The sequence below is a fragment of the Delphinus delphis genome, chromosome 4, assembly GCF_949987515.2.
Source record: "Delphinus delphis chromosome 4, mDelDel1.2, whole genome shotgun sequence".
In the NCBI taxonomy this organism is placed as follows: Eukaryota; Metazoa; Chordata; class Mammalia; order Artiodactyla; family Delphinidae; genus Delphinus; species Delphinus delphis.
Genome location: NC_082686.1, coordinates 21,759,626 through 21,831,714, shown reverse-complemented (window position 1 = coordinate 21,831,714; position 72,089 = coordinate 21,759,626). Strand labels below are relative to the sequence as shown.

Sequence of the window (72,089 nt, the reverse complement as noted above, 5' to 3'; positions counted from 1 at the left end):
CTTCAAAAAAAAAAAGAAAAAAAAAACTGGGAATAAACTTAACCAAGCATGTGAAAGACCTGTACACTGAAAACTGTAAGATACTGATGAAAGAAAATAAAGACATAAAACAAACAAACAAACAAAAAAACCAGAAAGATATTTCATGCTCATAGATTGGAAGAACTAATACTGTTAAAACATTCATACTATCCAATGCAACCTACAGATTTCATGTATCTTGTATAAAAAGTTCAATGGCATTTTTCACAGAAATGGAAAAAAAAAAATCTTTAAAATTTGTATGAACACATGAAAGATCCTGAATAGCTAAAACAACCTTGAGCAGCAAAAGCAAAACTGGAGGCATCACACTACCTGATTTCAAACTATATTACAAAGCTACAGTAACCAAAAGAGTATGATATTGGGATAAAAATAGACACATAGGTCAATGGAACAGAAGAGGGATCTCAGAAATAAACCCACATATATATTGTCAAATAATTTACAACCAGGGAGGCAACAATCTATAATGGGGAAAGGACAGTTTCTTCAATAAATGGGGTTGGGAAAATTGGACAACCACATGTAAAAGAAAATAGATTACTATCTTACACCATTCACAAAAAACTCAACATAGATTAAAGACTTGAATGTAAGACATGAAGCCATAAATCTCCTAGAATAAAACATGGACAATTAGTTCCTTGACATCTGTCCTGGTGATGATTTTTTCTATCTGACTCCAAAATCAAAGGCAACAAAAGCAAAGCCAAACAAATGGAAGTACATCAAAGTATACATCTGTATAGCAAAGAAAACTGTCAACAAAATGAAAAGACAATCTCCTGAGTGGGAAAAATATTCATAAACTGGGTATCTGATAAGGGGTTAATGTCCAAAATGTATAAAGAACTCATACAACTCAATAGCAAAAAGAAAAAAAAAAAAACTGCCTGTTCAAAACCGGGCAGAGGATCTGAATAGACATTTTTTCAAGGAAGACATACTAATGGCCAACAAGCACATGAAAATATTCTCAACCTCACTAATTATCAGGGAAATGCAGATCAAAACCACAATGAGATAACACCTCACAAGTGTTTGAATGAGTATGACCAAAAGGACAAGAAATATCAAGTCTTAGTAAAGATATGCAGAAAAGGGGACCCTCATGCACAATTTGTATTGGTGGGTAAACAAATTGGTGAGGTCACTATGGAAAACAGTATGAAGTTTCCTCAAAAAATTAAAAATAAAACTATTATATGATTCAGCACTTCTACTCCTAGGTACTTATCTGAAGAAAAGGAAAACACTAATTCAAAAAGATGTACGCATTTCTGTGTTTACTGCAGCACTATTTACAACAGCCAAGATATTAAACAGCCTAAGTGTTCACGATGGATGAGTCAATAAAGAAGATGTGGTATACATATGCAATGGAATAGTATTAGCCATAAAAAAGAAAGAAATCTTGTCATTTGCTACAAAGTGGGAAGGACCTTGAGGAAATTATGCTAAGTGAAGTAAGTCAGAGAGAAAAAGACAAAATACTGTACGATTTCACCTATATGTGGAATCTATAAAACAAAATAAAAAACAAAAATCAGAGATACAGAAAACAGGATTGTGGTTGCTAGGGGTAGGATGAGGTTGCGTGAAATGGGTGAAGGGAGTCAAGAGGTTCAAACTTCCAATTATAAAATAAGTAGGGCATGGGGATGCAATGTACAGCAAGGTGACTGTGGTCAGTAATATTGTAGAGCATACAAAGTTTCCAAGAGAGCAAATACTTAAATTTCTCATCACAAGAAAAATAATATAATTTTGTATGGGAAAGGATACGTAGACCTACTGAGGTGATCATTTCACAGTGTATACAAATACTGAATTATTATATTTTATATCTGTGACTAATATAATGTTATATATCAATTATACCTCAATTTAAAAAAAAAACAGCTTGAAGTTAGTATCCAATATATAACTAGAAAATACCTATGATTTGGTAAGTTAAGAAAATAACTTATTAAATAAACCTTTATGGAAAAGTCCTAATTGAAACTATAGAATATTTAAGTGAATTATAAGCAAAGGAATATGTATGAACACTTGTGCATTTCTATAAAAAGACATTATATAATCTTAGAAGCAAATATTAGTAAGAAAAAATAGTTTTAATTTCATGAAATTTCATCCATATTAAGAAGTTGGGAAAACATTAGATGAAAGAAAATAAAAAGATAAAAACAGAAATTAATGAAATAAACTATACTAGAGAAGATAATTTCAAATGTTTACTTTTAAAGGCTTTTAAAAGACTAAAATGATATAGGCATGAAAAAATAATAAAGATAAGGATATCAAGTACCTTCACTTTGATTCAATATTGAACTAAAGTTTCTAGGCAGTAATGCAAGAAAAAGAAATGATGTTATAAAAATCAGAAAGGAAGAAATAAAGCTCCCATTTTCCATGAAGATGTGGAACACACAACAGACTGAAGATAAATTTAGGGATTTAAAACTGGGTTTAGAAATCTTACAGAATACAAGAAGAAAGAAAATTCTATTGAGTTTCTATAAAATTACACACACTTGGGTATGTAAATGCATATATATTCTAATTTTAGGAATATATAAAAAACACCCAGAAAGTATCCAACAAAATGTGCAAGACACATACAAAGAAAATTATAAAAGACTAATGAGGAAATTAAGAAAAAGATAACTAGTTAACAGCAAAGATATATCATGTATATGGTTTGGAAGACTCAATATTAGAATGAAGCTCACTGTCGCAAAATTATTCTGATTTGACTCAATCTAAACAAAAAATCTAACAAGTAGACTCTAAAGCACATATGGGGAAAAGGGAACAAGAACAGTCAAAATATTCTTTAAAAATGGAAAACAGAAAATAATGGTTTTCCCAGACATCAGGAATTATTATAAATCTGAAGTAATTAAGACAGTGTAGATTGGGACATAAGATAATTTTTTTAAAATGTTGAATATAGCAGTAGACAGAATATTTTTCAATAAATAGTACTGGAACCATTGAATATCCATATATATATGAAAATAAAATCTGATTCCTTCTGTCTGCACAAAATTCTAAATAAATTATATGTCTAAGTTCAGATCTTAATTGTATATCATAATGTGAAAATACCTTCTTGGCTTGTACATAATATTTTTAAACAATACACAAAAATTCACAACAAATGTAATGATTAAAAACTAAATTATATTCTTATTAAAAACATAATCAAAAGAAAAAAGAAAGTAAAATGAATATCCTTTGAAAATATATGTAGCTTAACTAAAATATTGTTAATAAAATATACAGGTATCTAACTGTACGAGGAAAATATTAAACAAAATCAGCAAGAGATCTTATCAACTACTTTTAAAAAGAGAATATTCCAAGTTCTAATATGAAAAAGTTCTTAACATCATTATTTATAAGGAAAATTAAAATTAAAAAACAAAACGCTGCAAACCTACCCTGATTACTGAAATTCCAAAGATTTAAAATATAAAGAATTCATAAGGATATGGATCAATGGATCTTTTGGTGAAAGAGTAAACTGGCACAACTGCTTTGTAAAAATCTCTACTGAAGTTCAGAAGTATCTATTGAATTTGAACACATGTATTCAGACATATATCAGCATTTGCACTGAGAAATATGGACAAGACATTTCTGCAAACCTTAACCATAGTAGCTAAATCCTGGAAACAACACGAATGTCAATCAATCTATAATGTAAAAGTAAATTAAGATATATTAATGAAATGGACTTCTATTTAGTAATAAAAAATAATGAACTCCTTCAAGCTATTTAAAAGATAAATCTTACAGATGTAATGCAATCAATGAAGCCAGACACAAAGAAATAAACTTCATGCTTCCCTTGATGCAACAAGCATCAAGCATTCTTTCCTTTATCAACAAGCAAACCTAAACTGTAATTTTAGGTGTAAATACATAGGTGAGAAAACCCTAAAGAAAAGCTAATTAATTACACTGAAGGAAAAGTGAAATTGGCAAGAGGTATGTGGAATGCTTTGGGTTCCTAATAATGTTTTCTTTCTTTTTCCATGTGGTAATTACATGTATTTAATTGATAATAAATACAGTAAGTTGTACTTTCTTTCACCATAAAAAAGTGAAAATTCATTTGCACTTAAAACAGAGAGAGAATGGAAGTAAGAAACTTGAAATAGTGAGTATGAAAAGAAATATTAAAGAAATACTCAGTTCACTAAAGAAAGAGAAATGGTGGTAAGGGTGATGTGACTAAAGTTTTTTGTTTTTTGTTTGTTTCTCAAAATTATGGGAGGCATTACAACACGGATATATAATAATCAATGTATTAGTAGATAGACTTTCTTATAAATTTATAACAGAATGATTAGTTATAATTAGGACAACAGAACCAGAAAGTTTACCAGTTTAAATAATAGAATAGAAAGCCATAGAAAAATATTTAGTATTACTATAGTAAAAAAAGATTAAGAACAATATTGAATGTCAAATATATTTTTAACATACCAGATTTGCAAAAATAAAAAAATATATACAGTGTGTATACTGGAGGAAAAGTGCATATTTTGAGGAGACACAAGCATTCTGATACAGTTATTTATAGTAAAATACTGTTAAATATTCCAGAAGAATACCTGATAAAACTCATCAAAAACTTTATACTTTTTTTTACATAGAAATTCCACTTTTAGGTATTTAAAAACAACAATTTCTTTCTCTATAATAATTATATACAATATTTTATTGCAACATTGTTAACAATTGCTGAAATATAAAATAAACATTTATGGGAAATTGACAAAATTTATTATATTTATGGATACATGAAAAGTCACCTGACATAGCTATTCTTAATTATAAAAGACACTTGCAAGAAAGCATTCTCAGTGTTACCCTATTTTGGGGAGAGAGAGTACCTCATATATTTTTTAGTTATCTACCTATCTTCCCACATATTTTCATAAAGAATTAAAAATAATAATGATAATGGAATACATTCATGTACTGCTTAATTCGGGTCAAACACAGTTTGGAAATCTTAACATTTATGCTTGTATTTAACCTTTACAAGTGCCCTATGATAAAGATATTATTCCAATATAATCTGTGTCTTTTCTGATTCAAAAATGTATGACACAAAAGGTTAATTAACTTGCCCCAAACAATCCCTAAGTGTTAGAGTTTGAATTTTAATTCAGACGTTTGCTTCAGCATTTATGGTCTTAAACACTACACTGAACTGTCATCACCACAAAGTATTCTATTAAAGCAATCAGGAAACAAACCATTATCTTGATAGTTTATTTTTTCTTATCTTGTCAGCTTTTAAATTTCACAGGTACCTCTTATCTGGAGAACTGTCCTCTGCTAAATGGAGCTGCCTCACCAGGGTAGTTCCACTCCCAACAGCAGCCTTCAGTCAATGCCTGCCTGACCTGTGGTTACAAAAGCTAGATGGGACCTTTAGAGGCTTAGCCTTGTGATGCAACTGATGCTCCAAGGGAGTCCCTCTGTGGGTAAGGCCAAGGCTAGGTTTTACCTGAAACCAAATCCTTGTTCAGCTCTCTCCTAGATTCCTGTTCTGCTTCACTTCTTCCCTTGTATGCATTCCATGAAAAATCCTCTCCCAACAAATCATATGCACTTGGATCCTTGTCTCAGGCTCTGCTTTTATAGAACCTGGCCTAAAACATTTAACCTTCTCACGCCACATTTTCAAAATGCAAATACATGGAAAATTGAGACACTAATGAAAATAAATGAAGTTGACTGCAGATAATGAACTACAGAACTGAGGACCTCTTAGAGAGGCAGCAGTTACAGGGGAATGCAGCCAGGTGTAAATTCAGCATCCAGGCTCAATTTTCCCAGATGTCTATTTTTAAAAAGATTCAGAAAATATTTAATTTGGGTGAAGCATGTGATGGCTAAATTTGACAAATTCTTCAATTAAAAAGTTATATTGGCTCCTGGGGAAGATGGCGGAAGAGTAAGACGCGGAGATCACCTTCCTCTCCACAGATACACCAGAAATACATCTACACGTGGAACAACTCCTGCAGAACACCTACTGAAGGCTGGCAGAAGACCTCAGACCTCCCAAAAGGCAAGAAACTCCCCACGTACCTGGGTAGGGCAAAAGGAAAAAAGAATAAACAGAGACAAAAGAATAGGGACGGCACCTGCACCAGTGGGAGGGAGCTGTGAAGGAGGAAAAGTTTCCACACACTAGGAAGCCCCTTCGCGGGCGGAGACTGCGGGAGGCGGAGTGGGGAGCTTCGAAGCCGCGGAGGAGTGCACAGCAACGGGTGCGGAGGGCAAAGCGGGGAGATTCCCGCACAGAGGATCGGTGCCGACCGGCACTCACCAGCCCGAGAGGCTTGTCTGCTCACCCGCCGGGACGGGCGGGGCTGCGAGCTGAGGCTCTGAGGCTAGGGTTTCGGTTTCGGACGGAGCGCAGGGAGAGGACTGGGGTTGGCGGCTTGAACATAGCCTGAAGGGGTTAGTGCACCACAGCTAGCCGGGAGGGAGTCCGGGGAAAAGCCGGCACCTGCCGAAGAGGCAAGAGACTTTTTCTTCCCTCTTTGTTTCCTGGTGTGTGAGGAGAGGGGTTTAAGAACGCTGCTTAAAGGAACTCCAGAGACGGGCGCGAGCCGCGGCTAAAAGCGCGAACCCCAGTGACGGGCGCGAGCCGCGGCTGAAAGCGCGGACCCCAGAGACGGGCGCGAGCCGCGGCTGAAAGCGCGGACTCCAGAGACGGGCGCGAGCCGCGGCTGAAAGCGCGGACCCCAGAGACGGGCGCGAGCCGCGGCTGAGGGCGCGGACCCCAGAGACGGGCGCGAGCCGCGGCTGAGGGCGCGGATCCCAGAGACGGGCGCGAGCCGCGGCTGAGGGCGCGGACCCCAGAGACGGGCGCGAGTCGCGGCTGAGGGCGCTGACTCCAGAGACGGGCGCAAGCCGCGGCTGGAGGCGCGGACCCCAAGGCGGGCGGGAGACGTTGGGGCTGCTGCTGCCGCCACCAAGGGGCCTGTGCGCGAGCGCAGGTCGCTCTCCACTCCCCTCTTCCGCGGAGCCTGTGCAGCCCGCCACTGCCGGGTTCCCGGGATCCGGAGACGACTTCCCCGGGAGAGCGCACGGCGGGCCTCGGGCTGGTGCAGAGTCACGCCGGACTTTGCCGCCGCAGGCCCGCCCCGCATTCCGTGCCCCTCCCTCCCCGCCGCCGGCCTCCGTACGCCAGAACCCCCGAATCAGCGGCTCCTTTAACCCCGTCCTGTCTGAGCAAAAAACAGACGCCCTCCAGCGACCTACACGCAGAGGCAGGGCCAAATCCAAAGCTGAGCCCCTGGGAGCTGTGAGAACAAAGAAGAGAAAGGGAAATCTCTCCCAGCAGCCTCAGAAGCAGCGGATTAAAGCTCCACAATCAACTTGATGTACCCTGCATCTGTGGAATACATGAATAGACAGCCAATCATCCCAAATTAAGGGAGGTGGACTTTGGGAGCAAGATCTATGATTTTTCTCCCTATTCCTCTTTTTGTGAATGTGTATGTGTATGCTTCTGTGTGAGATCTTGTCTGTATAGTCTTGCTTCCACCATTTGTCCTAGGTTCTATCCGTCCATGGTTTTTTCTTAAAATTTTTTTTCTTAATAATCAATTTTAATTTTAAGAACGTTATTATACTTTACCTTCGTCCTTTCTTTCTTTCTTTCTTTCCTTCCTTCCTTCCCTCCTTTAGACAACGAATCATCCCAAATTGAGGAGGTGGTCTCTGACAGCAAGATTTATGATTTTTCCCCCTTTACCTCTTTTTGTGAGGGTGTATGTGTACGCTTCTGTGTAAGACTTTGTCTGTATAGCTTTGCTTCCAACATTTGTCCTAAGGTTCTAGCCGTCCCTTTTTTTTTTTTTCTAATTAAGAATTTTTTAATTCAATAACTTTATTATACTCTATTTTATTTTTACTGTATCTTCTTTCTGTTTTCCCTTCTTTCCCTCCTTCCTTCCTTCCTCCCTCCCTCCTTTCGTTCCTTCTTGCCTTCTTTCCTTCCTTGCTTCTTTCTTTCTTCCTTCCTTCCTTTCTTCCTTCCCTCCTTCCTTCCCTCCTTTAGACAACGAATTATCCCAAATTGAGGAGGTGGTCTCTGACAGCAAGATTTATGATTTTTCCCCCTTTACCTCTTTTTGTGAGGGTGTATGTGTATGCTTCTGTGTAAGACTTTGTACAGCTTTGCTTCCAACATTTGTCCTAAGGTTCTATCCGTCCTTTTTTTTTTTTTTTCTAATTAAGAATTTTTTAATTCAATAACTTTATTATACTCTATTTTATTTTTACTGTATCTTCTTTCTGTTTTCCCTTCTTTCCCTCCTTCCTTCCTTCCTCCCTCCCTCCTTTCGTTCCTTCTTGCCTTCTTTCCTTCCTTGCTTCTTTCTTTCTTCCTTCCTTCCTTCCTTCCTTCCCTCCTTCCTTCCCTCCTTTAGACAACGAATTATCCCAAATTGAGGAGGTGGTCTCTGACAGCAAGATTTATGATTTTTCCCCCTTTACCTCTTTGTGTGAGGGTGTATGTGTACGCTTCTGTGTAAGACTTTGTCTGTACAGCTTTGCTTCCAACATTTGTCCTAAGGTTCTATCCGTCCTTTTTTTTTTTTTTTTCTAATTAAGAATTTTTTAATTCAATAACTTTATTATACTTTATTTTATTTTTACTGTATCTTCTTTCTTTTTGTTTTTACTTCTTTCCCTCCTTCCTTCCTCCCTCCCTCCCTCCCTCCTTTCGTTCCTTCTTGCCTTCTTTCCTTCTTTGCTTCTTTCTTTCTTTCTTCCTTCCTTCCTTCCCTCCTTCCTTCCCTCCTTTCCTTCTTTCTTTCCTCATATGTCTACTAATTCCCTCTACTTTTTCTCCCTTTTATTCTGAGCCGTGTGGATGAAAGGCTCTTGGTGCTCCAGCCAGGAGGCAGGGCTCTCCCTCTGAGGTAGGAGAGCCAACTTCAAGACACTGGTTCACAAGAGACCTCCCAGCTCCAGATAATATCAAACGGCGAAAATCTCCCAGAGACCTCCATCTTAACACCAGCACCCAGCTTCACTCAACGACCAGCAAGCCACAGTGCTGGACAACCTGTGCCAAACAACTAGCAAAACAGGAACACAACCCCACCCATTAGCAGAGAGGCTGCCTAAAATCATAATAAGGCCACAGACACCCCAAAACACACCACCAGACGTGAACCTGCCCACTAGAGAGACAAGATCCAGCCTCTTCCACCACAACACAGGCACTAGTCCCCTCCACCAGGAAGCCTACACAACCCACTGAACCAACCTTAGCCACTGGAGACAGACATCAAAAACAGGAGGAACTACGAACCTGCAGCCTGCAAAAAGGAGACCCCAAACACAGTAAGATAAGCAAAATGAGAAAACAGAAAAACACACAGCAGATAAAGGAGCAAGATAAAAATGCACCAGACCTAACAAATGAAGAGGAAATAGGCAGTCTACCTGAAAAAGAATTCAGAATAATGATAGTAAGGTTGATCCGAAATCTTGGAGATAGAATGGACAATAGAATGGACAAAATGCAAGAATCAGTTAACAAGGACCTAGAAGAACTAAAGATGAAACAAGCAATGATGAACAACACAATAAATGAAATTAAAAATACTCTAGATGGGATCAATAGCAGAATAACTGAGGCAGAAGAACGGATAAGTGACCTGGAAGATAAAATAGTGGAAATAACTACTGCAGAGCAGAATAAAGAAAAAAGAATGAAAAGAACTGAGGACAGTCTCAGAGACCTCTGGGACAACATTAAACGCACCAACATTCGAATTATAGGGGTTCCAGAAGAAGAAGAGAAAAAGAAAGGGACTGAGAAAATATTTGAAGAGATTATAGTTGAAAACTTCCCTAATATGGGAAAGGAAATAGTTAATCAAGTCCAGGAAGCACAGAGAGTCCCATACAGGATAAATACAAGGAGAAATACGCCAAGACACATATTAATCAAACTGTCAAAAATTAAATACAAAGAAAGCATATTAAAAGCAGCAAGGGAAAAACAACAAATAACACATAAGGGAATCCCCATAAGGTTAACAGCTGATCTTTCAGCAGAAACCCTACAAGCCAGAAGGGAGTGGCAGGACATACTGAAAGTGATGAAGGAGAAAAACCTGCAACCAAGACTACTCTACCCAGCAAGGATCTCATTCAGATTTGATGGAGAAATAAAAACCTTTACAGACAAGCAAAAGCTGAGAGAGTTCAGCACCACCAAACCAGCTTTACAACAAATGCTAAAGGATCTTCTCTAGGCAAGAAACACAAGAGAAGGAAAAGACCTATAATAACGAACCCAAAACAATATAGAAAATGGGAATAGGAACATACATATCGATAATTACCTTAAATGTAAATGGACTAAATGCTCCCACCAAAAGACACAGATTAGCTGAATGGATACAAAAACAACACCCTTACATATGCTGTCTACAAGAGACCCACTTCAGACCTAGAGACACATACAGACTAAAAGTAAGGGGATGGAAAAAGATATTCCATGCAAATGGAAACCAAAAGAAAGCTGGAGTAGCAATTCTCATATCAGACAAAATAGACTTTAAAATAAGGACTATTAAAAGAGACAAAGAAGGACACTACATAATGATCAAGGGATCGATCCAAGAAGAAGATATAACAATTGTAAATATTTATGCACCCAACATAGGAGCACCTCAATACATAAGGCAAATACTAACAGCCATAAAAGGGGAAATTGACAGTAACACATTCATAGTAGGGGACTTAAACACCCCACTTTCACCCATGGACAGATCATCCAAAATGAAAATAAATAAGGAAACACAAGCTTTAAATGATACATTAAACAAGATGGACTTAATTGATATTTATAGGACACTCCATCCAAAAACAAAAGAATACACATTTTTCTCAAGTGCTCACGGAACATTCTCCAGGATAGATCATATCTTGGGTCACAAATCAAGCCTTGGCAAATTTAAGAAAATTGAAATTGTATCAAGTATCTTTTCTGACCACAACGCCATGAGACTAGATATCAATTACAGGAAAAGATCTGTAAAAAATACAAACACATGGAGGCTAAACAATACACTACTTAATAATGAAGTGATCACTGAAGAAATCAAAGAGGAAATCAAAAAATACCTAGAAACAAATGACAATGGAGACACAACGACCCAAAACCTGTGGGATGCAGCAAAAGCAGTTCTAAGGGGGAAGTTTATAGCAATACAAGCCCACCTTAAGAAGCAGGAGACATCTAGAATAAACAACCTAACCTTGCACCTCAAGCAATTAGAGAAAGAAGAACAAAAAAACCCCAAAGCTAGCAGAAGGAAAGAAATCATAAAAATCAGATCAGAAATAAATGAAAAAGAAATGAAGGAAACAATAGCAAAGATCAATGAAACTAAAAGCTGGTTCTTTGAGAAGATAAACAAAATAGATAAACCACTAGCCAGACTTATCAAGAAAAAAAGGGAGAAGACTCAAATCAATAGAATTAGAAATGAAAAAGGAGAAGTAACAACTGACACTGCAGAAATAAAAGAGATCATGAGAGATTACTACAAGCAACTCTATGCCAATAAAATGGACAATCTGGAAGAAATGGACAAATTCTTAGAAATGCACAACCTGCCAAGACTGAATCAGGAAGAAATAGAAAATATGAACAGACCAATCACAAGTACTGAAATTGAAACTGTGATTAAAAATCTTCCAACAAAGAAAAGCCCATGACCAGATGGCTTCACAGGCGAATTCTATCAAACATTTAGAGAAGAGCTAACACCTATCCTTCTCAAACTCTTCCAAAATATAGCAGAGGGAGGAACACTCCCAAACTCATTCTACGAGGCCACCATCACCTTGATACCAAAACCAGGCAAGGATGTCACAAAGAAAGAAAACTACAGACCAATATCACTGATGAACATAGATGCAAAAATCCTCAACAAAATACTAGCAAACAGAATCCAACAGCACATTAAAAGGATCATACACCATGATCAGGTGGGGTTTATCCCAGGAATGCAAGGATTCTTCAATATACGCAAATCTATCAATGTGATAAACCATATTAACAAACTGAAGGAGAAAAACCATATGATCATCTCAATAGATGCAGAGAAAGCTTTTGACAAAATTCAACACCCATTTATGATAAAAACCCTGCAGAAAGTAGGCATAGAGGGAACTTTCCTCAACATAATAAAGGCCATATACGACAAGCCCACAGCAAACATCATCCTCAATGGTGAAAAACTGAAAGCATTTCCACTAAGATCAGGAACAAGACAAGGGTGCCCACTCTCACCACTCTTATTCAACATAGTTTTGGAAGTTTTAGCCACAGCAATCAGAGAAGAGAAGGAAATAAAAGGAATCCAAATCAGAAAAGAAGAAGTAAAGCTGTCACTGTTTGCAGATGACATGATCCTATACATAGAGAAGCCTAAAGATGCTACCAGAAAACTACTAGAGCTAATCAATGAATTTGGTAAAGTAGCAGGATACAAAATTAATGCACAGAAATCTCTGGCATTCCTATATACTAATGATGAAAAATCTGAAAGTGAAATCAAGAAAACACTCCCATTTACCATTGCAACAAAAAGAATAAAATATCTAGGAATAAACCTACCTAAGGAGACAAAAGACCTGTATGCAGAAAACTATAAGACACTGATGAAAGAAATTAAAGATGATACAAATAGATGGAGACATATACCATGTTCTTGGATTGGAAGAATCAACATTGTGAAAATGACTCTACTACCCAAAGCAATCTATAGATTCAATGCAATCCCTATCAAACTACCATTGGCATTTTTCACAGAACTAGAACAAAAAATTTCGCAATTTGTATGGAAACACAAAAGACCCCGAATAGCCAAAGCAATCTTGAGAACAAAAAAAGGAACTGGAGGAATCAGGCTCCCTGACTTCAGACTATACTACAAAGCTACAGTTATCAAGACAGTATGGTACTGGCACAAAAACAGAAAGATAGATCAATGGAACAGGATAGAAAGCCCAGAGATAAACCCATGCACATATGGACACCTTATCTTTGATAAAGGTGGCAGGAATGTACAGTGGAAAAAGGACAGCCTCTTCAATAAATGGTGCTGGGAAAACTGGACAGGTACATGTAAAAGAATGAAATTAGAACACTCCCTAACACCATACACAAAAATAAGCTCAAAATGGATTAAAGACCTAAATATAAGGCCAGAAACTATCAAACTATTAGAGGAAAACATAGGCAGAACACTCTATGACATAAATCACAGCAAGATTCTTTCTGACCCACCCCCTAGAGTAATGGAAATAAAAACAAAAATAAACAAATGGGACCTAATGAAACTTCAAAGCTTTTGCACAGCAAAGGAAACCATAAACAAGACCAAAAGACAACCCTCAGAATGGGAGAAAATATTTGCAAATGAAGCAACTGACAAAGGATTAATCTCCAAAATTTACAAGCAGCTCATGCAGCTCAACAACAAAAAAACAAACAACCCAATCCAAAAATGGGCAGAAGACCTAAATAGACATTTCTCCAAAGAAGATATACAGACTGCCAACAAACACATGAAAGAATGCTCAACATCATTAATCATTAGAGAAATGCAAATCAAAACTACAATGAGATATCATCTCACACCAGTCAGAATGGCCATCATCAATAAATCTAGAAACAATAAATGCTGGAGAGGGTGTGGAGAAAAGGGAACCCTCTTGCACTGCTGGTGGGAATGTGAATTGGTTCAGCCACTATGGAGAACAGTATGGAGGTTCCTTAAAAAACTACAAATAGAACTACCATATGACCCAGCAATCCCACTACTGGGCATATACCCTGAGAAAACCGAAATTCAAAAAGAGTCATGTACCAAAATGTTCATCGCAGCTCTATTTACAATAGCCCGGAGATGGAAACAACCTAAGTGCCCATCATCGGATGAATGGATAAAGAAGATGTGGCACATATATACAATGGAATATTACTCAGCCATAAAAAGAAACGAAATTGAGCTATTTGTAATGAGGTGGATAGACCTAGAGTCTGTCATACACAGTGAAGTAAGTCAGAACGAAAAAGACAAATACAGTATGCTAACACATATATATGGAATTTAAGAAAAAAAAAATGTCATGAAGAACCTAGGGGTAAAGCAGGAATAAAGACGCAGACCTCCTAGAGAACGGACTTGAGGTTATGGGGAGGGGGAAGGGTGAGCTGTGACGGGGCGAGAGAGAGTCATGGACATATACACACTAACAAACATAGTAAGGTAGATAGCTAGAGGGAAGCAGCCACATGGCACGGGGATATTGGCTCGGTGCTCTGTGACAGCCTGGAGGGGTGGGATAGGGAGGGTGGGAGGGAGGGAGACGCAAGAGGGAAGAGATATGGGAACATATGTATATGTATAACTGATTCACTTTGTTATAAAGCAGAAACTAACACACCATTGTAAAGTAATTATACCCCAATAAAGATGTTAATTAAAAAAAAAAAAAAGTTATATTATGTGAGATAAAATATTTACAAGCTAATATGGCATGCAGGCTCCACTGTTAAATTTCTGTATTTCCTTTTTATAATCAGAAAATAAATTATAAAGTCCAGATGATATTTTAAATTTATAGTCTTATCTGATTAGGTTGGATTTTACCTAGCAACTAATGTTTATTGAATCCCCTAAGAATTTTATAACTACACACTTATAGGATCATCAGAACATGATTAATACTTATTAATTATTAAAATCATTATCATTTAGACAAGCAAACTGAAAATAGATACATTAACTAACTTAACTCTCTGTATGACAATGGTCAACTGGTAGATCAGAGTGTCAAAGATAGATCAGAGTGTCAAAGATTATGTTTTAAACACCATGCTATCTTGCTTCTGACCAACAAAGCTGTTGTTGTTTAGTTCCACTCTGAAATGAAATAAAGCGTATGAAAGAAAGTATCAATTAGAAAATGTCCCTAAAGGATGGTGAACTTCAGTAGGACAGATTATACATTCATAGAATTAATCAGTTCTTCATAGGACCACATAATCAACTTTACTGACTGTTAGATTGAACTGACCAATTTAAATAGTCGACTTGTCTTCGAAAAATACGTCTTTGAAGAACAGTCACAAAGCCCAGATTTAAGGGGAGAGGATGAAAGACTATTAGTGCCAGACTTGAAAATGGTCCTATATACACAGAAGTACGCATACACACAATTTCCAACCTGAGTTTTCTGTTTTTTTCTCGTATGCTTAAATTTTTTTCATCACGAATCATTTTAAAATTTATTATTAACATGAGTTTCATATTTTTGAATGCCTACAATCTGTCTTATAAAAATAACTGGTTGATAATGAAAAGATTTATCAGAGGCCATTAGGCTTGGGCAAATAAGCTGAGAAAATCTTGAAGAATTAGTGACAGGTAGTGAGTCTACATTAGAAAAGAAAAATAAAATATAAAGTCTGCTGAAAATATAAACTGATCCATTAAATACATATTTGCAAAGAAGGAGAAACCAGTGAAGTATTAAAATAAAGAGAGAGCAGCTGTTCCCAGGTATGGTCCATAAACCGGTAGCATGGACATTATTTGGGAACTTGTTAGAAATCCAAATTCTTATATCCTATCCCAAACCTATGGAAATTCAATCTGAGGGTGAGGCCCAGAAATCTATTTTAATGATTCTTGCAAGTGACCCTAATCTACTCAAGAGTTTAAAAATCACTGATATATAGAATATAATTTTTTGTGCATATTCAGCATGCCACTCAGCAAATTTTACAGGTTAGACAGGCTCTTATTTGTTGTTCATTTGTTGTTTATTTTAACTTAAATTATATCTTAACAGAGATCATCAGAATTAAGAATAATTGTCTCTGCTAAGCAATCTCAAAAGAACTGATGCATTAATCAAAAGGCAACTATTAATTTCCTAAAATAGATGATTGGTATGTAAATCCAGGTTTTGTATGAGAACAGAAAACACTGCAGGCATTTTATTGAAATGAAATTTACAGAAGAAATGTGTTGCCCTCAAAACCATTGCAAATGGATGGAGAAGAGCTATCATGAGGACCAACAGGAGGGAATCTGGTGGTATAGAAGTCATGGGCAGCTACCTCCAGTGGTCTAGCTGCCTGCATCACATAAGGTGATTAACTGTAGATGTCAGGGAAGCCACTGCCAACATCATTTCTTCTAACTGCCCAAGCAGTTAGCCATTTCTGCAGGTGTAGCATAATAGCTTATGCTTTTCTTCTAATTTCTAAACCTCACATATGTGCTTTTAATTTGGAATCCTGCAGTCAAGGGAGTCTGGGAAATGTAGTTGCTAGGTTTCCAGCCGTTGCTACACAGCAAAATGTTAGATGGGTAATGGTAGTTTTTTGGGGTTTTGGGTTTTTTTTTTGTTCCTTTTTTTGCGGTACACGGGCCTCTCACTGTTGTGGCCTCTCCCGTTGTGGAGCACAGGCTCCGGACGCGCAGGCTCAGCGGCCATGGCTCACGGGCCCAGCCGCTCCACGGCATGCGGGATCCTCCCGGACTGGGGCAGGAACCCGTGTCCCCTGCATCGGCAGGCGGACTCTCAACCACTGCACCACCAGGGAAGCCCTATGGTAGTTTTTAATACAAAAATAAAACAGCCCACACAATCTGTCCCTTTGGATGCTCAACTTTCAAATACACCCTTCTATACAAATTAAAGTACAGAAACAATAATAACCAAAAACATGTTTCCACACTGTATGGTGGTAAATATTGTACAAATGAACAGATGGTCATCCTTTTCCCCCATAGGGAAGGCACAAAATCCATCAATCACTGGAGCCATTCCTGGGTGCCCTATAGAATCTTCTGTCTTCCAAATATATACCCCTTACCCGATAGCAGTCTCATTTCTTCTTGATCATGATAATAAAGATCAATTACCACAGTCACTGGTGATGCTTCTGTAGCATATGTCTCAGAACCCAAAATGGCCAGATGGCATGAAGAAATCAAAATGGAAAGGCGATAGTATCAAACTCTAGTTCAGTGGAACCATTACTGTTTCATGGTAGAAACACTACTACTAAATTAGGTAGAAACAATACCTCTAAATCACAGGAGGGTAAAATTGGGGAAATAAGAACTAAGGATAACTGAGAACGTAATTAGGAGTAGTAGTGAGAGAGTATTCGGCCTTGCATCTCTTGGTTCTTATAAGTGAGTTCTGGTTTGCAATAAAATACTCTATTTTAGATGCAGATTTCAGGTGCATGGTATGTTTTTATAGATAGTATCTAAACATGTAAGCTCTTATTACCTAGATGGCAGTGTAAATGATATTTCAATATTCTGTTACAAATCTTTCCAAATGTCATGTATGTAGTAAGACTGCAAACTTCCTTGAGGTGTTGCTCGTTGCCTCTTTTGTTATACAATTACTGACTTGTCAAAAGCAATGTTGTGTGAGGTGGCAGGGAAGAAGATGAGTAAATCAACATATGAAAATGTGGACAGAACCCTCAGAAGCAAGGAAGGTAAATCAATATTAAGATAAATTCACTTATCTAATAAAGAAAAAATACTTGCACTGTTAATTTTGGGAAAAAAACCAAAAACCTCAGTGTAATCAATTTGCTACCAGGTAGCTAGCTTGTTCTCTTATGGAAAAGTAGCATATTGGTAACTCACACTGGTCTCTACCTTTGACAGAAGTGGTACTCAGAAACATGTCATGGTTAGTTATGACAATGAACAAGTATAGTATGGCTGAGAAAGCAAGCTGACAATCATATAAACAACTAGCTACGTGGTTCCTTTCATTATCAAGATGTTCCACTATGATGGTGAAATTTGGTGTACATACAAATAGGACACAAAATATGCTTGAAATACCAATTCTTAAACCTGTCACAGATCTTCAAGTAAACAAGTCCATGATCATACACCAAACCATTACTTAACTGTGTATAAATCAATGTATATTTTATCCCTGGTCATATTATATACCAAGGAAGGTAAGCAGCAAGATCCATTTTTGACATTCTAATAAATGGGAGGATTTTTTCTCCATTTTCTTACATAATCACATAAGTATAGGGTTATAATTCAGGAAAGGCATTGTCAACTCTTACCAGAATCTTCTAAAAACCAAGATTGAGGTTTGCTTGTTTGTTTGTTTTCTCAGACAAAATTTCTTTGGAAACCGCTATGAGACCAGAAGAGAGGGTTGATGGAGAGATCTAAATACATCATAAATAGCTGCCCAGCAGATGAAGTCAGTGTCAAGAACTGTATAGGGTCTGAGATTTTAAACTAGTTGCAAGCTAACAAGTTAGGCTGCCACGGTTTCAAGGATGTTGGTAGTTGACAGGAAATTCCTGAGTCAGAAATGAAGAGAAGTTTATTCCTCATGAAAATAGCTGTACGTAGAATATCAGCATTTTTTTAACCTACTTCCCAAGTCCAAATTCCCACAGGGAAATGGTAAAGCGAGTCAGATGATTACCAACGCCCACATGGAGTAGCATTATAGGAGAGGAACACTGAGCTTAGGGAATCTGAATCTTTTACAATGGACACTAAACATGCCGTCCCTTTGCTCTTGAGGAATACATTTATTATACGAGATAATAAACATACCTGCCTTTTGCTGTAGAGAGAGTAACTGAAGTATGTATGTGTAATAAATAATTTGTATCAAAAATATAAAAACACCTTATGGCTCAGTAATAAGTAGACAAGCAACTCAAATATGGGCATATGTTTTGAACAGACATATCACTAAATATGGAGAAATATAAGCACATAAAAGTATGCTCATTGCCTTTCATCTTCAGGAAAATGACAGTTAAATTTCAGGAAGATTCCACTACACCCAACAGGATATATAATATTCAAAAGACTGAAAATACCTATTTTTTGTAAGGATAGGAAACAATGTTTTATCTTATACATGGCTGGTGGAATTGTAAAAATATACAACAATTTTGGAAAGACATATGAGAGTCTCTTATGAATATAAATATTTTTAATAAACAAATCACCAATGTCACTCTCTGATATTTATGTTATTCCTTACTTATTTATTGCCTTTACCCTGTTACCAGAATATAAGCAGTGTAACAAATATTCAAATAAACCTCTAAATCAGAGGTTCCCAATTTTGGCTAATTAATATCTGGTAATTTAACTATATATTTATAGTTATAACTATATAATTAAACTATATTAGTAACTGTATACTGTATATTACATATAATTTATGTCCTGTTATATACAATTTAATATGTATATATAATATGTATTATTAAGTATGTAACTAACTATCTGGAATTTTTAAAAATACCTATACCATTTATCACCACACACACACACAAACCACCCACCCGATGTGTAAGTCTCACTCCAAACAAACTGAATCAGAATTTCTGGGAGTGGGCCTGGGCATAATTTTAGTAGATAAAACAAAACATAGGATGTCAGAACTATGTCAGCCATGTCACAAGAGTCAGGATTCCCATTTGCTTTACATGTGTGAAAGAACAATTAAATAGCAATCCAAAAATCTGTGAGGCATATTTTGCATCTTTTTTTTTTCACAATAGATTTATTTTATTATTTCCCTATGTCCAGACCTGTCAGTTTATACCTAGAATCTGCATAGCCAGCTTTCTTTCCCCTATACATATAAGACAAACATTTGAACATGCTTTGATTGTCATTTTCAGTTTCTTACAAACTCAGATACACTCCTACACTTGTCTAGTTGCTTCCGAACATCAGGTAGAATGACTGTTCTCTGTTGTCTTACTTAGAATCATTTGGGTCTTGGAATTAAAATTTACAACGTTTCCCCTCCATACAGCAGTATCAAACAATGACACCTAATTTCCTATGGCTGTGTTCTTTGTCACTAATTATCTTGTAAAACTGAAATATTTAAAGAAACATTTCTGATATGACTGTACACTATTACTCTGTTAAACTACCTATTGCAGGTACGCATGCATTATGTTAATGCAGATCTTTGGGATTTTTCAGACTTGAAAAACACCATTTCTTTTTACTTCATACAAAATTTTTGTTAACCTGAAGCCATTTTATCTCTCCTATCTAACGTGATTGAGACTAATTCGTAGGAATCAATAGTTGTTAAGGGATGTCATAAGCTCTGAGGCAGAAGAAATTATTTTATCATGTCCTCCTCCTTGGATATTCAGTTTAAAGGAATGTAGCGGCTTTAAACCTAGGCAAGAGACAGCCCTGCATCTTGCCCCAAGTATATGGGAACCCCTGTCTTAGCTGCATTACCCCTGGAATGAATTTTGTCTAGATTTGAAAAGTTTTATTCTTGGAGAGCAGAATACTAGAGCATAAATCTTGACTCTAATATACTGGCTGACAAGTGTTGGGTGAGGCATTTAATTCTCTGAGCTTCAATTTTCCTCAAGTGTAATGTGGGGGATGATCTCCATCCCAAAGGAGTGTTGATTGACTAAGAAAACTCATGTAAAATCTGGTGCTGGCAAACAGAGAAGTCGAAATCCAGAAGTCATTACTATTCAGAGACTTACCAGGAGGGTCTGTGCAGAGGTCCTCCCAGTTGGAATTTACACCAGCAGAGGACAGGGGGAGGTTTAGAGATTATTGTCCAAGGGGTGACTCTTGCTGAAGTGTGGTGTCCATCACACGGGCTGTACTGTAGCCCAAGCCTTGGGACTTCTGCCTTAGTCTCAAGAGGAGCAGTGCAATAAGAACAAGTCAAAAGTGGAACCAGAGGCACTAAGATGCTGCAAGCAGAAGTCAGGATTGTGTTGCAGCCCGTGTATCACATGTGGCACAAGGAGCTGTAGGGCACTGTTCACACTTGGTCTGAGTGATGGCACAAATCATGGGGTTGATGATGAACTGGGAGAGGCTTTGAGGGACACCTCACTTGAGGAGCTTTGAGGCCCAGTCACAGCAGACATCCCACTGCTGCTTGAGTGGGAGGAAATAGGTATGACTCATGCATGGACTCATCAGAAGGACACATACTCAGAGCCACTGTGGAGGCAATGCTCAAGTATCCAACAAGAAATGGGGGAGGGTGGCGCCAAAAAGTATTTGCTCTTTCCAGGCTGCTGTGGCTATGGGACCCGGGTTATTTCTGCATTCTCAGTGATACCTCAAGGAGCTCTTCATTCTAGATATCAAGTTCTAGTTCCTCTCTAGTTGGCTTGCCATTTATTTTTTTCCTCCTCTATATTTGTCTATGTATCATTTATGCCATTCTTGGAATACGAATAACCACACGTCATTTCTTTGGATTTATTATTAGTTGGATTTTGCACAACCTTTGTAGTTTATAGAATGTGGAATATGGTTTTCACAATTGAAGTTGTTTTCATTCCTATTCCTCAGACTTGTTCCTTGAACCTCTCTATCCAGATAATCTTGGTTCTCCCTTATTTCTAATCTGATTTTTATGATTTCTTACCTTCTGCTAACTGGGGATTTTTGTTCTTCTTTCTCTAATTGTGTTAGGTGCAAGGTTAGGTGGCTTATTTGAGATGTTTCCCGTTTCTTAAGGTAGGACTGTATTGCTATAAACTTCCCTCTTAGAACTGCTTTTGCTGCATCCTATAGGTTTTGGGTTGTCGTGTTTCCATTGTCATTTGTTACTAGGTATTTTTTAATTTCCTCTTTGATTTCTTCAGTGATCCCTTGGATATTAAGTAGTGTATTGTTTAGCCTCCATGTGTTTGTATTTTTTACAGATTTTTTCCTGTAATTGATATCTAGTCTCATAGCATTGTGGTCAGAAAAAATATTTGATATGATTTCAACTTTCTTAAATTTACCAAGGCTTGATTTGTGACCCAAGATATGATCTATCCTGGAGAATGTTCCATGAGCACTTGAGAAGAAAGGGTATTCTGTTGTTTTTGGATGAAATGTCCTATAAATATCAATTAAGTCTATCTTGTTTAATGTATCATTTAAAGCTTGTGTTTCCTTATTTACTTTCATTTTGGATGATCTGTCCATTGGTGAAAGTGGGGTGTTAAAGTCCCCTACTATGATTGTGTTAATTTTGATTTCCCCTTTTATGGCTGTTAATATTTGCCTTATGTATTGAGGTGCTCCTATGTTGGGTGCATAAATATTTACAATTATTATATCTTCTTCTTGGATTGATCCCTTGATCATTATGTAGTGTCCTTCTTTGTCTCTTGTAATAGTCTTTGTTTTAAAGTCTATTTTTTCTGATATGAGAATTGCTACTCCAGCTGTCTTTTGATTTCCTTTTGCATGGAATATCATTTTCCATCCCCTCACTTTCAGTCTGTATGTGTCCCTATTTCTGAAGTGGGTCTCTTGTAGGCAGCAAATATATGGGTCTTCTTTTTGTATCCATTCAGCCAGGATATGTCTTTTGGTTGGAGCATTTAATCCATTTACATTTAAGGTAGTTATCGATATATATGTTCCTATTCCCATTTTCTTAATTGTTTTGGGTTTGTTATTGTAGGTCTTTTTCTTCTCTTGTGTTTCCTGCCTACACAATTTCCATTGTTTCAAATGGCAAAGAAAGAAAGAACCACATATAAAGAGAGGGAGGAATGGATGAAGGAAAAGTGGAAGGAGGGAGACAAGATACAATTGAAGCAGGAAGAGGTCCATGCTACAGTGTGTATCAGTTGTCAGACCCTTTTGTTGGTTGTGACATGCATGAGACAAGGGGCTTTGACTGTGCTGGTTTTAAAAGGACTTTAGTGCTGCAGTGAACATGGAGGTGCCTGTATATTTTTGAATTATGTTTTTCTCCGGTTATATGCCCTGCACTATTTATAACAGCCAGGACATGGAAGCAACCTAAATGTCCATTAACAGATGAATGGATAAAGAAGAATGTGGTACATATATACAGTGGAATATTACTCAGCCATAAAAAAAAAACTAATGCCATTTGCAGCAACATGGATGGATGACCTACAGATTTTCATAATGAGTGAAGTAAGTCAGACAGAGAAAGACAAATGTCATATATCGCTTACACGTGGATTAAAAAAAATGGTACAAATGAACTTACTTATAAAACAGAAATAAAGTCACAGATGTAGAAAACAAACTAATGGTTACCAAGGGGGAAAGGGGGAGAAGGGATAAATTGGGAGATTGAGATTGACATATACATGCTACTATGTACAAAAATGATAACTAATAAGAACCTACTCATAGCACAGGGAACTCTACTCAATACTTTGTAATGACCTATATGGGAAAAGAATCTAAAAGAGAGTGAAATATGTGTATGTATAACTGATTCACTTTGCTGTACAGCAGAAACTAACACAACATTGTAAATCAACTATACTCCAAATAAATTAATTTAAAAAAATAAATTAAAAGACTCCAGGAAATAATAAGTATGCAGAATTGTAAGGGTCATGTGCTTCCAATTTGCATATTTTAGATAACATGAAAAGATAACATTTTATTATGTAGTCTACATTTGCCACAATACAAGTTTAATATTTGACCCTTATAATGCATGGATTTCAAAAAATAAAAATAAGCACTACTTAGTATAGACTATACACATTTTTTTCCTGTCTTAATATCAAAATTAGCTCATTGTATCAAAAGAAATCAATCACTGAGACTTTGGAAATAATAAAACACAAATCAGTAAATCAATGTCTACATATAGAAATGACTTCATTTGGAGATATGTAGCCTCTTTAAAGTGCATGCTGAGCAATTACCCCATTAATGTGATCAATGTTGACAGTAATTTGTGATGATTTAAGTTTTGAAGTTCTCTTTTATTTTTCTCTTAGATGCAGAGGGTTTGTTTTACTTTAATTATTTAGGTCATTGCCTTAATTCCCCATTTCACATTACTAGTAAAAAGGTGTTCCCATTTCTACAACGTGGCCTTTTCAATGAAGTTCTTTCTACTACTGACCTTAACCTTTAAGCTCCCCATGTTATGGCACTATATGTAAATGGCCACCTTAATAATGACATTTGGCACAGCTCTGGAAAGAGTAGTAACAGGAAAGCAGTGAACTTGAGCTTTTTTCCCTTCAATTTTAAATATATTGGACTGAATCATCATTTCTCTTGGAACTGAAAAATAATTATTCTTGGATATTTTTCTTTTAATTTCCTTTTTCCTCTCTTTCTCTTTCAACCCCTTTCACTCCCTTACTCTCTCCTGTTATATTTTAGAGTGCAATATAAAGACTAAATTATATACAAAACTTGGACTTTTATTTGCACAAGTTTTAATATTATTTCCTGAGAAATGTCTCAATAATTACACATATTAGTTCATAAATTGATATTGTTTAAAATTTAAGTGTACTTCTTTATTAAATGTGTTTAAAATATGACATTGAATTTTTGTTTGTTATAAACTAAAACACCTCTATAAATGCATTTTCAAGATTGACTGAAAAACAATGAGTTTAGTAATTTAATGAAATGTGAGTTTTGAGGTCAAGTTAATATTCCCCCCAAAAGACAATGTTGCTTTATGTTCAGTTTTGTTATATCATGGCATACTTATGTGCCATTATTCTTTAACCCTATTCAGTTTAAAACTTTTGTCTTAGAAAAGTTTTATTGCTCTTTTTTGCCTTTATGATTGATAGATGTTCATGCCTTGAGGATGAAAATAACAAATTAATTTTTATATTTAATTCTAATATAATTACCAATGATAAATTGACAAAAGAATGAGGTAGTCACACCTAAGCTGAATTTTAGTTTTAATTTAGCTAAATTTCGATTTTCCATCTTATTGTGTGATAGAACAGCAGGATAATTTTCTTTAAAGTCATTAAGCAAGATTTTGCAATATCTTTATTGCAAAACTAGGGTGATGTTTATACTTTAAAGGTCCATGTTGATCACTCTGGTTTATTTTTATAAGGGGCTTGGGAACCTTCTGGGAGGAAATTCACTCTAAGCAAAATAGAAACAAAGAAATCTACATAGGATACAGTTTCAGAGATTATGCATTCTCAAATCCTTGAATTTATCTTCAAATATATTTTCCTCTTGTCTACCCAACCACTATGTCATGCTGGAATCCTAGATCTTATCATTACCCGTAATAACACCTTCCAGAGTATCCAAGTGTCCCAAACTTCAGGCTGCACTCATGACTTTCCAGTATTCTAAACCTGTAGTATTTCAACTCCAGAGGTTTTTGGATAAAAATGTAGTCACACTCAAACACATGAAAGTACAATAATTCTTAGCTGTGCTTCCTCCCCACTTAATTGAATGATGAAGCATCTGTTGTCCTGTGTAAGGAGAGGTGCTCTTGTGTACAGGATACAGTGTATATTTGATTATTTGATCATATTACATATGCAATTGTTCCTTTGTACTTTTTCATGATTGACTATTTCAGCTTTATTGAATTAGTCGTGTCAATGGACAAGCCAGAACATGAAAAGAAGAAAAAGCAAATCCTTCCAATGATCCTATATCTCATTCAACTATGACTCATTTCTCTGCTCATTTTTACAGCTATAATATTCTATTCTTTCTTGAATCCAAGAAAGGATTTTGTCACCACCATTCCTCTCAAGCAGCTATTAACCTCTAAATGTTGAATCCAATCATCATATCTCAGAAGTCATCTTACTTAGACTGTGAGCAACATTTGAAACAACTGATTCTCCCAGTTAAGGGAATGCAACCATTTATAACAAGATGTCTGTGTTCAAAGCTGCCTTGTGGTTCAAGATATTCCTGTTCAATTACCACTGCATTGTGGCACAAGATTTATTTTCCAAATTATCTTTCCAAGTCCTCTTATGGCATGAGATCTAATTTTGTTCTATGGCACAAAGTAACTCTGCCCACAAGCTCACCAGTATCAAAAGAAACCTCTCCCCAGACAGTAAATAAGACCCATCAAACTACAATGAAGTGTAATCTTGTAAAGATACCCTTCATTAATTCCTCATAACCACTGTGTCAGAGACTGCCAAGTATTTCTTGGTTACTTGGTATTCATGAGCAGATAGGATAAAAAATTTTCTCAGCTTTTCTGTGTAATTAGTTCAGTGCCAGATGACTGCATTTTGGTCAGGATTGTGTGGGAAGAAGTAGAGTTGACCCTGAATAACATGGGCTTGAACTGTGTGGGTCCACTCTTAAGCTGATTTTTTTCAATAAATGTATATATTACTACACTATGCGAGGTTGGTTGAATCTGCGAATGTGGAATGACAGGTACAGAGAGCCAACAATGGGACTTATATATCTGAGAATTTTAGATGTGGGGAGGTCCTAGAGGTACCACTGCAGGTACTGAGGAAGAGTGTATTTGGAACCCTTCAGTCCTGGGCATAAAGACTCCTACATGCTATTCTGTAATGGCTCTCCTTCTGTGAAGGCTACATAGGTCATTTGTCTAAATGACAGCAAAACAGAATGACAGGAGATAAGAGCACAGTGCCATTTCTTGGGGAGTCATGCAACATGTACTGAACTGTGATCTAAGAAAAAAATATTGTAAGACACAGAGATATGGGATTTAATTCAGTAGCCAAATATAAATATATATAAAATTTCATACTTTTCTCCCATGTTGACACACATATCTATCATCCGAAATCCTGCTCTTGGAATCCTGATTAACAGCTGCAAATTGAAATAACTAAAACTTAATTCTTGATTTTCACTTTTCCCAAATAATAGGTTGTTCCCACAGTGTTGCCTCATTTTATGTGCAGTTTAGGCCAAAAATCTTGAGTCAGTCTTAACTCTTTTCTTGTGCTCGCATACTATATCTAGCATAACCGATTTCTTTGGGCTAAAACTTACAATATTTATAATCTCTATCCAAACACTTTTCCTTCCCATTGTTAACACCCTAACCATATTACCTCTTATCTAGAACATCTCAGTGACCTTCTAACTGATGTTTGTTTTGAATGTATCATACTTCTGACTAGATCTCTAGAGTGAATTTTCATCTTTTCAGACAAGCCAAACCATGTACTACAATGTTCATTGCAGCTCTATTTACAATAGCCAGGACATGGAAGCAACCTAAGTGTCCATCAACAGATGAATGGATAAAGAAGATGTGGCACATATATACAATGGAATATTACTCATCCATAAAAGGAAACAAAATTGAGTTATTTGTAGTGAGGTGGATGGACCTAGAGACTCATAAAAAGTGAAGTAAGTCAGAAAGAGAAAAACAAATACTGTATGTTAACACATATATATGAAATCTAAAAAAGAAAAAAAATGGTTCTGAAGAACCTAGGGGCAAGACAGGAATAAAAATGCAGACATAGCAAATGAACTTGAGGACACGGGGAAGGGGAAGGGTGAGCTAGGTTGAAGTGAGAGAGTGGCATGGACGTATATTTACCAGCAAATGTAAAATGGATAGCTAATGGGAAGCAGCCACATAGCAAAGGGAGATCAGCCTGGTGCTTTGTGTCCACCTAGAAAGCTGGGATAGGGAGGGTGGGAGCGAGATGCAAGAGGGAGGAGATATGGAGATGTATGTTTATGTATAGCTGATTCACTTTATTATACAGCAGAAACTAACATACCATTGTAAAGCAATTATACTCCAATAAAGATGTTAAAAACAAAACAAACAAACAAAAAAAAACGGTCTATGCTGGATTTGGTTCTAATGTCATATGGAAATTTCGGTAGGAATCATAGGAAAAGATTTTTGACCTAAGAATCAGCACCTACTTGTATCAGGTGGTAGAAGTTGGCTTAAGAAAGATGGCTAGAAGCAGGCAGCATGGATTCTTTCACTCTTAGAGATTCTGTATGAATGTGAATTTCCCCTTGCTTCTGAATAGAAAGCTCTTACAAACATATAATAAAGAATATTGGAGATTCTAGTGCAAGTTCTTAAATAACCCTATTTGTAACAAGTTAGTGTATTCCAGGTATTGTCCATGATATCAAAGGACCATGGTTAATTATGGCAGAGGCCACAAAAATATCAATTATCATGAAGCAAAGATATTTTGGAGATACATAGCTAAGAAGGGAAATCATGTATATCCTTGCATGTGAGTCTATGGCTATAAAAATATCTTAAAATCAAAAAGCAATATATTTTATGAAGATAATTTTGTCAGTTGGTCAGTGAGATAAATTGAAAGATCTAAGACTAATGATGAGAAAAGAGTTAGCAAGATACTGGAGGAATCCAGATAAGAAATAATGAGGATTCAAATCTCTGTACAGCAATGGTGTTGTAGAGGGAGTGATTGACAATAATGAAGGAAAATTATAAGAATTTTGTGATTTGGGGAATGATCGAACATTGGACATAAAGAAAGGAAAGGGCTACAATATATAACAATACCAGCTTTTGGAAATTGGTGACTTGTGCAATCATCATCTGATACAGAGTTTATAAGAAGTGAAGTTTAGTTTCCCACTTACATATTACCAAGGATCATTTTAACATAGATTGCAAAAATCAACTTGAAAATTTAATTGCTGCTCCTAATCTAAATTTCAGTAGTGGCAAACGGAAGTTGATAATACGTGTGGTCTGAAAAACATTTAACCATTAAAATGGATTTTTTTTCCTACTGTTCTAACCACACGAATGAACACCTTAATGTACCAAAAAAAGAAGAACACAATATTGAAAGAAACATCATCAGGTCCCTGATGCTAATAAGAACTGGATAGTTGTTTTGTCTATAGATTTTAAATTAAAAACCTAAATCTTTTCATCTACAATTAAGTGCAACTTCTTGGTATAATTGACCATAGTGATATAATTACTGATTTGGGGCATTCACACAGACACACACACACAATCACTCTTACATTTCAGAAGGTATTTAGACTTACACCTGGAAATCACATATAAAAGATGTAATTCAGGCCTCTGTCATATAGCTGGAAACAACTGTGAAATAAAAATTCTCTAATTTATTCTCTAAATAAAACATACTATCAGGGAAAAAGACTGAAACAAATTTTCATTTTGTAAGATCAGGACAACACGTGGTTACCGTGACTTTGTTAATACATATAAATAATTTGTACCTTCATTCATTAGTTCCTCCTTAATTCTCTCAACTGGCTAAAGGGTCTCATTACTCTTTCAGGCTGTATTATCATTTTATTTAAAAAAAGTCGGAATTCCCTGGCAGTTCAGTGGTTAGGACTCTGCACTTTCAATGCTGAGGGTCCAGGTTCAGTATTTGAGAGGGGAACTAAGATCCTGCAAGACATGCAGCACAGCAATAAATAAATATTAATTGAAAAAATAAAAATATCAAGGCAAAATCAATTGAATTGCTCTTGGGAAATATATCTGCTGGAAGAATCAGAATTAAAAATAAAATAAGGGCTTTCCTGGTGGCACAGTGGTTGAGAGTCCACCTGCTGATGCAGGGGACACAGGTTCGTGCCCCGGTCCGGGAAGATTCCACATGCCATGGAGCGGCTGGGCCCGTGAGCCATAGCCACTGAGCCTGCATGTCCGGAGCCTGTGCTCTTCAATGGGAGAGACCACAACAAAGAGAGGCCTGCATACCACAAAAAAAAATAATAATAAATAAATAAAATAAAATAAACCTTATAACAGTGGATCCATTACATCATACTTTATCTTGATATTGGAAGAAAGATAATAATAAAAGTAATAGAAATATTCTACTAATACAATAATAGGTTTGTAAGATTTAATAAGCAGAAACCTCAATTAAATACATGTGGGAAACTAGAGGGAGGAGCTGTCACAACTTGCAGTGATAGCAGAAACCAATAGGAAGAAGAGAGACTCCTCTTCTTTCCTGGAAAGGACTCAGCCAATCAAAAGCTATGTTTGTTTACTGTAGCCCTCCCACTTTCCTTTCTCCCTCTATAAAAGACCTCTCCATGCCTGATGAGCCAGGACTTACATGTGGCTCTCCATGTTGGCAGACCCCAAATTGCAACTCTCTGCTGATCCTGAATAAACCCATCCCTGCTGAAGAAATATCTGGCAGTCTAAGTTTGCAACCAACAAGTATTAATATTAGTATTAAAAACTATCTAAATGCCAAGTACTCTTTTACTTACTTAATGTTTATTATATGACAATTATCAGAACATCCTTCAGAGGTAATGTTTTACATGAGGAATGGAATTTGTAATTAATTTTAAGGAAAAACAGTCAGTGGTGGTGCTAGATTTCAAACCCAATTATAATATACTGGCTTCCTTTATTTGAAATATTCCTAATATTTTAGTGATAGAAATCATTTCTGATTTTGGCATTGTGGCATTTTGTATTAATGATTTTAAGATTTTCTTGTGGGTGTGCTTCAAGATGGCAGAGGAGTAAGACGTGCAGATCACCTTTCTTCCCACAAATATATCAGAAATACATCTACATGTGGAACAACTCCTACAGAACACCTACTGAACACTGGCAGAAGACCTCAGATTTCCCAAAAGACAAGAAACACCCCGTGTACCTGGGTAGGAAAAAGAAAAAAGAAAAAACAGAGGCAAAAGAATAGGGACGGACCTGCACCTCTGGGAGGGAGCTGTGAAGGAGGAGAAGTTTCCACACACTAGGACACCCCTTTACTGGCAGAGACGGGGGGGTAGGCATGGGGAAGCTTCGGAGTCAACAGGGGCGCAGCAACAGGGGTGGAGAGGGCAAAGCAGAGAGAGTCCCGCACAGAGGATCTGTGCTGATCAGCACTCACCAGCCTGAGAGGCTTGTCTGCTCACCCGACGGGGTGGGCAGGGGCTGGGAGCTGAGGCTCAGGCTTCAGAGGTCAGATCCCAGGGACAGGACTGCGGGTGGCTGCATGAACACAGCCTAAAGGGGCCTAGTGCACCATAGCTAGCTGGAAGGGAGTCCGGAAAAAATTCTGGAACTGCCTAAGAGGCAAGACACCATTGTTTTGTGGTGTGTGAGGAGAGGGGATTCAGAGCACCGTCTAAATGAGCTCCAGAGATGGGCACGAGCCACGGCTGTCAGTGCAGGCACCAGACGGGCATGAAATGCTAAGGCTGTTGCTGCAGCCACCAAGAAGCCTGTGTGCAAGCACAGGTCACTATCCACACCTTCCCTCCTGTGAAACTGTGCAGCCTGTCACTGCCAGGGTCTCGTGATCCAGGGAAACTTCTGCAGGAGAACACACAACAGGCCTCAGGCTGTTGTGCTGGCCTCTGCTGGAGCAGGTTCGCTCTGCATTCCATACCCCTCCCTCCCTCTGGCCTGAGTGAGCCAGAGCCCCCTAATCAGCTGCTACTTTAACCCCGTACTGTCTGAGGGAAGAGCAGATGCCCTCAGGTGACCTACAGACAGAGGTGGGGCCAAATATAAAGTTGAATCCAAGGAGCTGTGAGAACAAAGAAGAGAAAGGGAAATCTCTCCCAGCAACCTCAGGAGCAGCAGATTAAATCTCCACAATCAACTTGATGTACCCTGCAACTCTGGAATTCCTGAATAGACAACGAATCATCCCAAAATTGAGGTGGTGGACTTTGGGAGCAGCTGTAGACTTCCGGTTTGCTTTCTGCATCTAATTTGTTTCTGGTTTTATGTATATCTTAGTTTGGAATTTAGAGCTTATTATCATTGGTAGATTTGTTTATTGATGTGATTGCTCTCTTCCTTTTTTTTTATTATATATATAGATTATATTTTTCTTTTTCTCTTTTTGTGAGTGTGTATATGTGTGCTTCTTTGTGTGATTTTGCCTGTATAGCATTGCTTTTATCATTTGTTCTAGGGTTCTGTCCTTTTATTATTATTTTTTTTTTCTTTGTATAGTATTTAGCGCTTGCTGTCATTGGTGGATTTGTTTTTTGGCTTGGTTGCTCTCTTGTTTCTTTCTCTTTTTTTATTACTTTTTAGTTGTTTTAATTTTTACTAATTTTAAAAAAATATTCTAATAACTTTATTTCATTTATTAATTTTTCTTTCTTTTTATCTCCCTTTACTTCAGAGCCATGTAGCTGACAGGGTCTTGGTGCTCTGGCCAAGGGTCAGGCCTGTGCCTCTGAGGAGGAAGAGCTGAGTTCAGGACATTGGTCCACCAGAGACCTCCCGGCTCCACATAATATCAAACAGTGAAAGCCCTCCAAGAGATCTCTGTCTCAATGCTAAGACCCATCTCCATTCAACAACCAACAAGCTACAGTGCTGGACACCTTATGCCAAACAACTAGCAAGACAGGAACACAACACCAGCCATTAGCAGAGAGGCTGACTAAAATCATAATAAGGTCACAGACACCCCAAAACACACCACTGGACACAGACTTGCCCAACAGAAAGACAAGATCCAGCCTCATCCACCAGAACACAGGCACTATTTCCCTCTACCAGGAAGCCTACACAACCCACTGAACCAACCTCACCTACTGAGGGCAGACACCAAAAACAACATGAGCTACAAACCTGCAGCCTGAGAAAAGGAGACCCCCAAAAACAGTAAGTTAAGCAAAATAATAATATGCAGAGAAATATGCAGCAGATGAAGGAGCAAGATAAAAACCCACCAGACCAAACAAATGAAGAGGAAATAGACAGTCTACCTGAAAAAGTATTCAGAGTAATGACAGGAAAAATGATACAAAATCTTGGAAATAGAATGGAGAAAATACAAGAAACGTTTTAATAAGGATATAGAAGAACTAAAGAACAAAAAAAAAAAAAAAATGAAGAACAACACAATAAATTAAATTAAAAATTCTCTAGAAGGAGTCAATAGCAGAATAACTGAAGGAGAAGACCAGATAAGTGACCTGGAAGATAAAATAGTAGAAATAACTATCACAGAACAGAATAAAGAAAAAAGAAGGAAAATAATTGAGGACAGTCTCACAGACATCTGGGACAACATTAAATGCACCTACATCCGAATTACAGGGGTCCCAGAATAAGAAGAGAAAAAGAAATAGACTGAAAAAAAATATTTGAAGAGATTGGAGTTGAAAACTTCCCTAATATGGGAAAGGAAATAGTCAATCAAGTCCAGGAAGTGCAGAGAGTCCCATACAGGATAAATTCAAGGAGAAACATGCCAAGACACATATTAATCAAACTCAAAAATTAAATGAAAAGAAAAAAAATATTAAAAGCAAGGGAAAAGCAACAAATAACATACAAGGGAATCCCCATAAGGTTAACAGCGGATCTTTCAGCAAAAACTCTGTAAGCCAGAAGGGAGTGGCAGGACATATTTAAAGTGATGAAAGGGAAAATCCTACAACTAAGATTACTCTACCAGCAAGGATCTCATTCAGGTTCCATGGAGAAATTAAAATCTTTACACACAAGCAAGAGCTAAGAGAAGTCAACACCACCCAACCAGCTTTACAACAAATGCTAAAGGAACTTCTCTAGGCAGAAATCACAAGAGAAGGAAAAGAACTACAATAACGAATCCAAAACAATTAAGGAAATGGTAATAGGGACATACATATTGATAACTACCTTAAATGTAAATGGATTAAATGCTCCAACCAAAAGACACAGACTGGCTGAAAGGATACAAAAACAAGACCCAAATATATGCTGTCTACAAGAGAGCCACTTCAGACCTATCGACATATACAGACTGAAAGGGAGGGGATGGAAAAAGATAAAAGAATCCTAAAAATCATATCAGAAAACTACCAGAGGTAATCAATGAATTTGGTAAAGTATCAGGATACAAAATTAATGCACAGAAATCTCTTGCATTCGTATACACTGATGATGAAAAATCTGAAAGAGAAATTAAGGGAACACTCTCATTTACCATTTCAACAAAAATAATAAAATACGTAGGAATAAACCTACCGAAGGAAACAAAAGACCTCTATGTAGAAAACTATAAGACACTGATGAAAGAAATTAAAGACACAAACAGATGGAGAGATAAAACATATTCTTGGATTGGAAGAATCAACATTGTGAAAATGACTCTACTACCCAAAGCAACCTACAGATTCAATGCAATCCCTATCAAACTACGAATGGCATTTTTCTCAGAACTAGAACAAAAAATTTCACAATTTGTATGGAAACACAAAAGACCCCGAATAGCCAAAGCAATCTTGAGAAAGACGAACAGAGCTGGAGGAATCAGGGTCCCATACTTCAGACTATACTGCAAAGGTACAGTAATAAAGACAGTATGGTACTGGCACAAAAACAGGAATACAGATCAATGGGACAGGTTAGAAAGCCCAGATATAAACCCATGCACATGTGGCCACCTTACCTTTGATAAAGGAGGCAAGAATATACAATGGAGAAAAGACAGCCTCTTCAATAAGTGCTGCTGGGAAAACTGGACAGCTACATCTAAAAGAATGAAATTAGAACACTCCCTAACATCATATACAAAAAGAAACTCAAAATGGATTAAAAACCTAAATGTAAGGCCAGACACTATAAGACTCTTTGAGGAAAACCTAGGCAGAACACTCTATAACATAAATCACAGCAAGATCCTTTTTGAGCCACCTCTAGAGAAATGGAAATAAAAACAAAAGTAAACAAATGGAAGCTAATGAATCTTAAAAGCCTTTGCACAGCAAAGGAAACCATAAACAAGATGAAAAGACAACACTCATTATGGGAGAAAATATTTGCAAATGAAGCCACTGACAAAGGATTAATCTCCAAAATTTATAAGCAGCCTATGCAGCTCAATAACAAAAAAAACAAACTACCCAATCCATAAATGGGCAGAAGACCTAAACAGACATTTCTCCAAAGAAGATATACAGATTGGCAACAAACACATGAAAGAATGCTCAACATCACTAATCATTAGAGAAATGCAAATCAAAACTACAATGAGATATCATCTCACACCACTCAGAATGGCCATCATCAAAAAATCTGGAAACAATAAATGCTGGAGAGGGTGTGGAGACAAGGAAACACTCTCACACTGTTGGTGGGAATGGAAATTGATACAGCCACTATGGAGAATAGTATGGAGGTTCCTCAAAAAACTGAAAATAGAGCTACCATACTACCCAGCAATCCCACTACTGGGCATATACCCTGAGAAAACCATAATTCAGAAAGAGTGATGTACTACAATGTTCATTGCAGCTCTATTTACAATGGCCAGGACATGAAAGCAACCTAAGGGTCCATCAACAGATGAATGGATAAAGAAGATGTGACATATATACAATGGAATATTACTCAGCCATAAAAAGAAACAAAATTGAATTATCTGTAGTGAGGTCAATGGACCTGGAGATTGTCATACAGAGTGAAGTAAGTCAGAAAGAGAAAAACAAATACCATATGCTAACACATATATATGGAATCTAAAAAAAAAAAAAAAAAAAAAAAAAGTTCTGAAGAACCTAGGGGCAGGACAGGAATAAAGATGTAGACGTAGATAATGGACATGGGGAGGCAGAAGGGTAAGCTGGGACGAAGTGAGAGAGTGGCATGGACATATATACTACCAAATGTAAAATAGATAGCTAGTGGGAAGCAGCCACATAGCACAGGGAGATCAGTTCTGTGCTTCGCGACCACCTAGAGGGTTGGGAAAGGGAGGGTTTGAGAGAGATGCAAGAGGGAGAAGATATGGGGATATATGTATATGTAGAGCTGATTCACTTTGTTATAAAGCAGAAACTAACACACCATTGTAAAGCAATTATACTCCAATAAAGATGTAAAAAAAAATAATAAAATAAAGTGAAAAGAAAAACAATGGAAAATAGGAAATAGTAAAAATAAGAAACGTTTAATAAAAATGGCATATCATCTTAGAATTTTAAGTATGTAAGCCCAAACTAAGCTATACATATATACAAATTTTAAAAATTCAAATTTTAAATATGATGTTTTAAAGCAAAAATTAAAACCAATATATAAGAGGAATTCTGCAAGAACAAAACCATTGTAGAATGAAACAAATCAAAAATTGATTTAATTATGTGAGTCTGATTGTTATCTGGTTGTGAGGCAGAGGTGCAGATGGGAACAGGAATGGCACACCTATAATGTGTCTTGAAAATGTTCTACAGGAGAGACTGTTATACTTGTGAGACTAATTGAACGTGTCTGGGAGACAAAAGTCTTACTATCTCCCAAGCTCTCCAAGGAAACTTTGAAAATGATAGTCACATTTCTCTTAAGGCATACAAAGAGACAGTGAGGGAAAAATGCATAAATAAAGTTTAAGACTGAGATACCCAAAAACATCCCCTGTCCCAGACATGTTGAATTAAAGAAAATTAGAGTCATAGGAAAGCAAGGTACCTTAACTGTAGATTTGGCAACATGATTAATACTACCGTTACGTAAGACGGTTTGGTGACCTGTAGTGAAGTGAAATAATTAAGTTAGGAAATCTAGGACACAGAATAGGTCAAATGCAAGTATAATTTATAATTCCTCCATCTTCAAACACTTACCAAATGACACTCTAAGAAGGCTTATAGGTCTTTTAAGTTAAATCTCACTGCAGATTACAGGAACACATAATACACCTGCTATTCTAGATAAAAAAATATCAACTGGATATTGCAGGTAAGGAAACCCAGAAAGAGGAACACAAGACAGATGAAGATTTCAAGTTTTAGGGTCAGTATCCCTTATGTCTAAACTTATATTAATTTTGAATATGAGTTTGAGAGGGTACCTACTATTACTATCAAAAGATGGAGGAAAACTTTCAAACGAGAAGTAAAATAACACTTGTGTTAAGAGCATCTCAGAGACACATCTACATGGGATAAGTGTATAAACAAAAGTTTCTGAGTTGAAAATGAATTACTGGAAATCACATGAGATTTGCCTCATTTTCTCTATAATGTTGCATCCAATCACTGATTTGTTACTGGAGAAAATTAAATGCTCATGATTTGGCAAGAAATGGTAGCATCTGTACAGCTCAGATGGAAGATTACTGATTTTTTTTTTCACTTATGTGCAATTTGGTCCCATCCACGTATAGACTTCTATATTCCTATTATATATTCTTTCCATAGCTCATTATTGGGAGAAGTAAAAATGGAACTGTCACACTGGTGGGTGTTTCAGGGTTCACACTGCTGGGCAACTCCCTCTATTTCAGGGAAGATTTAAGAGATGTATAAAAGAGCCCTGGACTTGTCCCCAGTCATTTTCATAGATCTATGTATTGTGTCTGGAGCTCCTGCTTTATGTGGGACTGTTGGAGTTAGGGAAGTTTTGAGAATTCCTTCTTGCTTTCATTCTCCATCTTTTATAGCCCCAAACTTGAATATCTCCAGCCTTAAATTTTATGCAAATTATACACTTCCTGAAAATAAAGTTTATAACACTAGATGTTCAAAGATCATGCAAACATATTAATATTACAATGATAGACAAATTACCCCAAATGATGAAAAATACTAATTTTGATATTGGATGGCAGTTTACCAAATGAGTTGATAATATGCCAGTTATATAACCAGAATTAAGGTATCTGCTGGGATTTCTGTTTCATGTGTGTCTCCAAATTCAGAGACTTAATAAATGGATAAATTTGAACTCTTGAGAAAATTTCTTTTTTAAACATCTTCAGGCTTATTCATATTCACACTATGTAGAGTAAAATGGGGTGGGAGTTAACAGGAAGAATTGTTTGCCCAAAATACTGAGTCATGGAAACACTCATCATTTGATAACAGCTGTTAAATCTTACTGCTGAACAGCTGGAATATGTCAAGGAACAAAGCAGAAAAATCTCTTCTCTCGTGGGGCTCAGGATTTAATGGCTTGTTTGTGTGTGACGAAAGGAGGAATAAACCAGTTTATCTAGCTACATTTAATTCAAATAATGATCGTAGTCTGACTAATCCAAGGAGATTATAAAATCTGCAATTTTTTTTTCAATTGCTACGTGGCATACCTGCAGAAAGTAATAAAAATCTTAAGTGTATGGTTCGATGTTTGATATATACCCATGTAAGTCCCCCCGCATCAAAATATATAACATTTTAAGCACTTCAGAATCTTATCTTGTGATCCCTCTACAGTACTATCAATTCCCCTGATAAAGATGACTACTTTTTTTTAAAGGTTTGCCTTTTAATTAATTAATTAATTAATTTATGGCTGTGTTGGGTCTTCGTTTCTGTGCGAGGTCTTTCTCTAGCTGTGGCAAGTGGGGGCCACTCTTCATTGCGGTGTGCAGGCCTCTCATCGCGGCCTCTCTTGTTGGGGAGCACAGGCTCCAGACGCGCAGGCTCAGTAATTGTGGCTCATGGGCCCAGTTGCTCCGCGGCATGTGGAATCCTCCCAGACCAGAGCTCGAACCCGTGTCCCCTGCATTGGCAGGCAGATTCTCAACCATTGCGCCACCAGGGAAGCCCAAAGATGACTATTTTTATTTCTATCACTGGTGATTAGTTATGCCTGATGTGGCATTTCTTACTTTTTTTCATTCCAGGTTCTATCTGTGAGATCCATCAGTGTTTTACATGTAGCTTTTTTTTTTTTTTTTTTTTTTATTTGCGGTACGCGGGCCTCTCACTGTTGTGGCCTCTCCCGTTGCGGAGCACAGTCTCCGTACGTGCAGGCTCAGCGACCATGGGTCACGGGCCCAGCCGCTCCGCGGCATGTGGGATCTTCCCGGGCCGGGGCACGAACCCGTGTCCCCTGAATCGGCAGGCGGACTCTCAACCACTGCGCCACCAGGGAAGCCCTACATGTAGCTAATTTTGCTAAGCCTTTAGCCTCCCTGCTACTTCTTTCTGCTGTAATTCTTGGTAATTCTTCATCTAGCATACAAGTAATTTACAGGTAAGCAAATATTTGAAGGAAGGAGAGCTGGCACAGTTTGAGATTAATTTCATCAATGTTTCCTCCTCTCCATGATTCTATCCTCTAGATTTAGCTGCTTTGTCTACCATGAATTCAAATCTCAGATTCCTCATCCCATTTCTCTCTTCTGCATCTCAAGTTTCTCCCTTTTCTGGATTTTCTTCCACCATTATACAGACATGCATGGATGTCTTTTACAATGAAATCTATCACAACCACATGTGCATGCATGTATGCTCTCATGCCAAACATCTCTCTTTCTTCACATTTCTCTCCAGCTATTTATCCATTTCCTTATTTCTTTCACCCAAATCTCTGGTTTATCACCTCCTTTCTCTTCTTATCCCACTTCACTCCACACCATTTCACTCAAACTGCTTTTGTCCATATCACTAATGACATTTATATTGCTGAATTTTGTGTTTGCTAGTCTGTAAACATCTTTATCAGCTAGTCAGCATCATTTGATGCAATTTTTAATTTCCTCTATACCAGAAGATTCTTCTTTTGGCTTTGATGTCACATTGATCTTATATGTATTTTTAAGATTTCTTTATCCACTGGGTGGACCACTGACTATAAAGAATAAAGAGTAAAAGGAGAGAACCATGTTAGGTGACTATTACAGCAATCCGTAAGTGACTTAGTCTTAGACTTAAGTGCAAAGAAGGATAGAGAGGTAAACACACATAATCAGGACATGTTTTCTAATTAGAATAGAAATTAAAGACATTATAGGCTGGTGAGGGAAAGGAAATAATGTCTCAAAATGGCTTTATTTTTAGATATGATAATTGGCTGAGTGTGGGTACAGCTACCCAAAATGAACATTTGCCAAAAGAGATCTGTGAAAATAAAATTTCTCATTTAACTATGTCAAGTAGAGGATAGGATATACAAGTTTTACAGAGTTTGATATATAAATGTGAAGTCCTTGGAATATAACGTGAGCCATAGAGAAGGACCTTTGGAAAGAAAATAGATAGCAAAAAATAGGGGGAAACAGGATTGAGCCCTCCCTTTTCCCAATATTTACAAATAGATCTCAGAAGATTAAACAGTTACTGAATTGCTCCAGACTCCACAGACATCCTTCTGCAAATCTGATATCCCATCTTCAAGTACTGAGTTACCTGTGAATTGAAGTATTAAAACTTGACTCCTTTTCACTCCTTCTCAACTCTTTTCCTAGGAAGATCATTTGAAAGCATAGGAAGTAGTCTGAGGTCTTGTCCAGCTTTGTAGGGCAACAGAGTTATTGGGTTGGCCAAAAAGTTCATTTGGGTTTTTCCGTACCATCTTAATGGAAAAACCCGAATGAACTTTTTGGCTAACCCAATAGTTTGTCTCAACGTAAACAGAATCCCAAAATCCCACAGAGCTCCACTGGGCCTTAAGCAGAGCCTTACCTATCAGGTATACCCTCCAATGCCACCTTGCCTTGGCTACCACTGTTTCCTTGTGTTGAAGTTGATAGAAAAATGGCTGGAGAGAAAAGACCTTAGTCAAATGATGAAAACTTGCAACACATTTAAATTGGTGAATGGTCTGTATGCTTTACATCTCTATATAATCTGCTGGAGATGAACTTTGCCCGTGTCTATGCTTGTACCTATCAGTCTACTATCCCATTTTGCACAGCAGGATTAATAGGAAATGACATAATGATGACTCTCATATCTCCTACACCTAGAGGTGTAAGAAGAGCTATGAGAAAATGAAGGTATTGAATTCTCTCTGCCTTTAATAAAAGAAAATGGCTATAAGAAAAAGAAAGCATCTGGAACAAGCTTGGGACACAGGAGGGAGGTGCTAGCATTCAGTGATGAAGGTTAAGTAGATTTTTCTGGCTGGAAGAGATGAGAGTGAAAGATAAAATTTAAGAACAAGACATATTTTCTATCAACATAAGTAAAGAGAAACATGGATTACAGACTTAGTCTACTGTGTTGGTGAAAGAGGTCAACACCTTTACATTGCTAAAGTTTTTGATCAACTGTAAGAACTTAATTGCTAACTCAGGTTCATAGGCATGACTTCCACCAACCCTCTTATCCCCTACAGCTTTCCAAGGTGCCACAATACAAATGTTTAAGGCATGAAGTGTAAATATGAAAACACAGGCTCTTTCTGGATATAAAGATTAATTTAGTTTGGAGATTGTAAGTCTTATCATGCTTTATTCTCTACATTTTGTGACCATGCTACTCAAATCTTCAGAGAGTGGGTCTTTTTCTGTAGGACTATATACACATGAGCCAAATACAATATTTCATATCTGCCTGCCAACAGATAAGGTACTGGATAATAAGACTGTTCATAAGAACCTTGCCGACTATGATCTACAACTAAGATGCTGGACCAATTTAGCCAAATACCATTACTGGGGAAATCATCTTTACAGCATTTGGAAATGAGTGACTACATTTATCACTGGAGATCCGAAACACCAAAGTAACCCTAAAAGGAAACTCTGAGGGAAAAAAAGCCTTCTAGCAAGGATATTCATGGTTCTTAAACTACTGACTTTAAAGTTCATTTTGGAAAGGAATATAACAAAAATATTCAAATGTTGTTTATAAACAGTATCTTTTTACATTACCTTTTATTACACGCACTAAGCAACAGGATTAAGGTTTTAAATCAATATTTTCTGTTTTTACTACTTTAAGTTAGATATTCAGATATGAATATAACTCAAACTTAAAAAAACAACAACCACCCTCAAATAATGTAAATGAGAATTCTAGATCCCTACAACTTCATTATAAACTTAGTAGAAAATTAAGTTAATTGGGGCTTCCCTGGTGATGCAGTGGTTGAGAGTCCGCCTGCTGATGCAGGGGACACGGGTTCATGTCCCAGTCCGGGAAGATCCCACATGCTGTGGAGCGGCTGGGCCCGTGAGTCACGGCCGCTGAGCCTGTGTGTCTGGAGCCTGTGCTCCGCAACGGGAGAGGCCACAACAGTGAGAGGCCCGCGTACCGCAAAAAAAACAAAACAAACAAAAAAAACAAAAAAACTAAGTTAACATCAGTGTTACCTTGAAACTGGAAAATTGAGGCTAAATAGTAGCAGTTACCTTATGGTGTTATGGCTAATGGTATCAGGGCAAAACTATATTACTTTAACAATTTACTTAAGATTAATAGCAGGTTCTAATTTTGTAAAGGTAGAAGACAAATATAAAGTATCTACTGAGCTCAGTGTTCATGATTCTACCTTAGCTTCTTTCCTTCTGATTTCAAATTCCTATATTCTCAAATATATTAAATTTGTATTTTAACACATGTTGATTCAGACAAGGTATTATATTACATTAGGTATTATATATATATAAGGTAATATATAGGTATTACATAAGGTATTATATAATATACATAATTACCTAAGGGTAATATTGATATATATTATAATAAGGGTTTATATTATATTGTAAGGGTATTATATTCCATATAGAATAGTGTTAAGAGTTGTAAAGTATGCTTAGCTGTCGTGGCAAAGTAGTGCTTAATGTGTTTATAAATTTAAAAAAACATGAAAAGGAAGGCAAGGGAAGGTAGAATTTTGGTGTCTTGGAAACAAGTATAATAAAATATTTCAAGATCAATAAGCTATCTCCTGCATAAACAGTGGTGGGAAATTGACTAATATTGTATCAGAAAGGAGGCGACAGGGACTTGTCAACATGGAAGCAACTGGTGATCAAGAAATAATGTTGGTGACAGGGAAAGATGAAACTCAAAGTACAGTAGCTTGAGAAGAGAATGAGTTTGAAAAAAAATGAGACTACTTAAAACAACTCTTTAAAGAAGTTTGTTGAGGACAGGTGAGGAAACAGTTACATTTAATTCTTCGGTACTTTGAAAAACAAAGACACAATGAGAGACAGTTCTGGAGTAATACAACATGAAAATGAGGAAGGAAATTTATTATTAAAGCAGAATATTTAGACCAAGAATGGAGACTTTTAGGCTACATCTACCTGTATAAGGAATGCGAGAAACATTTTGTAGGACTTTCTTTTCTCTGTAGGGAAAAGAAATTGGCTCTTTTTTTTTTTTTTTTTTTAACCTGACCTGCACTATGTAATTCTTTAGGAGAGCTGCCTGTCTTGGCTAAAATAAGCCTTATGATTAAGTTATTCATTGATAGACTTTTGGGAGCACATCCAAATTGATTCTTAAAAGTCCTAAATCAAATAAAAACAGTGATTCTGACATGGAGATGTCTCCAAATAGTGTACAGTTCTCTGACACTCAGTAATTCTTCCCACCCCATGCCAGCTCCTAGAAATTAGCCACAGTTCTGGAAGACAACAGGCTCAGATGATAATCCATTAAGGATACAAAAGAAGAAAAAGAGAAAAAAATCAGACAAATCAGTAATCAATCAACGAGTCAAGATAAGTTGCGGCTTACAGTTAAGTTTCCTATTTTATGTATCTTCTTTTTTATTACTCAGAATCAGTGATGGGCAAGGATCTGGGTATTTCTCCTTGCCTTGACTAGGTATTCTTTTTCTGAAATGAATTTTTCATTGAGGTTGACTTTTGAAAGCTAGTGGTTTACACTCACATTTTACTAAGCTTTTTTTGTCTGTTAGATATATTTAGGATTTGTTTTCTTTACAATGATGGTATTTGGTCCACATTTTAAGCTTGTGGGCCTGAAACAGATAAAGGCAAACCTGCCTACTGAGGTTAATATTGCCTGCGTGACATGAAGTGTCTCCAAGCAAAATTATAGGCCAGCCACGTTCTATACTGAATTTTGGAGTAAAATAACAAGATACAATGTGGTCATGTTTCATCATCTGTTCACAAATGTCCCTTTTGGATTTTGAGGCAAGGGGTGGCTGATTAAGGACAGAATCACTTTTGCAGAACCTGATGTTACAGATGTCTATGTTTTTAATGTATCTGTATCCATTATTGGCTTGACTAGTGATTTCCCATTTCATTGTTACAAACATTAACTAAATCTCATATTGCATTTCTAGATTTTCATATTTTGAAGTGATGTCTCAATAGGTTTTGTTGTTGTTTGTTACTTAGGAGCAAAAAAAAAAAAAAAAAAAAAAACAAAAAAACAAATCAGAGCTCCCTCATGCTCAGGAATGAGTTGATTATTTGTTGTAATTCTGAACAAATAGGAATGATAATTTAAATAGTGTTTCAAATGTCTGAAAGGAACATTAGCATTCGAACTAAAACCATAGCATTTTAAGATTCTCATCAGGGCTGATCAGTTAATAAAAATGGGTCATTAGAAAATAACTAGCTAGGCCTCTCATTAAGGCACAAATAAGCCAAAATAATATTAATATCTTCCACATTTGCCTAATATTCATGGAGATGATAGTAGTCAAGCACTGACCTCTTTCCAATCTTATTAAATTTTCCTAATTTATATATATTGTATGTTTATTTGTTGATATAAAACACGGGGGAGGGCTTCCCTGGTGGTGCAGTGGTTGAGAGTACGCCTGCCGATGTAGGGGACACGGGTTCATGCCCCGGTCCGGGAAGATCCCACATGCTGCAGAGCGGCTGGGTCCATGAGCCATGGCCGCAGAGCCTGCGCGTCCAGAGCCTGTGCTCCACAACACGAGGGGCCACCGCGGTGAGAGGCCCGTGTACCGCAAAAAAAAAAAAAAAAAAAAAACACAGGGGAGAGAGAAAATGTGGGAGACAGAAAATGAGCTCACAGTCAGTCACGTGATTGCATAAAACTGGGGTAAAACTGGGGTCACTGGCTCTTAGCAAGTCAAGTGGACATTGTCAGGGCTTTTCTAATTTGACTTAGCAGCAGACCTCTTACTCCATCTCAGATCAAACTGTCCCCGGGGTGGCACAGTCCTTACACTCTCCTGATCGTCCAGCAGCTCCTTCTTTGTATCATCTTTGCCTTCATCCCTGAACCAACTAGAACACTGAGTTATCCATGATGATGCTTTATTCTTCATCCCCCACATCCAATAAACACAAGTCCTTGGAGATTCTCTTTAATAATCTACAGTTCTCATCTAGTTTTCTTTATTCCACTGTTTTGGCCCAAATCACCAAATTCTGTGGTCTGGACACTATAATTGCTGTTTTTTTACTGGCTTCCACCAATGAATTCACACTTCTAGCTACACACCATCAATATTTACTGAGCAAAAATGTATTTTTATCACCCTTGTGCATATTACAGTAAAAGAGCTTCTCATTACTTTAAAATTATAATTTTTAAAATAACCAATGACATGGCTACCATCCCATGCCGTGTACCTTCCCAGTGTGTTTTCACCCTTGTCACACATTTGTATTCCATGATACAGTCTTTCAGATATTCCTTATGAGAAAATATGGTATGTTTTTTCTGGACTCAGCATGCTTTACTTACTGTCTTAGTCTTCTATATTTCTGTTTTGGCTAACTCTAATTTGTCATTTCAGTATCTGCTTAAAAGTTACATTACAATTAAGAATTTAATGACTTTTAAAACTGATTGAGTAACCAGAGTATATGGATTCATAACATGCTGCATTTTATGTTTTTAAAAATTTATAACATACTTAATAATTTATTTGACTGCCTATCACAGTAAAGTATATGCTCTAGGAAATAAGGGATGAGATGTCTTGTACACTAATATATCTATAGCGTTTCTTTATTGTTTGCTAAATAGGTGATAAAATGGTCACAAATGAATTAATTATTAAATGATTTAATACCTCTTACCTTATAATTCACTTGATTTTTGGAAGATATGGAAATGCAATTGATGTTAGACCTCCAAATGAATTAATAACTGTTCTTTATGGCAAGAAGTATCTTTTATTCCATAAAAATCCCCATTTATTGTGTTAAGATCTTAGAATAAGGTAGATGATTATTGTTTTAAAAAATCAGTAAAACACTCTAAGAGTATGTATAAGGGCATCAGTTAAGCATTCTGGAATGAACATACCAGTTTACAGCTGCTTTTTTAAAAACAAACTTACACTAAATGAGTAGGTTTAAAAAATAAATAAACTCAAATACTAAGAAAATGAGAAAAAGAAAACAACAACAAGCTTTGGAAACAGGAAAGTATAGGGCTAATAAATAAACAAATAAATAAATAATATTATGCAAAAAAAAAAGAATAACACTGAAATTCTCAGAATGGCTCAGGAATTTGATGAGCCAAGTAACTAAGTACCTCTGAAATTTTGGGGTGTCTGTGAAGCTGACAGCCGGAGAAATCATATGAAATCTGTAAAAACAGAAAATAGACTCATGATACTCTTTACCATCCTTTTCAACTGGTAAACTCCCCTTCGCCCCCTTGAAGAGTAAACTAAATTTCCTCTTTGGAGACACTGAAACAGAAAAACTTAGAAGGGATCCTAAGACACAGTGGAGATTAAAGATGCTATGCTTTAAACATGGAAATAATTATAAAGTTTATGTTCAGAATACAGGTGAGACTTCCTCCCAAGACCCTTTCTCCCACTGTGAGAACATGGTAGCCAGGCTTAAAATCTCATGCAAGAGACCGAAGAATTGCTTTCTGGTAATAATTAGCTTTCTAAGAGAAAAAAAAAAAGTGCAGAAATACTGTTCTTTGAGGTGTCCTTTTATGTAAGGATCTGGAAAGATCACAATAGAATTAAAAATCAACAAACTCTGTTAACCCAAATAGAACATCCAATTAGCTAAGATACGGTCTTAGTCTTTAATATGAAGGAAGAACCCAGTCTCACCAGACATTGGCAGAAAACCTTTAACATGAAACAGATACCAGAGCAAGCAGACACACATAAAAAAGAAATAAAATTCAGGGAAAAGAAAAAAGGCAAAATTATAGTTAATTAAATAATATTAATGTACCACAAAATGAATATTAATTAGATTATCCATGCAAAACACCAATAGATTCTACAAAGAAACAGTAGGAGGACTTGAATAGTACTTTCTCCAAGAAATAGACAAAATTGCTAAACTAGATGGAAGTACTAAGTGGAGAGTTATACTTCTGGTGGAAAGATAAGGTATATTTTATTGTATATACACAGAAAATTAAGCAAAGAGCAAATGAGACTATTATTAATTTAGAGAAAACACAAACTGTATACATAAGGGAATAAAATCATAATATGATAGATTTACATCTATAAGTATTAACTATGTGTCCTTTACAATGTTATCATGTAATACTGAAGTAGCATGAAATTATGATACAATTATATCAAAAAATACATGAGGAATTGTGTACACGTGGGGAGAGATATGAGGGAGCTAACTGTATTTCTCTTTTTTTTTAATATCTTTATTGGAGTATAATTGCTTTACAATGGTGTGTTAGTTTCTGCTTTATAACAAAGTGAATCAATTATACATATACATATGTTCCCATATCTCTTCCCTCTTGCATCTCCCTCCCTCCCACCCTCTCTATCCCATCCTCTAGGTGGTCACAAACCACCAAGCTGATCTCCCTGTGCTATGCAGCTGCTTCCCACTAACTATCTATTTTACGCTCGGTAGTGTATATATGTCCATGCCACTCTCTCACTTTGTCACAGCTTACCCTTCCCCCTACCCATATCCTTAAGTCCATTCTCTAGTAGGTCTATGTCTTTATTCCCGTCTTACCCCTAGGTTCGTCATGACCTTTTTTTTTTTCTTTCTTAGATTCCATATATATGTGTTAGCATACGGTATTTGTTTTTCTCTTTCTGACTTACTTCACTCTGTATGACAGACTCTAGGTCCATCCACCTCACTACAAATAACTCAATTTTGTTTCTTTTTATGGCTGAGTAATATTCCATTGTATATATGTGCCACATCTTCTTTATCCATTCATCTGTTGATGGACCCTTAGGTTGCTTCCATGTCCTGGCTATTGTAAATAGAGCTACAATGAACATTTTGGTGCATGACTCTTTTTGAATTATGGTTTTCTCAGGGTATATGCCCAGTAGTGGGAGTGCTGGGTCATATGGTAGTTCTATTTGTAGTTTTTTAAGGAACCTCCACACTGTTCTCTATAGTGACTGTATCAATTTACATTCCCACCAATGGTGCAAGAGGGTTCCCTTTTCTCCATACCCTCTCCAGGCAGTCACATCAATAGATTTTTAATTGTGTTACTTGACTGTCCTCCAGAGGTGCTTTATTCATATTCTCAAATAATTATATGAGCAAATTTCACCAAGAAAATAATTTTTTATCACATTTAAAGGGCCTAGGGAAAATTTCTTCCTTAACTCCTTTTTAGGTAAATGGAAATAAATTCGGTATTATCTAGCCTATACTTTCAATTCTAAATCATATTTAGTTTATTCACAAATATTTATCTCTGAAATATTTATTTTAAGCTCTAGTCCTATCTTCTGAAAGAAATTTCATTCTGTATATTTTATGATGTGAGTATTTAATGAGTGTGATATTGGTTACCTCAAATCAATACAGCCATGACTTACTTTATTATGTTATTTATTGTGGTAAGGGAAAAGTGGTTTTAAGCTGTGTTATTTAAGAATATATAACTATTAAACACTGATACTGTTTTAAATTATACTATTTCCATTATATAATTTTGAAATAGTATTTATCAATGAAAAGAAAAGAAAAACAGGCTGAGTCTAATTTAAAAATCACTTTCATACAGAATTATCATTTACATATCGTGTCAAGGAGAGTGATAAACAAATGTGGGTATAATGTTTCTGGTGCAGTTCTCGCAAATCAATGAGTTTGGTTTTACAAAGAGTAAATATATATGCTAATAGAGCATTTTCTTATGTTCTATAAAATTTATTTAATGAATAAATCATCAAAAATATATACCTTGCTTCTTAACTAACTTTATATAGTTGAAAATGACATGAAAGTAAATAAGGGAGTAGAGAAGAGAGATTGACATGCATCCCAACAACAGATCAGAATTTTTCTTCATATTTCTCTCCTTTTCCCTCTTGTTCAATAACCAAGTATTGATAGATGTCCCAACTAAGTAGTTTTCAAATTCTGTCCAATTCTCTATCCCTACTATCACTGTTCTAAATCAGGACTTTGCCACGTTTGCTCAACTGCATTTTAACAACTCAACACAGCCAGCTTATTTCATTATCCACACCGCTACTGTATTTATCATATTATTAAGAATTTATACTATTATGTTTAAAATAAATAAAATAAGCTACAAGGATATACTGTATAACACAGGGAATATAGCCAATATTTTATAATAATTATAAATGAAGTATAACCTTTACAAATTGTGAATCACTATGTTATAAACCTGTAACTTATGTAAGAGTGCATATCAAATATATCTCAAAAAAACAAATGTGTGTGTATATATATGTGTGTGACTAATATGTTCATAGATTAATATGAATATATATTTTTGTGTGTCACTCCTTCAATATTTCCACACAGCCTGTAGGTATAAAACAAAATATCTTTAAATGTTATACAAGACCCTTCATAATTCAACACGAACTTGTCATTGGAGACTCTCCAATAAAATCAATCTTTCTACTAATATCATTATATTTACACAATAAACACTATATAAGCATTTATAATTTTGTACTTAATTTCCCTCTTCTTTCCTGAATATCCTCTACAAACTATAGCATATCAGAAAAACTTGCACAGAAAGTTTAAGCTCAAAAGTTTCCTTTTCTTTATCGCTTGTCCTTCACCCTCTTCCCGAGCAATTTGGGTTATTTTTTCTCTCTGTTCCTAGTGTGCCATCTACACACTTCTCATATCAACTGAAAATATATTTAAGTATAAATATGTATATTTGTTTCTTTGTGTTTAAATTGTTTATTTTTACCTCCGTATATTGCTCTAAGCTTCTATTCTTCAATTTAAATTTTGTATCTGTATTCCCAACCCTTTAGAATGAGAATATAAAAGAATAACTTCATAAATATTTATATATTTAATGAAAAACTCTCATTACAATATCCTCAAAATATTCTGTAAAAGTAAAAGAATGTATGTGAAGTTATATTAACTTTAAGAAATCATGTGGAATGTTAAAGAACAGTTTATCTTCTGTATACATGTAAAACAGATGGACAATAATTTCAAATTCACTTTTTCTGCTACCCAATTAAATTGGTCTCAAAAACAAGCCTTCATTAGCGGTAGAAATAGAAACTGTTTATTCAGGGCATACTGTTTAACAATTAACCACTCTGCATACAAGTGAGGTCAGAAGGTTCTCCAATGAAAACCAGTGTGCTTTCTCATATTCATCACTGGGCTTCATTATGTTATGAATGGCATGTGCTATGGTAGCAAGTTTTAGATTCTTGTTTTATTCAACAGTAATACTCAGTGATCATTCATTAGTAAAGCATCCTATTGGAATTCTAAAGAGTGAAGGATGTAATACCTTAGCAAATATGGCTAAAAATCATACAGTTAACTATTTAAAAAATAGATTGTTTTGTTGCATCAGAGTTCTACTAAAGATGAGAAAATAAACAAAGGTGGGAACATATATTTATAGGAGTTACAAAATCACTTGAATTTTGTAGATGTGCATTTATTCCATTCAACAAATACTTGCTTTGTTACATAAACTCAACCAAATTAAACTGTTGGAAATTCTAATAATAAAATACTGAATCTGAAAACTAATTCATTTAATCAAGAAGCTACAGAAAATTTGTGAATGAGTATTACATGCAACCAACTCTAATTCAATATGACTTTGTTTCTGTAAACACACACACACACACACACACACACACACACACACATACATAAATTGACATACAGAAAGGCAATTTTGTTGGAGTATACAAATGGGAATAAAATCCAAATGAACTCTGGTTTTAAACTGGTTGTTAAAAAATACCATTATATGATGTGTAAAAGCTCATCATCAAACTCTTCTTTGGGCTTTCAGTGATAACTTAGACTTGGCAAAAAGATGGCATTGAATATTTCGTCCTAAAATGCACTCACTCTATCTATCTATCTATCTATGCACATATGTAATAGAGAGGGAGGGAAACATATTGAACAAACTATAATTCATAGTACTTAATTAATTATAATAATTACAATAATTACAATTCAGAACCTACCAGTATACTAGACCAGGTCTCTCTCCTGTGTGACATTTTGGCTTCAATTTGAATTTCTAATCCAGTGCAGTTTGTTTTGGCACTGCTTCCATTTCTAGCATGGACCACAGCAGAAAGTATTAATATATAATTTACCAAATAAAACTTTAGTGATCATTCACAAGATTTTAAATATATTCTCATTGTAAATCAATTTTATATGTCTAATAAAGCATTAAATGCAGTCTCACTCTGCTCTACCATGTCCAAAGATAATAATGAATTCTGCATTTGTTCTTTTCCTCCTGAATACCTGTAGATAAACTTTATTCAAAGCCCAGTTGTTTGTTGTTTTCAGCTATCAAGTTGTCTAAGAATATCCAGAATTTCTTCACTTCTGAAATTAAAAAAAAAAAAATCCTGAAGCATTTCAAAGCTGCAAAAGGTTTAGGTTCATCTTGTGCTGAATTAACTCAATTTGGGGATTTCCTTTGGAAGACAGTACAAAGGAATGTACTATCCTTTCATTAAGATAGTACATAATGAAATGTATGTTTTATATGGTATAGCAGTATTCCTTTTAATACTTTGAATGAAATGAATGTTTAATATGGTATAGCAGTATTCCTTTGAATGAAATGTATGTTTAATATGGTACAGCAGTATTCCTTTAACTTCCTCAGGGAACTAAGACAGAAACAGAGCAACCTATAGAGACTGAGCATTTTTGTTGTTGTTGTTTTTTGGTTTTATTTATTTTTTGTTTTTTGGCCGCACCACAAGGCATGCGGGATCTTAGTTCCCTGATGACCAGGGATCGAACCGGTGCCCCCTGCAGTAGAAGATTGATGTCCTAACCACTGGACCATCAGGGAATTCCCCCAAGAGGCTGAGCATTTTTAAAAAACTTTGTAGAATTTTTTTTGTTCTAGAGGCTACACGCACGCCCCCCCCCCCCCACACACATACATACACACACAATCTAGTCAGTGTCATTTAACTGATTTAACTCTAAAAAGGTCAGGTTACTCTATATTTTTTGGACCTATCCAACCCCTTGTAATTTTGGAGGAATTATCATTTAAGCTTTTGCAAAGAGTTATATAACTCTATGAAGCTTTTCTCTTAATAGAGATAGACATTTTTTTCTTCTGCAAAATATTAGTACATTTACTTGTGCAAATATTAAGTATAGCATGTAGTGTATACCAATTTTTGGTAACTTTATAAGATTGTAAACTTCTGGAAGATAGCATTTTTTTTCTTATTTACCACTGTATCCTTCCTTTCAGCACACTGCCTAGCACAAATTTGATAGGTATTCATAATATCTTTGTTGAAATGACAGGTTTATAAGTTCCAGTTATTTAGCTATTTGAACTGGTCTACTACATATTTACCAGGCAATGTACAAAATAATAAACGCATATAATAGCATCAAAGCATATTATGCACCTAAGATGTAATCACTGAGCTATCCATTGAGGTGCAGAAATGTTACTTGTTGCTCCCTGTTCACACAAGAAACACACACACACACACACACACACACACACACACACACACACACACACACATTGCTGTTGAAAGAATTACATTGCTTTCACCAAAAATGTAAACTTAAGCAAAAGTCATAACAGAACAACTACATTATTGAAACCCTGTAATTAACAAATAACGTACCCTATAATTAACAAATAACATACTCATTCACTAAAGCTGGACAATACTATTTGGAATTACTTTAATTCATATATGTAAAAAGTATCATTTCAATAACACTGAGATTCCATATTTATCTATAATTTCAAATGTGAATGTGTAAATATAATTTAAAAATATTACTTAATCTTACCCAGTTACATCATTATAGATTATCTATTTAATGGGAAAAATTTTAGGGCCAGTGGCTTTGGGGAATGAAGTTGGGCTCAAAAATATTCTCTGCAAGAAAAATAAAGTCACCCTGAATGTCCAGACATGTTTTACACTTCAATACTATGACACTAAAAATGATGGCTAGAAGATTATATAATCTAAAGGGAACTGTGATTATGAACTTTATGTGTCAACTTGTCTGAGCCATAGTGTTCCAGTGCCGAGTCAAACATTATTTTGGCTGTTTCTGTGAAGGTATTTTTTGGATGAGATGAACATTCCAGTCAATGGACTTTGCATAAAGCAAATTATCCTCCATAATATGGGTGGGCCTCATCCAATCAGTTTAAAGATTTACCTTCCCAGACCAAGAAAGAATTCTACCAGCAGACTGCCTTCAGAATGCAGCTCTTCCCTGGATCTCTAGCCTTCTGGTCTACCCTGCAGAATTTGGACTTACCAAACCCCACAATCATGAACCAATTATTTAAAATAAATCTACAATCTATATACACATTATTTTGGTTTTATTTCTCTGGAGAACCCTGACTAATACAGGGACTTAAGAGTAACCTGATTACATCTGTAGACTCAGCTGCTAGAAAATTATAGTAAAACTGTTTTCCCAAAAAGAGACATTTGATATTAAAGCTTGCTAACTTCTTAACTGGTATCATTGTCAATTTGTCATTATTTCATCAGGTTTTGGTGAAATTTGACTAAATACACTTTAAAATATATTGGATACATGTAAAAAGATTTGGGTAAATGTACAGAAGCATTTTAAACTCAAGCACGCATAAAATGATACACAGAATCAAACCAATACAGATTACTAATCATTAAATTTATAGTCTTATTCCACATATGAGCTGATGCCTCCTATATTGCTTAATAACTTATAATTAATAAGCAAGAAAATGTCTAGCATTTACCAAGTGCTAATTGTGTACCAGCCCTTAAGCTATGCATTTTACATTCACTTTTTTAGTAATGAAAATCTATGAGGTAAAGACTATTGGTAATTACATGTGAGGAAACAGGCTGAGACATGGAACATAAATTCTTTAGACTTACAATAAGTGACTGTACTGGGAAGCAAACTGAAGTCTCTCTTACTCCAGAGCCAGAGATCTCAACCTGTTGGATAACAGCCTATGCTAAATTGTTCACAGTAAATGGCTCCTTAATAATCAGTAGTTCTTGTAAATCCTCAGCTCACTTGCAGTCATTTGGAAATATTTAACTACCATTTTTATTTCAATTGTGCTAGAATATTCATTTGCCAAATTTACTACTACATATGTTCCTCAAACTTTGTCGTGTTATAGCATATGATATCAGCATCTTGGATTTTCAAGGATTTAAAATTTTAGCTCATTCTTATGAAAAGCATGGACACAATATCCTGTTTGATGCTTTATGTTGGATAAAACCTAATCTGTGTGTTTTACCAAACACATTTTACTAATGATTGATTTGAAAGATTGTAGTGAGACAGGGTTAAGGGCATGGTCTTTGGAGCCAGAATGTCTGGGAACAAATCTTAGTCCCTCCACTGTCTAGCTGTGTGAACTAAGTCAAATCACTCAAATCACTGGGTCTCAGTTCCTCCAAGTGGGAAAACAGGATAGTAAAAGTCTCCACCTCAATGGGTTTTGTGGGATTTATATTAGTTCATACTTGTACAGCTCTTAGAATAGTCATAAGCATGGTACAGGATTTGGTAGTATTTTAAATAAATACCATAGTATTTCAAATAATAGTTTAACACATATATAAAATAACCAGATATTCTGAGGTAAAAATATAAATTGTTTGTAATTTTAAAGTACTATTTCACCCTTTACTGTTTTGCCTATTTTGTCTATATTATAAACTTTATCTTATTCTTGGTTCCATTCAGTTTACGATCCTTGCTTAGTCAGCCTTATAAGCCAACCCTAATTCCAGGCAGAGATTTAGCCATCCATTATGTTAGCTCTGTTATTTGGGATCAGTGGTTAATGGATTTCTGATGTAGAGGGAAGTTTTTGTGTAACTGAGAAATAATTTTGACAGATGAGGTCACAATAGGTTTAACTGATGTTCTCTCAAGCCTGAGGAGTGCTTGCTTAAGTAGGTTCAGCTGAAGCATTTCAGAAGCAATGCATGGTACCTACCAATCTAGATTATTTTATACAGATACATATCTTTTATTGTTTAAATTTTGTTTCAAGGCTTTTTAAAAGTTTTAAAAATGGATAAAAAACAATATTCTTGTTAATTAAACAATCTTTAATGGATAGTTTGAAAGGACTAGACATCTGCACTAGAATAAAATGTTGTCTTTGATGCAATTTTCATTAATTTGAATTCAAAGTTATTAAATTCAGTGTCTTGTTTTTAAACAAACCCCTGCTATTTCATTTACAGTATTATATGTCCTGAATAAAATGTGCTAAACAAGAACAGCTAAAAAATAAGATTTTATTTGAAATCTTATTTTTTTCCTTTCTATTAAACCATCACTATTATCACAGTAATATTAAGGTATAATGTAATTATGATGTTCAGGAAACCAAGGCATTATATGTTTTTAGATCATTTTCTTTATTAATAAAAAAACAAACAAAATTGGAAAATTACTTAAAAATTTTTATGCTACCTTGAGTAGTCAAAATATCAACTTATAGTTCAAATGAGCTCAATTTAACATTTTTGTTGTACACTAAAAAGAAGTAGTATGTGTGTTGACAATTAAAATAGCAGAATTTTCAGACTAGTGAATCAAAAGAAAAAATTACAATGTACAAAAAGCAAATAAGTTTTAAAATGTAATGCTCTCAGTAGAGTTCATCCTTATAAGTTCAACCACTTATAAATGAAGTAGAATGTTGTGTGGATTTTGTATTGAAATGAATATATTTCACTCTGGCAATAGCAAGAAATAAAACAATCCAGTGTTTTGTTTCTGTTGTTTTGTTTTTAGAGAAGGGAAAATTGATGATTCTGGAAAGAGTGGGTCAAGTGGAGATACTGGCCTTACTCAGGAGCATGGACAATTCAACTGCTGTAAGAGAAAGAAAGTTAGAGAATATATGGGTACGAACAAAGGAGGTCACAAAACTTGGTAGAGGGAGCACATAAAAGTTCTTTTTAATTGCTTCCATTTTTCAGTGAAATAAAAAAGTAGGTTTATTAGCTAGGAATAAAAAATGGAGAGCCAGTACTGGGAAAGTAAGAGAAAGTATAAAACACTAAGTAGAGCAGAATATTAATTGACTGGGGCACATAATAATAATAATCCAGTGCTTTCTAACCTTTCTCTTCCTCAAATTCACTTGAAGTATTTGTTGGAAACAGAGATTCTCATGAAGACTTTGATTCCATGTGCAAGTTTGCCCAAGAATCTCTTTTTAAGGGACCACAGTCAATAGTAAGATTATCCAAAATTAGAAAACCACTGTTAAATAATCATTAAGAGTGTTTATACAAGTAGTGCATTAGATAATACCAAAGTTTAAAAAATGAATAATAGTTTTTTATCCTAAATATGGGAAGTATGATATATATATATATATACACACACATATACATGCATATTAACAAATGTAATTTCAAATAAAATCTAACTGTAATCTGAAGACTTCAACTGTAACTGATGAATATAATACTATGTAAATAATTCAGAGGAGGAAACATGACACTCTGAATACATGAGTAAATGATCACGGAAGGAAGGAATAAAGCTGCAATGCAGGCTTGAAGTTTTTTGTTCTTATTTTTTTAAATCAGAAGACTAAGCAACTGAGAGGAAGGACAGGAAGGCATTTTATGTAAGGAATCACATCAGTGATGGCAAGGAGGGAAGGATGCAAGGTATCTTTAGAAGATAACAGATCTCACTGAAGGAGTTTTCTTATAATCAATAATAGAAGATGAGAACAGAGAGTTTTAGAGTACTTTTATATATTGGGTATATATTAATTGCTCATAACATGCAAAGCACAAAGAATAATGAGGAAAAATGAAAATAAAAAAAGATCTATCCTCAAGGAACTCGTAATGTTGTGTATTAACAGGCAGTTAAGCTATGGAGTGATTTGTGTTACGGGAAGGTAAAGCAGAGTATTCTACAGGAGAACATAAAGAATGACCATCTATATATGGAGAGGAGGGCTAAGAGAGAGGCTGGTGATGCAGAGTTTAGGGAAGCCTTTCCTGATGTCTAAACTGGAAGATCATTGGAAGATGTCTAAATTGGAAGATGATAATCTACAATAGCATGTGGACATAAGTGTGGATGTGTGCGTGTGTGTGTGTGCATGCATGCACATGCATGCACATCTGTGAGTACTGGATCAGATTGGGCTTTCTAAGCAAAGAAAGTTCAACTCAATACAATGATACTATAATGACATGACCATATTTATATTTCAAAACCTGTCAGTCTGACTGAAATATTAAATAATGAAATGAAAAATTCAAGTCTAGAAAGAAAACAAAAATAAAGAAACTAGTTGAAACAGCAGAAAGAGTGATGGAATAATGCAAGGAAACATTTTCAACAGTTGTTTGTTGAACAACAATTGCTTCCAAAGTATTTTTCTACATACAGGAATATAGACAAGATTGTTGTTACCTTGGTACCTGTTAAAGGGAAAACAATGAGACTGAAACATAGATAAATAAATGAACAAGATGTACAGTTAGCAGCAATTATTATAAATGGGATGAACAATGACTGGAAGTGAGTAACATTAGTAACAAAGACCCCTCAATGGAAGTGGCTGATAAGCTGATTAAGCAGAATAGGTCCACCGAGACAAGATCCAGGGGAAGGATTTCACCAGCAGAGGGGAGAAAGCATTAAATCAGACCACGCTGGGTGTTTGAGTAGCAACAATAAAAGCCTGGCATGATCTGAATATAATATAAGTAAAGGGAAAAGTGTGAGTGAGTTTAGAAAGGCATCATGATTGTGAGTTTGAGTAAAGTGGTAATACTGGAAATGAACAAAAATAGATCTATTAATCATATAAAAAGCAGGATACGTCAGTCAGACTTTGGGGCCTTTGGAAGGTAATTAGGTTTAGATGAGGTCATGACGTTAGTCCTCATTATGGTATTAGCATCAGATGGTAAAAGAACATAGTTCTCTCTCCATCCTCCCCCATCAAATGTATAAAGACAGCTCAGAGAAAGTGGGCTTTCTGCAAGCCAGAAAGAGTTCTGAGCTGAACCGGATCATGCTGGCACCCTTATCTCAGAATTCAAGCCTCCAGAACTATGAGAAACATATTTCTGTTGTTTAAGCCACTCAATCTACAGTATTTTATACTGTTATAGCAGCCTGAGCAGACAGAGACATGAATTATTTCAGCTTTCTGTGAGCTTTAAAACTTCCAACCCCCTCCTATTTGTACTTTTTGGACAAATAGTTTGTTGTTAATCATCTTTGCTCTTCTAATATGTTATTTTTCTCTGTATTTAATAGTATTTTTAAGTTAACATTTACTTTCTCCAGCTTGATTGTGGTATGCCTTAGCAGAGGTATATTCTGCTAGGTGTACAGAATACACCTAATATGCCTTCCTGTATTGTGGTTTGGATTCACAGAGCTTTTAGACTTTTGAGTTAATAACTTTTTATCAAACTGTAATACACACACACACACACACACACACACACACACACACACACACACGTCAATTTTTTTTTAGTCTCCCTTCTCTTCTCCCTCCTGGAAGTCTCATTACTCATTTTTAGCACTGCTTGATAATGTAGCACAGGTCACTGATTTCTCTATGTATTGTCTTTCTGCCCTTAATTTTGGGTGGTTTTTATCACTGTATCTTCAAGTTCATTGGCCTTTTTATCTGAAGTGTCTAATCTCCTATTACTTGCATCAAATGACATTTTGATTTTAGATACTGTGCTTTTAATCAGTGCTTTCTCTGAGTTTTAATTTTTCTATTACTCTTTATGCTTACGTTTCCACTTCTTAAACATAAGAAGTATCATGTTTAGAATAGTTGTTTTAAGTCCTTTTCTGCTATTTCTATTATCTTGCTCATTTCTTAATCCAGCCTAGTGATTTTTTTTACATGTATGTGGGTAATATTTTCTACTGTTTGAATGTCTGGTAATTTTTAATTGTTTATCAAATTTCATGTTGTTGGATGTTGGATTTTGTTGTGCTAGCTTAATGTTTTATATTTAATTATATGCAATTAAGTTACTGGGAATCAACTGGGTCATTTTAAGTTGTGGATTGTTTTAATCAACAAACTTTATATCTCAGAACAATTTTAGGTTCATATAATTTGATTAGACATACTACCTTAATAATTTGTAAATTTTTTCTCATTATTTTCTGCACACATTTTTAGAGAGCAATAATCCCATTTAAAGGGACAATCAAAAGAAAAATTTCTTCCTACAAAAAAATCTAGACAACCCTAAGAAATTGAGCCCTAGCTCTTCCATTCTCAAATACTACAAATTAAAATTCGTTCAAAGGTAAATAAAAGCATATTAAGACAAATACTTTGGAACATGCAAAAGTTGTTGACATAGATTATAAACTTATCAACAATATGTAAACCATATTAGATAGAAATCAAATTCTTGAATCTGGAGAAAGCAATGTATATTCTAAATTTTCCTTTAGAATTACCAGAAAGTTTTATAAATTATTCCTGTTGCTACTCTCCCAATATTTATTTAGTCCTTTTGAAAATGATCATTGTAATAAATAATAATAGACTACTAAGTAAAGATATGTTAAAAGTGTCTTCAATTTTCTTCCATTTCTCTTGACATTGATGCTTTATTATCAACTAATTAGAAAAAAAAAAGTTCTCAAAATAAAATTAAATGACCACTTTAAGGAGAATAAAGTTTCAGGATAAATATCAAAGATTCCTAAGGTTAGATCTTTAGATGATTTAACTTAGACCTTTGAATTTTATCTATATTTGACAATAAGAAAAAATATTTTACACTGAAACCATATATATCATACATGCCTATGATACAGATATAGATAAAATCTTAAAGAAAATATTTAAGATCAAACATCTATGGGAGGGGACGAGGGGAAGATGGCGGAAGAGTAAGACACGGAGATCACCTTCCTCCCCACAGATACACCAGAAATACATCTACACGTGGAACAACTCCTACAGAACACCTACTAAATGCTGGCAGAAGACCTCAGACCTCCCAAAAGGCAAGAAACTCCCCACGTACCTGGGTAGGGCAAAAGAAAAAAGAATTAACAGAGACAAAAGGATAGGGGCAGGACCTGCACCAGTGGGAGGGAGCTGTGAAGGAAGAAAGGTTTCCACACACTAGGAAGCCCCTTCACGGGCAGAGACTGCGGGTGGCGGAAGGGGAAAGCTTCAGAGCCACGGAGGAGAGCACAGCAACAGGGGTGCGGAGGGCAAAGCGGAGAGATTCCCGCACAGAGGATCGGTGCCAACTGACACTCACCAGCCCAAAAGGCTTGTCTGCTCACCTGCTGGGGCAGGCGGGGCTGGGAGCTGAGGCTCGGGCTTCCTTTGGAGCGAACGGAGAGGACTGGGGTTGGCGGCGTGAACACAGCCTGCAGGGGGTTAGTGCGCCAAGGCTAGCTGGGAGGGAGCATGGGGAAAAGTCTGGACCTGACGAAGAGGCAAGACATTTTCTTCTCTCTTTGTTTCCTGGTGCACGAGTAGTGGGGGATGAAGAGCGCTGCTTAAAGGAGCTCCAGAGACGGGCGCGAGCCATGGCTATCAGCGCAGACCCCAGAGACAGGCATGAGATGCTAAGGCTGCTGCTGCCGCCACCAAGAAGCCTGTGTGCGACCACAGGTCACTATCCACACACCCCTTCTGTGGAGCCTGTGCAGCCCGCCACTGCCAGGGTCCCGGGATCCAGGGACAACTTCCCCGGGAGAATGCACGGCGCACCTCGGGCTGGCGCAACATCATGCCGGCCTCTGCTGCCGCAGGCTCGCCCTGCATCCGTACTCTTCCCTCCCCCCAGCCTGAGCCAGAGTCCCCAAAGCAGTTGCTCCTTTAACCTGTCCTGTCTGAGCGAAGAACAGACGCCCTCCAGCGACCTACATGCAGAGGCGGGGCCAAATCCAAAGCTGAGCTCCTGGGAGCTGTGAGAACAAAGAAGAGAAAGGGAAATCTCTCCCAGCAGCCTCAGAAGCAGCAGATTAAAGCTCCACAATCAACTTGATGTACCCTGCATCTGTGGAATACATGAATAGACAACGAATCATCCCATATTGAGGAGGTGGACTTTGAGAGCAAGATTTATGATTTTTTCCCCTTTTCTTCTTTTTGTGAATGTGTATGTGTATGCTTCTGTGTGAGATTCTGTCTGTATAGCTTTGCTTCCACCATTTGTCCTAGGGTTCTATCTGTCCTTTTTTTTTTTTTTTTTTAAAGAATTTGTTTTCTTAATAATTATTTTTTTAATTTAATAACTATTTTGTTATCTTATCTTCTTCTTTTTTTCTTTCTTTCCTTCCTTCCTTCCCTCCTTTCTTCCTTACTCCCTCCCTCCCTCTCTTCTTCTTTCTTTCTTTCTCTCTCTTTCTTTCTTTCTACTTTTTCTCCCTTTCCTTCCTTCCTTCCCTCCTTTCTTCCTTACTCCCTCCCTCCCTCTCTTCTTCTTTCTCTCTCTTTCTTTCTTTCTTTCTACTTTTTCTCCCTTTTATTCTGAGCCGTGTGGATGAAAGGCTCTTGGTGCTCCCATCAGGTGTCAGGGCTGTGCCTCTGAGGTGGGAGGGCCAAATTCTGGACACTGGTCCACAAGAGACCTCCCAGCTCCACATAATATCAAACAGCAAAAATCTCCCAGAGATATCCATCTCAACACCAGCACCCAGCTTCACTCACTGACCAGCAAACTACAATGTTGGACACCCTATGCCAAACAACTAGCAAGACAGGAACACAATGCCACCCATTAGCAGAGAGGCGCCTAAAATTATAATAAGGCCACAGACACCCCAAAACACACCACCAGACGTTGACCTGCCCATCAGAAAGACAAGATCCAGCCTCATCCACCAGAACACAGGCACCAGTCCCCTCTACCAGGGAGCCTACAAAATCCATTGAACCAACATCACCTACTGAGGGCAGACACCAAAAACAACGTGAACTACGAACCTGCAGCCTGCAAAAAGGAGACCCCAAACACAGTAAGATAAGCAAAATGAGAAGACAGAAAAACACACAGAAGATGAAGGAGCAAGATAAAAACCCACCAGACCTAACAAATGAAGAAGAAATAGTGGGTCTACCTGAAAAATAATTCAGAATAATGGTAGTAAAGATGATCCAAAATCTTGGAAATAGAATAGACAAAATGCAAGAAACATTTAACAAGGACCTAGAAGAACTAAAGATGAAACAAACAATGATAAACAACACAATAAATGAAATTAAAAATACTCTAGAAGGGATCAATAGCAGAATAACTGAGGCAGAAGAATGGATAAGTGACCTGGAAGATAAAATAGTGGAAATAACTACTGCAGAGCAGAATAAAGAAAAAATAATAAAAAGAACTGAGGACAGTCCCAGAGACCTCTGGAACAACATGAAACACACCAACATTTGAATTATAGGGCTTCCAGAAGAAGAAGATAAAAAGAAAGGGACTGAAAAAATATTTGAAGAGATTATAGTTGAAAACTTCCCTAATTGGAGAAAGGAAATAGTTAATCAAGTCCAGGAAGCACAGTGAGTCCCATACAGGATAAATCCAAGGAGAAATACACCAAGACACATATTAATCAAACTGTCAAAAATTAAAAACAAAGAAGACAAATTAAAAGCAGCAAGGGACAAACAACAAATAACACACAAGGGAATATCCATAAGGTTAAGAGCTGATCTTTCAGCAGAAACTCTGCAAGCCAGAAGGGACTGACTGGACATATTTAAAGTGATGAAGGAGAAAAACCTGCACCCAAGATTACTCTACCCAGCAAGGATCTCATTCAGATTTGATGCAGAAATTAAAACTTTTACAGACAAGCAAAAGCAGAGAGTTCAGCACCACCAAATCAGCTTTACAACAAATGCTAAAGGAAGTTCTCTAGGCAAGAAACACATGAGAAGGAAAAGACATACAATAACGAACCCAAAACAATTAAGAAAATGGGAATAGGAACATACATATTGATAATTACCTTAAATGTAAATGGACTAAATGATCCCACCAAAAGACATAGATTAGCTGAATGGATACAAAAACAAGACCCTTATATATGTGGTCTACCAGAGACCCACTTGAGACCTAGATACACATACAGACTGAAAGTAAAGGGATGGAAAAAATTATTCCATGCAAATGGAAACCAAAAGATAGCTGGAGTAGCAATTCTCTTATCAGACAAAATAGACTTTAAAATAAAGACTATTAGAAGAGACAAAGAAGGACACTACATAATGATAAAAGGATCAATCCAAGAAGAAGATATAACAATTGTAAATATTTATGCACCCAACATAGGAGCACTTCAATACATAAGGCAAATACTAAGAGCCATAAAAGGGGAAATCGACAGTAACACACTCATAGTAGGGGACTTTAACACCCCACTTTCACCAATGGACAGATCATCCAAAATGAAAGTAAATAAGGAAACACAAGCTTTAAATGATACATTAAACAAGATGGACTTAATCGATATTTATAGGACATTCCATCCAAAAACAACAGAATACACATTTTTCCCAAGTGCTCATGAAACATTCTCCAGGATAGATCATATCTTGGGTCACAAATCAAGCCTTGGTAAATATAAGAAAATTGAAATTGTATTAAGTATCTTTTCCGACCACAATGCTATGAGACTAGATATCAATTACAGGGAAAGATCTGTAAAAAATACAAACACATGGAGGCTAAACAAACACTACTTAATAACGAAGTTATCACTGAAGAAATCAAAGAGGAAAAAAAAAATCCTAGAAACAAATGACAATGGAGACACGACAACCCAAAACCTATGGGATACAGCAAAAGCAGTTCTAAGAGGGAAGTTTATAGCAATACAATCCTTCCTTAAGAAACAGGAAACATCTGAAATAAACAACCTAACCTTACACCTAAAGCAATTAGAGAAAGAAGAACAAAAAAGCCCCAAAGTTAGCAGAAGGAAAGAAATCATAAAAATCAGATCAGAAATAAATGAAAAAGAAATGAAGGAAACAATAGCAAAGACCAATAAAACTAAAAGCTGGTTATTTGAGAAGATAAACAAAATTGATAAATCATTAGCCAGACTCATCAAGAAAAAAAGGGAGAAGACTCTAATCAATAGAATTAGAAATGAAAAAGGAGAGGTAACACCTGACACTGCAGAAATACAAAAGATCATGAGAGATTACTACAAACAACTCTATGCCAATAAAATGGACAACCTGGAAGAAATGGACACATTCTGAGAAATGCACAACCTGCCAAGACTGAACCAGGAAGAAATAGAAAATGTGAATAGACTAATCACAAGCACTGAAATTGAAAAAGTGATTAAAAATCTTCCAACAAACAAAAGCACAGGACCAGATGGCTTCACAGGCAAATTCTATCAAACTTTTAGAGAAGAGCTAACACCTATCCTTCTCAAACTCTTCCAAAATATAGCAGAGGGAGTAACGCTCCCAAACTCATTTTACGAGGCCACCATCACCCTGACACCAAAACCAGAAAAGATGCCACAAAGAAAGAAAAGTACAGGCCAATATCACTGATGAACATAGATGCAAAAATCCTCAACAAAATACTAGTGAACAGAATCCAACAGCACATTAAAATGATCATACACCACGTTCAAATGGTTTTTTTCCAGGATGGCAAGGATTCTTCAATATACACAAATAAATCAACGTGATACACCATATTAACAAATTGAAGAAGAAATACCATATGATCAACTCAATAGATGCAGAGAAAGCTTTCGACAAAATTCAACACCCATTTATGATAAAAAACCTGCAGAAAGTAGGCATAAAGGGAACTTTCCTCAACATAATAAAGGACATATATGACAAACCCACAGCCAACATCGTCCTCAATGGTGAAAAACTGAAAGCATTTCCACTAAGATCAGGGGCAAGACAAGGTTGCCCACTCTCACCACTCTTATTCAACATAGTTTTGGAAGTTTTAGCCACAGCAATCAGAAAAGAAAAGGAAATAAAAGGAATCCAAATCAGAAAAGAAGAAGTAAATCTGTCACTGTTTGCAGATGACATGATAATATACATAGAGAATCCTAAAGATGCTACCAGATAACTACTAGAGCTAATGAATTTGGTAAAGTAGCAGGATACAAAATGAATGCACAGAAATCTCTCGCATTCTTATACACTAATGATGAAAAATCAGAAAGTGAAATCAAGAAAACACTCCCATTTACCTTTGCAACAAAAAGAATAAAATATCTAGGAATAAACCTACCTAAGGAGACAAAAGACCTGTATGCAGAAAATTATAAGACACTGATGAAAGAAATTAAAGATGATAAAAAATAGATGGAGAGATATACCATCCCTTTGGATTGGAAGAATCAACATTGTGGAAATGACTCTACTACCCAAAGCAATCTACAGATTCAATGCAATCCCTATCAAACTACCACTGGCATTTTTCACAGAACTAGAACAGGAAATTTCACAATTTGTATGGAAATACAAAAGAGCCCAAACAGCAAAAGCAATCTTGAGAATGAAAATCGGAGCTGGAGGAATCAGGCTCCCTTTCTTCAGACTATTCTACAAAGATACAGTAATCAAGACAGTATGGTACTGCAACAAAAACAGAAAGATAGATCATTGGAACAGTATAGAAAGCCCAGAGATAAGCCCACACATATATGATCACCTTATCTTTGATAAAGGAGGCAGGAATGTACAGGAGGGAAAGGACAACCTCTTCCATAAGTGGTGCCGGGAAAACTGGACAGGTACATGTAAAAGTATGAGATTAGATCACTCCCTAGCACCATACACAAAAATAAGCTCAAAATGGATTAAAGACCTAAATATATGGCCAGAAACTATCAAACCCTTAGAGGAAAACATAGGTAGAACACTCTATGACATAAATCACAGCAAGATCCTTTTTGACCCACCTCCTAGGGAAATGGAAATAAAAACAAAAATAAACAAATGGGACCTAATGAAACTTCAAAGCTTTTGCACAGCAATGGAAACCATAAACAAGACCAGAAGACAACCTGGTGTGTTTAGTGTTGTCCCAGAGGCCTCTGAGATTGTTTTCAATTCTTTTCATTCCTTTTTCTTTATTCTGCTCCTCAGCAGATATTTCTACCATTTTGTCTTCCAGCTTACTTATTCATTCTCCTGTCTCAGTTATTCTGTTTTATTCTGTTATTGATTCCTTCTAGTGTATTCTTCTTTTCAGCTATCGTGTTGTTCATCTGTTTGTTCTTTAGTTCTTCTAGATCTTTGTTAAACATTTCTTGTATTTTCTCAATCCATGTGTCCATTCTCTTTCTGAGATTTGCATCATCTTTATTACCATTTCTCTGAATTCTTTTTCAGGTAGATTGCCTATTTCATATTTATTTATTTTGTCTTATAGATTTTTACCTTGCTCCTTCATCTGTGACATATTTTTTTGCTGTCTCATTTTGTTTTTTATTTTAATGAGTGGGTTTGTGTTCCTGTCTTACTGGTTGTTTGGCCTGAGGCTTTCAACACTGGAGTCTGTAGGCTGTTGGGTAGAGCTGGGTCTTGGTGCTGAAATAAGGACCTTTGTGAGACCTCACTCCGATGAATACTCCCAGGGTGGTCTGAGGTTGTCTGTTAGTCCAGTGGTTCAGACTCTGAGCTCCCACCGCAGGAGCTTCGGCCTGACCCCTAGCTCATGAACCAAGATCCCGCAAGCCTTTTGGGGTAGCAAAAAAAAAAAAAAGAAAAAGAAAAAAGGAAAGATAATAAGAAAGTAAAAAATAAAATTAGACTAGGAAACTAACAGATATGTTAAAAAGAATATAAAAATAAAAATATAGGGCTTCCCTGGTGGTGCAGTGGTTGAGAGTCCACCTGCCGATGCAGGGGACACGGGTTCATGCCCCAGTCTAGGAAGATCCCACATGCCATGGAGCGGCTAGGCCTATATATATATATATATGTGTGTGTGTGTGTATATATATATATATATATATATATATATATATGTATATATGAATCAGCAAGTGGAAGGTACATCAGTCCCACAATAGTAAAAGAGAGGAGGAAGGAAAACAAAAAGAAAGAAATAAAAGGGGGGAAAGACCTTGGCTATGGAGGGTGGGGCCTAAACAAAGGCGAGGTTTGGGTGGTGGGTTGGGCCTATGCTTAGGTCCCACAGGGCTGGAAAACGTCCTGAGGGCCGTGGGCGGTGGGGTTTAGGCTCAAGGAACAGAAGGGGCCCAGGTGTGCCCCCCACCCCTGGTCTCAGAGGGCGGGGCACCTCTCCTGGGAGCCCAACAGGCTCTCCAGGCTCGAGTGGGTGGGAAAAATGCCCTACTCTCCTCTCCTGCTCCTTCCGGTCCTGGAGGACCCCTCCCGCCTGTCTCTCTTGATCTCCCGGGCCTCCCTCCTATGCCCCCAAGGACCCACGCAGCCTGGATGGGTCTTTGGAGGGCAGGGGACGGGCCTTGGAGCTCAGCAGGCTCCCTGTGCCCAAGTGGGTGGGGCAGACACCCTCCACTCCTCTCCCACTCTTCCCAGAGGGTCCCTCCCACCTGCCTCCCCTGATCTCCTCCTCCTCAGGGGCACTGATCCTTTCTGGCCTCCACTTCTCCTCCCCACTCAGGCCCCCTACATCCTACCGGTTCACTAGGGGTTTCCTCCCATCTTCTTGGGAGTCAGGGTCTCCCACCAGCAGCCGGCAGGTGCCCTAGTTGTGGGGAGATGCTAAATCAGCGTCTTCCCACACCACCATTTTGACTCCACCTCCCAAACTCTGGCTTTGTTGATTTGCTCTACTGTACATTTATTTCCTATTTCATTAATTTCAGCTCATATCTTTATATGCAATTACTTCTAATATCTCTGATGTTAAACTATTCTTTATAGTTTCTTAGGATGCATGTATGCATGATTGATTATGGCCTTTATTCTTTTTGCATACATGCTTTTAAGTGATAAATTTCTCTGAGCATGGTTTTAGCTTTATCCCACATGTTTTTATACTGTAGTGAGATTTACATTTTCAGTATCAATCACTCCAAAGTATCCAATTTCCAGTCTAATGTCGCCGACTCATGGATTATTTTGAGCAAGGTTGATAAACAGATAAATACATAGGGTCTTTTGAAATAGTTATGTGCACTGTATTCTAAAAAAAAAAAAAAAATCAATTGTGGCCCCAGAACATACATTAAATAATCTTTGTCATCAAACTGTATATAAGGGCAGTTGTATGAGTAATTCTCAGTTAATCTGTGTTAAAAATTGATAAATTCCTCATCTTTAGAGAATCAGCCCACATATCTCTTTACAAATTTCTGGATAAAGGAGTAAACATTTTCTATGCAGTTGTATACAAACTGTTTTTGAGTCCTAGTAGGAAGTAGAGATAAAACGGAATATATCATATAATTTGCTCTGATGTTTGCACTACTCTGAAAATGTCACTTTTCAGGATCTTTAAAAATGTTCCTGGTTGTATGGGAATCTTTGAAAAATTAAATGTGACTCACAATTTATGATGATTTATAAAAAAAAAAAATAATTAGGTCTTTTAAGCAGATTTATTCTCCTATATTATTAGTAAACTCAGTTTTTTGTTTTTTTTTTTCCCTCTGTGGCTCTCTTTTCCAATATGATTATATCAATACTATTGCTATATTTTATAGAATATAAATCAGAAATAAACTCCATTTTGAATCTTCAGTATTGATCTTCCTAGTAAATATAAAATCATCAAGGGCAAATATACATAATATGAAGTACTCAAAAGTTCAGTTTTCATAATGTATTTTTTAAAGCAAATTTTACAGCATGGCATCATGGATCAAATCATTGTGACTGATGGTTAGATATGAATCAGAATTATTTTCCATAATATACTTATCTGTTAATTTAATATTAAATCATTTATAAATAGAAGGACAATCATTAGTTAAATAAAAGGTCAGTAGAGCAATAGAAGCTTATTTTCCAAATCAAATAATTTCAGATGATTTAAAAGTTAATTTTACTGCCTTAATATATATCCATTTAGTTAAATCTCTTAATTAAATAGGAACAGATTTTTAAAAATCTTTTAATGTTCAGAGCTTTTTTACAATTTAAAATATCATGAAAAAATTATAATAAAATTGTGAAGAAATAAATTTGATTCATAAAAGCAAATGTTGTTAAACAAAGTAACAACATTATTTTTAGTAAGTATTAAAAGAGGCCATTGGACATGATATGTGGTTGCAGAATATTAAAGAATTTTCATTAAAAATAGGTCAATTATCAATGACCCATACGTCCTTTACACACAAAGGATAACTGAACACTCTTTAGAAAGTCCCAGCTCTAAATCTGGTAGCTGAAAACAATGGGTTAAGAATCCCTCTGCTGAGATTCCTGAAGTAGACCAGTGGGACTTCCAAATTTAGTGATCACCTGGTACAGATTATGAGTGATGTGTTTATTTGTATTTTTTTAATGGAAAAATTATTGATCCTCATTGCTGAATCCTTCAGAAGAGTACTAAGGGTGAATCCATTTGAAAACAGGTGTTTTCTATTCCAATAAACCAACCAAATGTAATTATTTTGCTATGCTAATAGAGTATCAGTAGCTTCCTTTTAAAAAGTCAGGGGAAGGATTATTTTCCTTCATTTTATACAAACACACACACACTCCTAAAACATGTAATTCATTTACATTAGAATCCAGTAAGACTCATATGTCCCATCTTGTTTGCTTTGGATTTGTTTAAGAGAAATTTAAGTATAACATTAAATCAGCTATTTCTTCTTTTTATCATCTAATATTACTTTATTCCCTCATTATTAGTTACATCCTTTTATTCTTGCAATGAATTACACATTTAACTTATTTCTCTTTAGTTTTTAATGTATCTCTAATCTGTATGTAGTAGACAATATATTTGCACCAATCCACAGCAAAATTCCTGCCCCTTCCATTTTATATTTTCTCTGGAAAATGATTCTTTATTCATCTGTGGAAAGAATATGGAACTGGGCAGTATCCAAGTTTCAGAAATGATCTGTAACGTTCACAGTTGACGTGAATATACTGAGATTTGGGAGATTGTCTCTCTCCCTCTCTCAAAATGTATATTCCCTGCATCTGTCAATTATAAAAATGATTAAAATGCTAATGATGAGTATGAATGTAAACCATTATTTGTTATTGAACTATAGTAAGTTGAGAAAATTCTTTAGTATTTGTGTGTCCGTTTTCCTGTCTCTACAGTGATAACAGGATCCACTTCATAGAATTATTAGGTAGAATTGTGAGAGAAGCCCTTGCATGGTTCTTTGAAAAGTGGAACCACCCAATTACCTTTTCACTCTTTTCCCTGCTTGTATTCTACTCCTACCCCCAAACTCTGTTGACGTCCATAATCCATACAGAAGCCAGAGTTACTGTTCAAAAAATTAAGCAGTATTTGTCTCTTTCCTGTACAGACCCTGTAATGGCTTCCCATCTTACTCAGAGTATAAGTGTAAATTCTTACAATGGCCAACAAGGCTTTAGACAACCTTGCCCCATTCATACTTGGATCCATCAGCTACTACTTCCCACTTTACATCATCCCCCAGCCACACTATCCTCTGGATGACACTCAAACATTTTCTTCCCTTGGCATCCTTTGATAACTGTTCTCTCCACCTGGAATTGGTTTCCCCACACATCTCATGTCAAGTCCCTTTCCAACTTCAGGTCTTTGTTCAAATGGCCCCCTTCAAAAGATAAGGCTGACCATGAGGCAGACACATGTTTGGCAGTTTTGTTTGATAATACACCTCATGATCCTAATGTGGCACCAGGAACAAAATAGGCACTCAATATATATTTATTGAACAAATGAATGAATGAATGTCAATGTAGAAAATTCTACAATTTTAATTTGTCTAATTAAAGTAGAAAATCAGGGTTCAGTAGTGCCACAGGAAACATCAGGTACATGCAGGTAAAGTTATTTTGGGGCCACATATTTATAACACAAAGACATGTATGACATTAACAAAAAAAAACTATCTCAATGGAAAGGGGGAGGCTTAGCTCAATGAGTTGTATTTCTTTCAGAACTAATGAAACTGTTTATATTTATGTTGCTCATATGACACAAATAGAAGTATGACAAAATTTTAGATAATTTCTGAAAATCATTTGAGGTGAAACAATAGTGCATTCAAAAACATGTATATATGAGCCAGAATCACTCTAAGAACAAATATCCTGAGAAACTGACTTAAAATATTTTAGCTTTATAACAAGATGAAACATTAAAAACGGAATATAGTTTAGAACATAAGCTATGCCTTATCATGAATATCAGTTGGGAATTTTAAACTCCCACTCTCCAGCTAAGATGACCATTTCACAAGGCATAAGGATTTCAGTGAGCTCTGCTCTAGACTATGGAGTCCCTGCATCTCTTGTTTTATAAATAAGTGACTTATTGCAGATCAAATGTGTTCATTACTGTTTGAGATTAGATGTCTGTAAAATAAATTATATATTGTTAAATGATGCATGTTTAATTAAAAATATAAGGAAAGTTAATTTCTAATCTTTCTCAATGCATGTTTAACCTCTTATTTTTGGCTTCATTGCTAATGTTTTCTGATGCCATCATACTTTGTTTATCATGGGAAGGTAAAGTTTCTGTAGCCTCAATAGGTACTGACAAAGGATTTAATTACTACTGCAATTTGGATTAATTTAATTCGATTCAAATGAGTATTGATTGGTATCAACATTATAATTAGGACAGTTCTCAAAATGGACTCAGACTCAAATATTTCCTTTATTTAATCACCCTATATTTATATATGTAAACTTCTCTCTCTTTTTTTTTTTTTACATCTTTATTGGAGTATAATTGCTTTACAATGGTGTGTTAGTTTCTGCTTTATAACAAAGTGGATCAGTTATACATATACATATGTTCCCATATCTCTTCCCTCTTGCGTCTCCATCCCTCCCACCTTCCCTATCCTACCCCTCCAGGCGGTCACAAAGCACCGAGCT

The 72,089-nt window shown here is 36.2% G+C and overlaps 1 pseudogene; it reads left to right on the top strand.

The window, feature by feature from the left end:
- The first annotated feature begins 35,506 nt into the window (after positions 1–35,506).
- Positions 35,507–41,362, top strand: LOC132424351 (protein downstream neighbor of Son pseudogene; annotated as a pseudogene).
- Positions 41,363–72,089: the final 30,727 nt, after the last annotated feature.